A 72,089-nucleotide genomic window follows, 5' to 3' on the forward strand; every position below is an offset into this window, starting at 1 on the left:
GCTCCTCTGCCATCTATGCATGATACTCAAAGAATTCCTCAACTTGGGCTTTGCATTGACCCAGTTATTAAAATTTGATCATTATTTGAGTGCATGTGACAGATTTTTGTAAGGATTGTTTATATTTCAATCTTGTCAATAAAAATATTAATAACAAAGATCAAATTAGGAAATCAAAACACATATAAGTAGAGAAAATAAGCTCTTGAGATAAAAACATATCAGATATACTCATTCAGACCCAGTCCAGCTGGATTTGGTGAGCTCCCATTTGAACAGCCACACTGCCTACGCTGGTGGAGCAACGCCTCAAAGTCCTGACTTCCTTTCTGGTCTTCTCCCTCCTTCTGCCATTCAACTGGACCTTGGGAGCGCAGTCCGTTGCTCTGATGAGGGTCTCTGTCTTTATCTCCGTCCGTCATCGGACTGAGATTCCATGGTGATATTCAAGATAATTATCAGTGTGATAGTGGGGCAAGGGCAGTTCAGGCACCCTCTCTTCTACTGCCCAAGGTCTTAGCTGGGGACATCCCCGTGGACACCTGGGATTCCCTCTAGAGCAAAGTCTCTTGCCAACCCTAAAATGGCCTGGACCGGGTCTGAACGAGCATGTGATCAAACCGGACTCTATGACTGTGGTATCCATATGGAAGAAAAAGAGCAGATAATGGGTATCTGTAAACAGAAAGAATAGACTCATATCTTTGAGCTCTAGAAAAATTACAGAATTTGGTTATAATCATGGATATTTTTCTGCTGTCCAGAGAACCATGCATGGTTTGGACAGTGATGCTTTTGGCCCAATGAGAAACACCTTTCAGTTTATATTTAAATGGCGACTAGAATAAATCTAAAATCTTGAGCTTGTGACCCAAACAGTAAGCAGTCATTGCTCCATCAGCTTATTAGAACTGTATCATAGAGGGGGGAAGAAATCAGAAACATTTTCCATACTTTAACCTATATTTACATCTTAAGTCATTTCTTTAGAACCGCAAAGCTTATGAACTTTTGTATACTCAGACCTAAAACAATTTTTAAGAGACTAGCTTTAGAATGACCTAAGAAGCTAGCTAAAGCTTTGTGGAAGGATCTGGATAACTTTTGCTGCTAAACTGACCTTACAACTGCCCTAACCATCAATACTATCCGAGATCCCAGCAGCATAAATAAAATATATCTGAGTACAGACCAAGTAGTTTCTGAATCTATTAAAAATGATGGAGAACAAAGTCCATATATAGTTAGTCTTACCCAGGTCTCCATAGCATTGGAGGTAGAAGTATCCAGAACAGCAGTCTTACATTCTTAACCAGGCCCATAAGGCATTTTTTTTTTTTTTTTTTTTTTGTGGATGGAAGAGGGACATGGAAAAGACTGATCTTATTTTGTGTAGGCAAAAGTGGTACAATCAAATTCTCCAGTGTCCTGCTGTTCATCCACGTTCTGCACCGATTCCTGGCAGTAGGTGTTGTACTGTGGCACCTCACCCAGTGGTCAGCATTATCATAAAGCAGGTGGAGACATCATGGTGTCCCATAATCTTCTTTGGAGACCTTAAGATACTGCTAGGATCTTTGAGTCTCTGTCTAATATAATAAGCTTTTAATCATTATTTTAAATGTCATATTCTGCAGATCTCTGAAGTATGAGGGGCTGCATAGTATGTCTGATTAGACAAACTTTGTTTCTAGTTGCTCACTTTAAGTTTGACTTTGAAAACATATACAGGAAACTAAATAAGGCTTATGCTTCTAATTATATCAGTACTTTAAGGATGACTGACTAACTTGTATTTCCTAATAGTCTATAATAAGTTAGCAGCTTTGACAAGACTAGAACTCCACACTCAGTAATTATTTTGAATTAAAGCTAATAAAGAAACTTAATTAGTCATTTTGAGGGAAAAAACAGAAAAAGTTTGTATCCAGCTATTAATGCTGTATCTTGCAAGGAAAAGGAAAAGGTCCCAGGGTGAGAAGAGAACAGAAGGGAGTCTAAGAGCTAGCATTGCCCTAGGGCAGACTGAGACTCAGTTCTACCTTTCTGCTGATCTCTAGACTCCATCTTGGCAGTTATGTAGCAAGCTGCCCTGGGAAAGCTGCCCTGGACCCTTACATTTTTCCCCCTTCACTAGTACCATTAATAGGACTCAATCATAGGTCCTGTCCATCCAGGGGCTCAAGGTGGTGATACTGGGACATCAATACCATCAGCTGAACAGTATTGACCTGTTCTCGAATGAAAGCCAGCAGTCTGTTGATAAGAAGAAACAAGATAATTAGGGGCCTGTTAGAGCTGAATAAAGGTGGTTAACCAAGGAGACCAGCTGAAAAAGATTTCATACTATCCAGCTTTTGTGTGAGTGATTTGTTCTCTATCATTAACAAAGCCATTGAATCTCTAATTACCCCAGAGTGATTGACATAGAAACAATCTTCTTTACCCAGAAGAGGAGGTCCAAACCTCTTAGTATCAATACAAAAATTTATGACTCAATTTATCCAAATAGCTTAATCCCAACAAAGTTAGGAAAGACAAGAAGGCTAAACATACATTTTTAAGTCTGAATAGACCTTTAACAAGGAAATACATTTCTAAACAATTAGTTAATACTTTTAATGCTTTGACCTTTTGATATAGTTTTCCATGTTACAGTTATCTCCCATTATAATTTTTTTGCAATGTTATTTTACAACTGCAGTTTTGCCTATGTTGTGAATTTTAATTTAAACATCTGACATGCAGGTGTTCCCAGACCACCTTTGTACAACCTCCAAAATATTGAGATTCATGGGCTTTGATGCTTTTCCAAGCCTTCTACCAAACTGCTTAGGTCATTGTCTTCTGCATCACAAGAAATGAGCATTTCCATTTCTGATTAGCTTTTGGTTCTTATGGCTTTGACCCTATTATTTAGTCTTTTATTTTAAGTTCAGCTATTAACAATATAAAACATTTTATAAGCACAGATACACCACAACCTTATAAATTTATTTTCATTTTTTTCTAAACAATTAATATCTCTTAAATGTTTTCCTGCAGTATCAAAGATAAAGTACTTCTTTGGTCCTAAACTTGACACATACACATAGCCTGTCTCTTAGATCTCAGCCTGCTCCAATTTACTGTAGCTGGTACTTCTGGTGAATATCACATGGCATTGGCATTTCTTAAACTATTAAGGTCCACTATTGCAACTGCACAGTTTTGGGGACTCTAGTTCTGCCATTCATTAGTAAACCTCAGCTTTTTTCTCTGATCCCCTTATGTGATTATCACCTGGGTGACTCTTAAATTAACAAAGTCTAGCTGGCAGAGCTAGCTACATATTTTGAGTATAAAACCATTAAGCTGCAGCTTTAATATTTTGAACCATATATACATTGTTTTTACAATAGAAGATGAGTCATCATGCACAAATCTATCCCAATCCAAACTATCTTGAAGATTTCTTAGGCCCACTTCACATGGTCACCTTTAATTAAGATGGCGGTGAAATCATGTGACCTTCATTTTTTTTAACTCTAGCAAAATGGCAATACAATATTTAAAATGATATCAAACCTTATGGTTTCTTTAAAATTATCCATGCATAGATTTTAAGTAAATAAAACTTTGGTCTAACAAAGGAAGAACCATAGTCCATTCTAGAGCCAGCTTTTTAATAAAAAACAGCATACAGCAGTTTTAACATTATCCATACCAAAAGTCATCTGAATTTCTCATAACCCAAATTCAGTAACCAGAGATCAGTGATAAATTTCTGAAGTCAGGGACATATAAGTGGCCACAGCAGTGATGGGTTGTAATGACAGTAAAAATAGCCAGAACATTTCTGTCTCAGCTCCATGCTTGCAAGAAAACTTACATAGACATACTTTTCAACATAATAAGCATATTCAGTATTTGCATGTATGAGAAACCACAGCAAACAGTTAACATCTCCTCGTGACGTTTTGTATACCTTCAATTCCTTTTTCCTCTCTTCATTCCTCCATCCCATCATTCATCCCATCTTTATCTGTTGGACCACCTGAAGGGACTAGTCCTGAAGACACAAAGTTACAGGATCTCTGTGACAGAGGATATCCAAGAGGAACCCCAGGAAAGGCACAGTATTGATGATGTAGCAAAAACAACAACAACAACAAAAAAACAGAGATTTCAGAATAAACCAACTACTCAATGTAATTATCACTTGCAAATATCAATATATAAACTAAAGGACTAAAGCTTCCACAGTGAGATTTTTTTTTCTTTTCTTTCTCTTTTCTTATGAATTGTATCATCTTCCTGGGAGGAGGGAGAGGTAGGATTGCAAGGGTAGAGTGCAAATGGGAAGGGACTGAGAAATGAGTGGGATTGAAATTCATGATGTGAATTCCATGAAGAGCCAACAAAAAAGTTAAATTAAAAAAAAATTCATTGCCAATTCTGGCTTGAGATTAGGACAGAATTTCAGCATTGTCATCTATATATAATATACATCACAACAAGTTTCTCAGTATTGATGGTTACAAAATCAAAGTATTGGTCAATTCTGACTGTAAAGGTATTTGAGTCACAATGTGCTGACAATGTCTTTAGGCAAATGAATTTCTTGAAGATCCCGATATGTAACAACTTTTTATCATAACATCAAGTTATGGGAACAGAAATGACCCTATCCTATACTGATGAATATCTTGCATATCACCTTAGAACCTTCATCTGGCGATGGATCGAGGTAGAGACAGAGTCTCAATTTGGAGCAACGGTCTGAGCTCTTAAGGTCCAAATGAGGAGCAGAAGGAGGGAGAACATGAGCAAAAAATCAGGACCACGAGGGATGCACCCACCCACTGTGACAGTGGAACTGATTTATTGGGAGCCCACCAAGGCCAGCTGGTCTGGGACTGAATAAGCATGGGTTGATTCCGGACTCTCTGAGCATGGCGGTCAATGAAGACTGATGAGAAGCCAAGGACAATGGCACTAGGTTTCGATCCTAATACATGAACTGGCTTTGTGGGAGCTTAGCCTGTTTGGACGCTCACCTTTCTGGACGTAGATAGAAGGACCTTGGTCTTCCCGCAGGGCAGGGAATTTGGACTGCTCTTCAGTATCGAGAGGGAGGGGGAATGGAGTGGGGGGAGGAGAAGAGGAGTGGGGATAGGGGGAGGGAAGTGGGGGGAGGGCAATATTTGGGAGGAGGGGAGGGAAATGGGAAATGGGGAGCAGGTGGAAATTTTAATTAAAAAAGAATAAAAATAAATAAATAAGTAAAAAAAAAAAAGAATAGTTGTAGGCTTCTCTTAGATCTATTTTGAGTAATTTATGTAAGCAGTGCATTTTTTAAAGCAAACCTGTTAATAATATGTAATCTTAGAAATAAGTCCTTTATTATTGCAGGTGTTCTCCATAATAAATATGAAGTTTTATACCAGTCATGTTTCCCTAAGATGGTAGTGCTCCTTTCCCTTCAGTCCTCCCCCCCCCATGATTGGTATATATTGTCAAGAAAATGTATGTTAGGATTACACAAGTGTTAACTAAAGGTAACACATGAAGCAGAAAACTTTTGATCACAATATCTTATATAAGCTATTTTTCCTTCTAAGACTTGATAGAAAATAAGGCAGAAATGCATGAGTGGTCAGGGGCTTTAGCAAGGTTACGTTTTACTGTGAGAATTAATTATGTTTCACATAACAATTTAAGTTGCTAGGAGGTATAAGTTGACCTTTGCCTGTTTCTAGAGCTTGTTTTTTCTTAATCTCTAGACTTTTGAAAATGCAGTTAGAAACATTAATTTATTCCTTCAGCCTTACTTATGTAAAATTAGAATTATGTTACTAAAAATGATGTGTACCAGTAAAATAATTATTTTAGTTTTTTCATTAACACCTATACAATGTTTTTAGACAATCTTAATCAAAATCTTATTTACTATATTTTTTGCTTTGGCATCACTAGTAATCAATATCCAGTTTAATATTTCAGGGGATGATATTTTACACCAACATTGTGTATGTATGTGTGCACAGAAATGCAAGTAGTTAATGGACTTAAGGCTTCTGATATATTACTTATTCATTTTGATATACATCATCTTTGGTAACATCTTTGGTAAAATATATGTAAGTATATATATATGTATATATATATATGGACTTATGAGCTATATATGCAAAAGTCTTGTGAGAAGATATCAGCATGGAATTGAGAGCTAAGGATTCTATAATAAGAGGCAGGAAAGGGCAGCTGTCAGATTGTCATTGTTTTGCTGGTTACTGCTCATTGTTTTAACCTTTGTAGTGAGAGAAAACAACAAAAAGAGCAGAAAGATATAAAAAATATTAAGTTATGGAGGAAAAAGCACAATTAAATACAAGAGTCACATAAGATGTGCTAAAAGCTGCAACAATTATTTAATAAATTAATATCACTAAAGAGGATATTGTGTTTATAAAGGTATACAAAAGACATTGCCAATTAGAATACTTCATCTTTTAAAAACCTTATTTCAAAGGAGAGTCACAACTGAGTATGTCCTATGTATGAAAAAAACTATTAAGCGAGGTATGTCTGTAGACTCAAAATGTAAAGGCCATGTAGTAATGGTCCAAATGGGCTAGGAAGCTTCTCATGTTATCAGCAGAACAGGGCAGCGTCATCTCCATATTACTGGGCATTAAAGACAAGAAGACAAGGATTGGGAGTCTTGTGCCAAGAGATATCTTTACTAGGTAGTAAAGGCAGGATCAGAGCCCTTGAAAGGAAGCTTCATTGCATGTGGTCATGAAGGTGAAGTTTAAGGTACAATTCAACTAGGATATTGGAGATGTTTCGGCCATGAGATGTCCACTATGCAAGCATGAAGTAAGAGACAACCCAAGAGAAGGGTGTGCCTATTGCCAGAGTCAGACCTCGAGGGTCAGTGGCTTTCAGAATCCAGATTATCTCACCACATCATGGGCATTAAAGAACTACATACCAAATTATGGAAATGAAATATTTTGAAATGTCAGTGAGATACTGAAAACTGCTCTAATAAAGCAAATAAAAGTATGAGCCCTTTATTACCTGGTGATCAAGATCAGATTCAGATCTCAATGTTTCTTGGTATGGAAGTGTTGTAATAGGAGCGGCAGGGCTGCGTCCCCGGCACCCAGCCGCCCGCATGGCTAGCTTATGCCCCGAAATAATTACACGGAAACTGTATTTTTTTAATCACTGCCTGGCCCATTAGTTCCAGCCTCTTATTGGCTAGCTCTTACTTATTGATCTAACCCATTTTTAATATTCTATGTAGTATCATGAGCTGGCTTACCAGGGACGATCTTAACCTGCGTCTGTCTGGAGTGGGAGAATCATGGCGACTCCTTACTTGGCTTCTTTTTCCCAGCATTCTGTTCTGTCTACTCCACCCACCTAAGGGCTGGCCTATAAATGGGCCAAGGCAGTTTCTTTATTAAATAAAAGTAACTCCTCCATCATGGAAGTCCAACAGTACAGTGCTTTAGGAGGAAAACTGCAGTTGAAACAATGTGTGAGTGGGAGAGGGGAGTTGTTACAGTGTCCTTCTAACAGCTGCCTTTTTGAAGAGTTTAACAGTATTTTTCAGACATGACGTCTTGTTTTTTATTTAGGCTTCCTTTAGGTATTTTAGTTTTGGATATTAGGCTACACAGCATTAAATATTTTGGTTAATACATCTGGACCCTGGTCAGAGTCCTGGACAGTCCCCAAAGCCAAGGCAGATATAGCGGTTGGGGGTTGGAAGGCTGGGAACTGTCTAAGAAGACATGAAAATAGAGTTAGGACAAGATGGCATTATTTTAGTCATTTTAGTTTAATATTTTCCAGGATGGATTTTAGGTTTATTTTGACATTCCCACTGTGCTTCCATCCCTCCCTTGAGAATGGGAGTGTTTACCCTGTCATGCAATATGCTGGAAATTTGCAGTTTATGTTTGTTTTATGATTGTGTGTTGGAAGACATTATTTTCTAGTGTAGGTCACAGCCTCCCAATGGCCTGGCAACTTATCTCAATAGCTCAGAAACATGGGGCTCCCTCCCTCCAGCAGAACTTCCTGCATCTACCTGCCCTTATCTGGAAAATGTCCCTCGGCCTAGAAGACTAAACTTATCTGAAAGATGTCTCTAAACCAGATGCCTGTCTCTAAACTAGATGCCTGATTCATCTTTGGGTTGAATTTTAGCACGGATTCCTGCTAGAAGATTTGTGCTAGGAATTCTGCTATAGGACCCTACTGCTATGTACTAAAACTCGTGATGAGAATGTGTCACTCAATGCAAATTAGGGTTTGTCTATAGGCTCCATATCCTATATATTCCTATACTCTGCAATAAAGTTGAGATAATTCATCAAAGTTTGTCCTCCGGAGAGCTGACTGCATTCTTACTCATGGGACGTGTACAAAGCTTTCTGTTGCTGCTATTGCCTCTTGTCCTCTCAACCTTGTGGCCAACAGGCTGGGAAGGAAAGGGGACCACCCCCAAATCTCATGCAAGCATGAGATCCCAGTTAAGGATTGCTTTGAATATGAGAAAAGACTTTGCAGTTTTGAATGATAGAAGAAATGTTAAAGCCTATGAACCTTTTAAACCTCATTTTGGCTTATAAGATGATTTTAAGTTCTAGAGACCCAGAAGTAGAATGTTGTGGTGTAAATGTAAACTATTCTCATTGACTCATGTGTTTGAGCACATGGTCTCAAGCTGTTTCAGAAAGTGGTGACAACTTTAGGATGTAGACTTTCAGCGGATGAAGTGGTTTACTAGGAATGAAATGAGTCTTGTGCTTTTATAGGCTAGTCCAGTGTTGATTGCAGGTGCAAGGAGTGGGGCAAAAAAAAAAAAAAGACTACCTCCTATACCTCCTAGAATAGTTTAAGACAAGTGATCCCAAAATTGAACTTTCCACATCTCCCCTGTGTCTTTCATCTGTCTGTACTTTATGGTCTGTCTGTTGTGTGTATCTTATCAGGCTGCTTCTTTTGCCTGTCCATAACAAAGTACTTTGATCTCACTGTTTGAACAGTGTAAAAGATATTGTATGGGAAAAAAATGAGAATACTTATTTTTTACAGAACAATAATTTAACTGAGTTTTACAAAGGGAAGAGGTTACTTTACAGACCACAACTTATCTAGAATAGCACTCAAAATTGCAAACAGATGTTATTAAATTATATCCAACTGTTGTTTTCCACATTTGTGATGGATAGTTGTTCTGTCTAAGGATATGCTTGTTTTCAATTCTCAGCTATTTTCAGAATAGATTACATCTCACACAAAGACAGACACACACACACACACACACACACACCTGTGTAATGAGTATGGAAATGTACATAGTTATTCATTTAGCTCAGGTTAGAAAAGCTAGGGCAAATGAAAGGCATTGTGGGGGCTGTTAAACTGTTTTCCTAGAGATAGATTAAAAGGTTTTTTTTTTTTGAAGAAGCAAGGTATTTTCAATAAAAGTAATTTGCACACACTCCATTTCCTCTCTGACTTGTGCTTCTTGAATGAACAAAATGCAGCATCATCCTGCTGCCCTGCTTAACAGAGCTACAAACGTGTCTTCTCATACTGGTTTTGTACTTTGTACCTGATAATATGAAATTTGAAAACGGGCTAATACAAATAGCATTTTAGATTAAAAGAATAAAAAACATTTAAATTTATTCTAATATGGTCAGCATATTATTTATTGTGTCCCATAAAGTTTATTATTACATGATAATTTGGTTCATAGAAATGTTGGACAATGAAAAAATTACCATAATATAGCCTACACACTATTTGGGACACATTTATTTACCGTTATTCAGACCTTGGCTGAAGTTCAAATTTAATTGGATTTTCTGTGTTTGCTTTGGCTATGTCTACATGACACTGCTTAAGATCTTTCAATGCCTTTCCTTCTCATACCAAATAAAAAGAAAAATAAAAATCAATCTTAAGTACAGAAAATGCCTGGCCTTGTTCTATACTAGCTTTGATTAATTTCCAAAAGTGTTATATCTTTGTTTTTTCAAAGTCTCCCAAGAGACCTTGCTTCATCTAGAAGGCACCGATTTCACATCTACCCAGAATCTCACCATTTCCACCTTTGTTTTCTTCTGGTGTTCATTCAATTATGTCACCTACTTGCTAATGTGATCCAGCACTACAACCTTTCATGGATTTTCTTCCTTTGTGATACTTGTCACCACCTTTTATAGTGTTCTTTTTTTTTATGCTATCTTCCCCCACCCGCAAATCATTTTTAAACACTATGAAGTCAGACATTTTATAGTACAATGCTTTGAACCAAAGCAGCAAATAAGAGAGTCTTAATAAATTTTTGTAGTTATAATTAATTAAATAAGGACTTGCTTTCTCAGAAGGTAACTGTTTATTCTGTATAATATAGTTCTCTAATATGCTATCTTCCTAAATATTTTAAATACAACCTGAGTGAATTTATTAAAATGTTTTGCCAGCAGTTCTCAATCTGTGGGTCAGAACCTCTTTGGGGGGACCTTTCACAAGAATCGCCCAAGGCCATCGGAAAACACAGATATTCATATTACGATTCATAACAGTAGCAAAATTGCAGTTATGAAGCAGAAGCAAAATTATTTTAAGTTGTAGGGTCTCCACAACATGAGAAATTGTATTAAAGGGTTACAGTAAGCAAGAGAATCACTGATTTAATTGCTCATATCACTCTAAATTACATACAACTTACAATTCAATAATTTCTTTATAAATATCTTTATTTATATCCAGGGACAAATACAAACCTCAGCCTTAATCGGAGTTATGATATTGGATCTGACAGAATTTGGAAGAATGTAAAGTGTGAACAGAATATATCTTAGGAATAGTCTGTGTATGTGTGTGTGAGACAGAGCAAATTCAATAATAGAAAATAAAGCTAAACAATCTTAAATTTGTATTTTATATAATTGACATATTTATAAGAAATTAATGCAAACAAGCAAGATTTATGTGGTTATTTTATTTGATATTTTAGATTAATACAAAATTAATATTTAATAATGGTAATTACTTTATAAGTTATTTTGAAGCTTAATGTTTTCATTTGAAAACTTTGCAGCTACACTGACTATGATGTGGTAACTCCATGACTTTACTTTGGAATCTTAAAGCAAAGAGGGATAATAGGTAATTGAGTCCTGAATGTTATTAAGAAGCAGCCTAGACCCTGCTTTTCTATACCATTTTAAGGAGAAGAATGAAGTTAATAAAAAAGGAACCAAAAGTAGTCTTTTTCACTGTAGATTTTCCTAGGATTTCTGTCCTCTATATTTGGCTAATAACATCCCTTGGTAGACTCCTTACTAGGGTAAAACATCGAAGTCAGAGACTTGCAACTGAAAATCAGTTCTTAATATTCCTGCTAACAAGTAACTGGAGCAAGAAAAATATTTTCATTGTATTAAGAGTGTCCAAGTTATCTTATTTTTTATAAATTGCACATTGATTGAATTTTGTATGATGACTTTTATTTAAGATTCTTCTGTCTCCACTATCCCATTCCCTCATGTTCTCCTCACCCCTCCCCTTCTCCCCTCCTCTTCCCCTTCCTCCTTCATTTCTCCTTCCACCCTCACGGCAAAATTCAAGCTGTTATTGTTTTTTATTTCTGAGTAGTACTCTAATGTATAAATGTGCCACATTTTCTTTATCAATTCTTAAGTTGAAGTTTATTTAGGATGTTAGGTTCTGGCTATTACAAATAATACTGCTATGAATATAGTTGAACAAATGCCTTTGTTGTATGATTGAATATCTTTTTGGTATATGCCCAAGAGTGGTATTGCTGGATCCTGAGCTTGGTTGATTCCCAATTTTCTGAGAAACCACCACAAGAAAAGAAATATCTTGATTGAGGGAGCTATTATAGAGTTAGCCGACACATGATTCTAGAGAAATTTCCAAGAATCCACAAGGATGACCCTAGATAAGTTCCTAAACAATAGAGGAGAGGGAGCCCGATTTTAACTTGCCCTGTAATCTGGCTGATGAATTTCTTAAGTATCACCATAGAACCTTCATCCAGCAACAGATGGAAACAGAGGCAGAGACCCAAAAGTCCAGTTGAAGAGTGGGAAGAATGAGAATATGAACAAAGAGGTCAAGACCATGAGGAGTTTACCCACTACAACAGTCTACCAGAGCTAAAGGGAGTTCACCAACTCCAACTGAACTGGGAAGGAACAAGCATAGGACCAAACTTGTCGCTCTGAATGTGGTTGACAGTTGCATGACTGGGAAGACTGAGGGGCCACTGGCATTGACACCAGGATTTATCTCTATTGTATGTATTGGCTCATTGGATGGATACTTTGCTCAGCCTAGATTTAGTAGGGAGGACCTTGGACCTTCCCCAAAGCAATGTGCCTTACCCTCTCTGATGATTGGATTGAGCTGGGGTGGAAGAGAGTGTGGAAGGAATGGGAGGAGAGGGGGAATGAACTTGGATTGATACGTATAATGAAAATTTTTTTTCTTTTTAAAAAAATTTTAAAAGTATCACTAACTTGTGTACCTTAATTTTTTTCTGTGAGTTAAATTCATAAACTTTAGAAATAAACTTTAAAAGCGGGTACATTGTTGCCTCATGTTTCAGAGTACAAGCACAACCTAGGGATTGCAAAGCCCTCTTTCCTTTGTTAGTGTCAATTTAACTGTGTACTAGTGTATGAAGAATTTACCATGTCTCAAGGCTTTGAGATTATTTTATCTCAACATTCTAAAATAAATATAGTTTATAATTTTCCTTAAATCTACTTCTATAAAATATAAAAAATAATATAGCCCTTACAAATCACCCTTTGGTCTACATCCTAGTGATACTAATATTGCTATAGATGTTTTGCCACTTTTTTCCAGCAATCTGTTCTAAACTGCATTCTGGTTAAAAATACAGCTTCAGTGGACAACGGCTGGTCAGTTTGATTGTTACCTTATTGCAGATAAACATATAAAGACAACATTTGAACCTAATACAGAATTTTAAGAAATAGACTTGTCTGACAGACACAATACAGGTAAATAATCTACAACTTTATTTCATGCTGATACAAACTCAAGAAAATTAAGCAAACATAAACAGTAATTAAATTGAAGCCTCTGCAAGTTCATCTTCAGAGGAAATAGCAGCTCCTAGTAAAATGTGGTAATTCCTTCAAAATATCTTATAAAGCAGAAATCAGTGAGAAATAAGACTCAAGGATGTATATATGGGTAAATAACAAACTCAAATTTGAACAAAAAAGAAAAAAATGCTTCTGAATTCTGTACCCTTATTATGAAATTAGAACTCCATATGAGTCCCATACCAAAGACTGGGGGAGAGATGTCTCATATCTTGGGTGTGTTTTCAGTTTGGAAATATTTGCATAAAAATAATGAGATGTCTTAGAGATGATACCAAAGCCTACACATCAAATTTACTTCTGTTCAAATCTGTTTTATTCACATACCCTGAAGGAAATTTTATACACTATTTTGAGAGTGTGCATTTTATTTTAAACCCTTGAAATGAGGTCAACCGTGGGATTTTGTACTTGTGCCAGGGTATAAAAGCTTTAAGATTTGGTGCTAGTTTAAATTTCAGATGTTCAGATTATGAGCGTTCCACCTGTACTGCCCTTCATATCTTCTTGTACATTTCAGGCACAGATTTAATCTTTGTGTATTTTAGATACCATAATTTCTGTATTTTATCATATGTGGCACAAAAATGTATTTCAAAAATGCACCTTCACGATACAGACTATTCAAAATCAAACTTTAAATCCTAAAATAACTCAGTAAAAAATATTTAAACTTTTTTTAAGATTTAACCTGTCATACCATTTAAAAGTAAAGTAACATATCTAAAATCTTAGCATATTTTAAAACTTGAACTTGAAGTAATTTGAATTCAGGCATAATTCTCTCTCTCTCTCTCTCTCTCTCTCTCTCTCTCTCTCTCTCTCTGTGTGTAAAAAATGTTAGAAATGTTAGTTTAAAATTCTCTTAGAGATACACCAATAATTTTCATATTTCACTTCAAAGAAGATAAATTTTTATTTATGATGTAAATTTAATTTTCCAATTTTTCTGTCACTGTCATGTATGTGACTGTGTTTGACTGAGGAAACTGATTAAGATAATGTGACCCAATATGCAGTGGATGATAGGGCTTGAGGTACTGGTTAATACTATATTGAACCTGATGTACCTGTATGCAGTTTTTTCTAGTGGGATGGGTAAATAGATGAGGATGCCAAAGAAGATTCAACCTTCAACATAGCATAATCTCCTTAAATGTTTTATATAATTCTTTATGTTTAAGAAAGTATACTATATTATCCAATTATTTAAATTATGGTCTGATAAAAATGGTATTAAAATGTGCTAACATATGTGCTTACAAATATAAAGTGCTAACTATGTGGAAGATTTTTGGTGATAATTATTCAGAATTTAACACAATACACATTTAAGTAAGATATTCAAAATATTAGAATTGAAAAGCTACAAATATAGTTCAGTATTAAAACACTTGTATCTCTATGGAAACAACCAGAGTTCAGAACCCAGCACTCTCATTCAGTAGACCATGAAGACTTGTAACTCCAGCTCCATATGATCTAATGCCCAGTTGTGATGTCTGCAGGCAAATGCCTACACATAATTGCATACATGTGTAAATAGACAAATGACATTTGCAAATAAAGTGGTCTTTTCCATTGCCAGAAAGAAATTGATTGCTTTAAAATAATTTAATAAAATGGTCACATATTAAGCAATTTAAACATATCCCCCCATTATTTAGGTGGCTGATGAGAAATAGAAAACAAATTTTATTAAAACAGCTGTCAAAGTCTTTGGAGATGACTCAGTGGGAAAGGCTACTTCATGCAGACCCTGACAACTTGAGTCTGTTACCCGGGTGTAACAGAGTAGACGGATAGAGTTGGATGGTAAAATTGTCCTCTGACCACTAGATGCCTGCCGGAGAACATATATGCTCAATTAATTGATTACGGTTGACAAGATTGTTCTTCATCTTTATGCTTCTTCATCTTTATGCTAGCTGTTTTTTTTTTTAACCACTGTCCTGACAAAATACCTGATATAAACTATTTAAAGAGAAAGGTATCTACTTTAGCTCACAATTTCAGTGGCTTCTTTTGATTCTTAGAAACTGTTGAATCCAGACACAGGTGAGGCAGAATGTTTAGTGACAGGGTCATGTGGAAGAAACTGCTAATCAATGGACTTCCTCATTGAGTAGTGATTCCCTGTGGGGAATTTTTCTTTAGAAAAGTTAGGTTGGTATCATAATTACCATCTCAGATATAAATATAATCATTTCAATGCTATATTTGAAATATAACTATTTCAGTCTGACTGTTGAAAATACATCAATGAGGACAAGGAGGAGGATTTCCTCTTTGGGTAAAGAATGAGTCACAAGATAGCTGCAGAGCATGCAAATTCAAGAAACTTCACATAAATAATTTAACATAATTGAATTTCTCATTAGAAGCTATGTTTACAGGATATGTAACTTTACTAATTATGCAATGAAAAATAAGGTAGAATATTCAAGGTAGTATATTAAAATAGTGATTAACATAATATGACTTATGGTTTAGTTATATTATTTCATCATAGCATAAAGAGAAAATTGTTACTTCATTTTTTATAGACTCATCTCTTCACACTTCTTATCACTTACCATTCCAGTTTATGCTTCCCATTTTGACCCCAGGGTATTGTTCTATCTCATTGAAATGTGTTGAACAAAGCATGCATGCATGGAATATATATATTGGATATATAAATGTGGACTATAAATGGTCCCTATACCACCACACAGGCTTTAACTTTATCACAATGTACTTATTCAATATGATTCAATGTCAGGCTTGAGGTAGTCTGAATAATTAAATGTGAGAAGACACATTTCAATGTGTAATAGTCTACTGGGTTTTCTATTTCTAATGGAATGAGATGATAGAAAGGAAGAAAGAGGAGACGATTCTAACCAATTACCTCTAAACCCAGTCCTGTATTTATTATTTTGAGATTTAAAAGAAAGCAAAACTCTTTTAGAGCCAGCAAATTAAAGTACAATGCAATGGTAACTAATGCTATTTACATTGCTGACAAGTGAACAGATAGGACAGGTCTGGCTTCTTTGGGGTGTGCTTCTATCCATCAGAAGAGGGGACGTATGAATAAGGCTTTGCTTTTGAATGTTAGTGAGAAATAGACTTTCTACATGGTGTTATTAGCATTGATTTGACTTCTTGGAGAAAATGAGAATCAGCAATACTTTAAGAATTCAATAAAGCCTAAAATATAGCAAGGAAATGTGTTTTCAGAAACAAAATATTTTAATCTATATTTTTTAATTTAAAGAGCCACACAATTCTATTTCACCCCACATACCCCTCTACCCTGCTCAATATAAAATGTACAGGCTTTTCTCTTTAGTTGTCAGGTTCCCAGAATCAAGCTGTGCTGGACACAAGAGAGCAAGAGTGGAAGAGCACAGATTACTAGTGGCAGCAATGGAGGAAGTTTATCATTACTAACTAAACAGGCTGTCACAAGCATTATGGTTTCATGTGTACAACTGTTGTGGCATATGTGTGGAAAACAGTTTCCTTGTGGCAATCCACTGCCTTTGGTTCATACAATCTTTCCACCATTCTTTCTTGATGTAACTTCTGTGATTTGGAAAGAGAGGACATGATATAGATGTGCCATTTAAGGTTGAGTGATCTTATTCTTTGCACTTTATTGGATTTTGGTGTTAATTTCTGTCTACTGTGAATGTAAGTGTCTCTTATGAGTGTCAAGCAATGTATTGATCTATGCATATAATGATAATTCATGAGGAGTCTCTTTAATGCTATGTCCATTTCGTAGATTAAGAATAGTAAATTTATGATACATTTAGGAGATGGATCCAAATGGGAGGTATGTTCTGGAGGAAGTTGAAAGAGTTCTGGAAGGGTGGATAACAATAATCAGAATAAATGATACTTCAATAAAAATTATAACACAAAAAGAGATTAGTAAATCCACTTAGGACCTATAATCTGCCTAGCTAAAAGTTACTGAACACAGTTACAGTTTGATTTCATCTTGTCCTGTTGGACTTAAATACAATCAGAAAGTGATTGACTACCTACATGATACTTGTATTACTGTTGCACCAGTACATTGGTCTCCCCAGGCCAGTGGTCACTGTAGATGACTGGATTCACATTGGGTGAGATCGCTTTTCTTCTCTCTTAATGTACATAACACCTATCAATAGATAGTATTGCAATTATGCAATTGGGATGAAGAAGCTGCCAGGTGAAAACCAGCTTGACTTGTTTATATTTTACAACTCAAGTAGCTGATGTCTTCAGCAACAGGGTCTTATAGTCAGGTTCTAATGAAGAGCAAGCTGTCTCTATTTTACCATGGACTATAATGTTGATGTGTTATTTATTTTAAATTTACTGTAAAAGTGATTCTTATAAAAATGACTTAATATGTTGATATTTTACTCATATTTTTCTGTGTGCATTTTACATTTTGTGTGAGTGTACATATTTATATACATATGTCTTTGTTTTGCCATTGTTTTGTTTTATTTGGTTTGGACTTTAAATGGAGTTTCTCTTTATATCCTAGGATAGCCTTGTACTCTTCTAAGCTCAAGCAATTCTCCTGATGCAGCTCCTGAGTTTATGAATATGAACAATCACACCTGGATGATTTGAATCTGTTTTAAATGATTGATGCATTTCATAAAGAGAATTTTTTAAACAATGGTTACATAACAGGTATAGGGTTAACAAGTTTATATCTGTTACAGAATGGAGCAATAACTACTGTGGGATAATGCTGTTGTACACTGTAAAGATTTTTCACTCATATAAGTTTAATAGAGTACTCATTGCTCAGTAGTCAGACAGGAAGTTTAAGTAGGACAATAAGTAAAACTGTGCCCAAATTTCCAAAAAATGGAATATGGATGTTTTCTTTGTTTATAGTTTTAGTTATAAGTTGTTATAAATAATAGTCAGCAAAAAAAGCTAAACAAAGGAGATTAGATTCAGAGTCCTTGTTTTGAAAAGAAAAAAGGGGGAAATGTTGTGGATAATGTTTGTGTACACTGTAAAGATTTGTCACTAATATTAGTTTAATAAAACATTGAATGGCCAGTGGCCAGTCAGGAAGTATAAGAGGTGTGACAAGACTAAGAGAATTCTGGAAAGAAAGGAAGTTAGCTGGACAAGGAGGAAGAAAGATGAGAACCTTTGGATTCCTTCCAGGTCAATGTGGTTTGATGGAACAAAACCACCTGAAAGGTTTCTACAAATACACAAAAATACTTCACTCAACAAACAACAGGAAGTCATTTGGAGAGTACTATGCCCAAATTTCCAAATATTGTTTATATATATATATATATATTTAAAGGGGATATGATATAGAGATGAATATTAGCATTGGTATAGATCTTGGTCTATTGATACAAATTTAAGGTCAATTTTGTTATATGTCTATTTCTACTCTTGTTTAAGGTATTGTGTTTGTCCAGCTCTTTAAAAATATAATGTATAATTAAGAAATATAAGTTAATAGATAGTCATCTATAATAGCCAAGCTTGGAGACATGTTAGTTAGTTTTTCTAGATGTACAAAGATATATTTCAGATGGATAGATATTCTTCAAATCTTTCAAAGACTAAGAGTCTATGGCATTTAAAATGTTTTAAGAACTTTGAACTTTTTATGACAGTGAGACACATCTGCTCCTGGCAGCACCAACTACTTCAAGAAGATGATGGTCACCAAAGATGTTTCTTATAGAATTTGTTAGTCATTTGGGCAAAAAGCTGTTATTTCCCGGACTACTTGTTGGTATGCTTTATGAATTGGAAATGCAGGACCCACAAAAAAAATGGCTGCTAAACTTGCCTAAAGATGAGATGGTCCTTCAGAGTTCCTGCTCCATGAAAGAGTCTGCCAGACATTCAACAGGACACAGAAGAAAGTGACTGACAAACTGCTAATGTAGGTGGAACTGTCTTTGAAATTTCCTGCTCCATGGAAAAGTCTGCTGGATACTATGGGCCTGTAGGCTAAATATGGATGCTCCATTGTTACAGAAGAACTTTGGTTGACTGTCCAGGCAGTGATATGTCTCTATCAATTCTAGAGTTTTGGAAGTTGCTAATAACGTACTTTCTGTTTACTTAGGTAATATTATACCTGTCTGGAGTCTTTCATGGAGTTGAAGAATAGATATAGTTTTCCTTAGTTATGATAAAAGGTAAAGTAGATATAAATATTGTAACTGTAATTCTCGCTTGATAATTTTTTGTTGTATATAATCTTGTTATGTTAAAGTTAAAACCTCCCTTTTTATTTAGACAGAAAAGAGGAAGCAATGTGAGATTCCCCTCTGTATGCTGTAAATACTATTAGTTAATAAAGAATCTGCTTTGGGCATATTACAGCACACAATTGGGCAAGGCTGGAATTCCAAGAAGATAGAGGAGGGGTGATTACATAGAGTAAAAGAGATGCCATGTAGCTGCTGGAAAAATATAAAATAACAGAAATGGGTCAATTTAAGATGTAGGAGCGATCTAGAAATATGCTTGAGCTATTGGCCAATCAATATTGTAATTAATATATTTTCTGTTGACTATTTGGGGTCTTGGTAGCCAGGAAATGAATGAACAGTTTCTGCCAACAAAAGAATGTGTTATGGTAAATAAATAAATAAATAAATAATAAAAAATAAAAAAACTATGATCTCCCTAAAAGAATATGAATATTTAAAAGTAATTAATACAATTTTATTAACAAATAAAATGGTGATACACAAATTCTAATGGAACAATATACTGTAGATTATGATACAATCTTTTAAATATGTCAATAACTATGGAATTCAAACAGTAAAACAATTGTATATATTTTTGCATTTAAACATAAAGTCATCAGTGTTTAAAGATTTCAGTAGACTTTTTTCTCATGAAGAAAAATTGCTAAGAGTCCCCAGTATGTTATTCAGAAGGAAACAAATGAAAATTAATGATAATTGAAATTTAGTTAGTGAAAGAAAAATACAAAGTGGAATATTAAATTGCTACAAAACTGCTTGAAATTTAAAAGCAGAAAATAAGGCAAAACAAAAATTTTGCTATTTTCTGTTTTTGTAACATTAGAAAGAAACATACATCACTTGGGAACTTTCAAGGCACAGCAGTGACACAAAGACAGCTCCATTTCCATTCATGTGCATCACACATTTGCAAACAGATTCTCTATTCCATTTTCAGAATGGTAAGAAATCCAAAGTAAAATATCACCATATAATGAAATCCTCTCTCCCATCCCTACTTCATCTCTCTTCCTGTCTCTATTTGTTCCTGTTTCTATCTTTCTGTCGTTATCTCTTTCACCCCTTCTGTCTCTCTCTGCCTTTCTGTTACTCTGTCTCTCTCTTTCCCTCTTTCAACTACATTGATTATCATCAGATAAAAATTTATTGCCATCAGCTTCTGTTTGTAAAGATGGTGAGAGCTTCTCATCTTAGGGTTTTCTGCAGTGATTTCTACCTTTGTTTACTTCCTGAGTGTGAGATTCAAGCTTATCCTGTCCTTTAACTTTTACTTTTCCATTAGTCATTCAGGAAACCATTTCAGTGGACAGGCTGTGCTTCTGTTAGTGGATAATCCATTACATCCTGTGATTTCTTTCTTTAGAATTCAGCTCTATTTTTACCTCTAAATTTGTGGAATTGATGACAAAGTGAGATACAAGCCAGTTCATAGAGCATTGTTTATGGGAGACATAAGATTCACCACAAAATGTATTTCTTTTAATTTTCCATGATAAACTACCTCCACTTTAATGGAAGAGAATATCTTAATAATAGCAATTACACTGAACCCAGAACTCATTAATTCAATAAAGTCCCAGTTTATTCTTTCATCAATCAATTTCTTTTTTATTCTCATTTTCTACAATTTTGATTCATGAGATTTGCAGAAATCTTCCTTAGTGTTTAAAATGTTATACTCAGACATTTTTTACAACTAAAAATTTATTTCCTTATTTAGTACTTAATATTGTCAGTTTTATCCTTTTATATAATATCATTTAGTTGTTTTGGCCCACCTATCCTCTAGGGTATTAAATTGGAGTCAGGTAAAGGGTAGTAATATAAAATGCAAATTTATTTTTATATAGGATGGAATTATTTTCTCCATCTTGCGTTTTTATTTTTATCTTAGTTTACAATGATTTAATGGCTCTGGGATCAGTAAAAACAAAATGGAATGGAGTTGATATTGATCATTTATGCAAAATTTTATGCTCACTATGTGAAGTATTTGATCAGTCTATCATAAATTTGCCCAATGCAGCATGACAAGATATTAATTAGTAATGTTATTAAATAATTACAGAAATACTCATGTTAGTGTAACAAATAGAGCTGTAACTTTAAAAATCAAGTTTTAAATTATTGAGCAATTGTCTACCTAAGCCAAACATTTCTCTGTAAAATCATTCATCTGATACATAATAAGAAACACCATAAACAATTTCATTACTTGTAGCATCTGTGAGAAGAACTGAACTTTTGTTTCATGTTTTCTTGTCCTAAATTTCATATTACATAAATGTAATACATTGCATTTTAGTATGAAAGTAATTAACATGTTTTTTCATATGAAATTTTTAAAAGTTTAGGGTTGCACCAAGGAATAATTAAATGTTTTCATTGTTGAAACTTTAGATGTCATTTTTCTGCTAATGTTACTTAGATTTAAGGTTTACCTTTTATCAGACTAAGTCAGAAAAATTAATTAACTATTTTGCATTTACATTTACATCTCTAATTTAAGAAGACTTGAATTTTAATTCATTATTTTATCTCTTATGCTTTGTTTCCTTTTATTTTAAATTTTTCATAAAATTTTGAAAAATGTTAAAAAAAGGAAGGAATTTAAACTTCTAACATCCCATTTTCACATATACAACACAAATTAAGTTTCATGTACTATGCATATAAATATATTCTGAAAGCAAAACTATCAGTAATTGTAGCCAATGCATTAGAATGTTTATGGCTTGTACAATTGAGAGAACTTGCTAATTAAAAAAAAAAAAAAACCTTTTATTGATTTTTGTGGATTTCATATCATGCATTATGATCCTCCCTTACCTCCCTGTCACCTCACATCTGCCCTTTGCCCTTGCAACCCCTCCCCACTCATTCAAAATAAATGTAAAAGAGAAACCAAAAAACAAATGAAACAAAGGATCAAAACAAAAAGATGACTCTTGGTGTGAAAGCTGTAGTGTGGCAGTGGAGACTAAGAGCTGACCTTCTAATCCATTCATGTTTACCTACAAGAGTTCATTACCATAAGTACTTGATCTGCCTTAAAGCCTCTGGCTTCTGCTTCACCACCAATAATTGACTCTCACTGGAGCTCCTCATGGACACCATGTTGCTGTCCTTTGTCCTGGATATCTGATGTTTTGGATCTGAAGGTTCGTCCCCTTCTTTCAGAGGTCCCAAATATAGTCCAAGAACACACATGGCAATTCACAAGCTTCTGAAATTCCAATTCCAGAGGCTTTGATGCCATGTTTTGGACTCTGATGTACCAGGCACCAGCGCTATGCACAGACATATGTGTAGAAAAACACACATAAAGTAAAAATAGCAATTTAAAAGAATTTTGTCATTCATACATACATACATAAATATAATTTTAATAACTATCCTTCAAGTATATGTTCACATCTTCTTAATAGTAACATTATAATTATAACCAGTTTAAATACATAGACACATAATATTATTGATAAATATTAAGCACTACTATAATATTCTGAAAACAGCATTTAAAGGAAAGATCATAAGTTTGTGATACTCTGAGACTCCTAATATATCCTTCTGAGTCCTAGGATTATAGATTGTACCACCACTCAAAACTTTGGAAATGAAGTGTTACAAAACATATGTTTGATATACTAGTTAAAATTGAGCTTTTTGGTAAATTTGGATTCAGTCAGAAGAGTATTTGTCAGAAACCATTTCTGTCCACTGCAGCATCTTCTACTGCTTTCAGACAGCATTCTTTCATCAGTAAAATTAAATAACAGACTATTATAAGTTTCCATGTCAAACAGACCTGTGGTAATTTGAATGTAATTGGTGTCCATAAGATTACAGGGAATGGCACTATTAGAAAGTCTGACCTTATAGGAGGAAGTGAGTCACTGTCTGGGCAGATTTTGAGATTTTCTATGCTCAAAATACTCCCAGTGTCTCAGTTCACTTCCTGTGCAAGAAATAGAAGTCCAGCTCCTTCTCTAGCACTGTGTCTGCCTGCACACAGATATGTCCCGCTATAATGACAATGGACCGAATCTCGGAACTGTAAGCCCGAGATTAAATGTTTTTTAATTAAATTTAATTAATTTTAATTAAATTAAATGTTTTTCCTTTATAAGATTTGCCATGGTGTCTTTTCACAGCAATAAAAACCCTAACAAAACAAGATCCTCTATATGTATCTTTCATAATATATGGTATTTTAAAAATTATAGATATAATTGTCACTATAAAACAAAATATAAATATATGCCATTTTAATATAATTAGAGGGTTAAGAAAAATCATGAAACAAATAATATTATATATTGGCGGTTACTCAAAAAGTAACTGCTTCTTTCTGCTATTATTTCTTTGGTCACAGATCAGTAAAATATTCAGAAAAGTAAACTTTGGGACTTCCTTCATGAACATTTATACTCAGCATAAATTTCTTATAGAGATACATTAAACTGAAAACTCTAGTCCTTCAGTATAAAGAATGTTGTTATGAATATGTAAAATTAGTTGCAAGTTTGAACTAGTCTGCTTGATTGGATGTGATGTAGATTAGTAGTGAATTATCTAACTGTATATTATATCATACATAGAATTTCCGCACTTTTCTTTTAAGATAGCTTGATATGGTAGTTGCAAATATTCTCTTGCATCTGAATAAAGAAAGAACTGTTTTTGTAACATTTGGAGCTCTATTGTTTAGTGCAAGGAGATCCTATCTTTTATCATTTGTCAGGTTAATTGTGTAGAAGCCACAAATAATGCAATCCCTTACCCAATTCAAATCTATCAGACGAATTGTTCATAACATGTATAATATAAAAGCAAGAATAGATCACACAATTAAAAACAAGACTCACCATGAGTCCATAAATTATTCTCAGAATTAGACAGACATTCTCACAGATCTCTGAGGGACTTGGGAAAAGAGCTCGGAATTCTTATGAAGGTAAACACCTTACCAGGGATCATGAAGAGCATCAGAATATGTCTGTGTGAACACTGACATATGTATAGCAGTACAAGTCTAAAAGAAGCTGAAAATTCTTAATCTCTGCTCTTAATTTCACCAAGTAAGTCATTTCTTCCTGAGCATATTGTAATTATATTTCTAGGTGCGTGTGTGTAACAGTAAATGTTATATTAATTTAAAAAGTAAAAAGAAATTAAAACCCAAACCAAAAGCCAATGATAGAATATTCAAATACGCAAAAATATCTCAGACTTTGAATTTTTCTGCATTTGAAGAACCACATAAACTGGATGATGGTGCCACAAGCCTTTAATCCCAGCTCTCATGAGGCAGAGGCAGACAGAGCTTTGTGAGTTTGAGGTCAGGCTGGTCTACAAGAGCTAATTCCAGGACAGTCTCCAAAGCTACAGAGAAAACCTATCTCAAGTTCATGAAACCATCTTGGAATTCTGTCCACTCATTTTCACTCCTTGACCTGTAAGATGAAAAAATATGGGAGTTTGTCTCACTAATGTTGTTGAATTAGTTCCACTTTTTTCTTCATTGCCCTTCATTTGATTTCAAGAAGTTGTAGAAGATGCCAGGTAAATGTCATATACATAGCCTGAGTATTTGCTGTAAAGCTGAGAGTTTTAACTTGCCTTCTTGTATTTTGCTGGGTATGGTTTTTAAGTAGCACAGAGACTCTCCCTGAAAGCCCTGTATATGCAGAGTACCACCCTAGGTACTGATTGGGTGTTTGCTTTGATTTCTTTCATGTTTTCCACAATTCATTCTTCATTTTAGGCATTTAACTGCATGTTAGACATACTACCAGCATTTGGGGTATGTTTTTTTGCTAGTTAGGGCTCAAAACAACCTATAATTTATGTTACCTTCAATAAGTAAATAATCTGCAGAAAAGAGAGATAAGCACTGTGCCCAAGGATTATAGATTGACAGCAAGCCTACTAAATTTCAGTGTTAATCTTACATTATATCAAATTGTTACCCTAGGCTAATCCTGACAGTTGAGCTAGTTCAATGCAAGAAAATCCAATGTATGAAAGGAAAGCCTGCAAAGAGAGATGGTTTTTCCCTTAAGATTTCCCACACCTAGGCAGTTAAGAAAATAAAAGCTCTACATGAAACAGTTTAAAGGAAACTTTTCTCAGCCTCCGATATACTTGCATTTTAATATTGATGAAACAGTTTCCTAATGTGATTTTAGATACTTATGAGGGAAAAGTAATTCACTGTCACAAATATTTTAAATGGGTTAATAAAGATTAGAATTATTTTAATTCTCTTACAAATACTAAAGTTAGTATTTTAATTTCAAAAGTAAAGTTTCAGTTAACTGAAATATCTCCATCACTTATTCTAACATTATAAACTCATTTTCCATCCTTAGTGATAGTTTATTCCTTTTCTTTATTTTTACCAAATTCTTTTCACACTCTGTTCCCAGACTCTTAGTCTCTTTTGTTTCAGAAAAAAGAATACCTGTAAAAGTTTCATTTACTTGTTAAGAGTAAATTTCAATATACAGAAACTTCTTCGCACTGGGAAGTAAATATTTGATGGTATACAATGTCCTTATCTGGCCTTATCTGGGTTGTCTTCAGGAGGCATGATAGGGTGCCTAGCTGCTAAGGCTTTATATCAAGGACTAATAGAAATTAAAACACCTATTCTAAAACCTAACTGCTGTAAACATCTAATATGCATGTCAATGACATTTTTAATAGTCAAACAAACTGTACCAAATATATTCTTATTGCAGCAATGGTAATTATTGTCTATTTAATGGAATCAAGAAACCCATAGATGATTGACTTGCCATTTCTTTGAAGGTAATTATTGTCTACTTAATAGGATCTAGAAGCCCATAGATGGTAGTCTTGACATTCCTTTGAAGGTTATTATTGTCTGCTTAATGGGATCTGGAAGTTCATAGTTGATAGTATGGGCATTTCTTTGAAGGATGTTTTTACAGGTTAATGGAGGTTGGATAACCTACCCTAACTGTCAACTGAATGAACAAACGTGAACGCAAGCTGAGCATCAGCATTCATCTCACTTTGAGTCTGCATGTGAATGTGTTATCATCTGCCTCAAGTTCCTGCAGCAACAATTTACCTGCCTCAATGGGGTGTATCCTTGAAGCATGAACCAACGGGAATCCAATCCCTCTAGTTTGTTACATCTTTTTTTCTGGTCTCATAGAAATGAGCACTTACTGATGCTTCCTTTTTAAAGGTTTGAGAAAATGAGTATTCCTGGCTGAGCAATTATCAGTGAAGCACACATACTGCACTTTTCTAAGAAGGAATATGGAGGAACCACAGCAATGCATCAGAATTAAAACTAGGTTCTGCTCAATGTTACGTGTTAGCCATCTTCAGACCATATGGAACCCAATGATGAAATGCTCTTCTCTAGGCCATCTACAGCCAATCAGAATCTCCAAGTCATTCCTAATATTGTTGAATTTTTATAGAAACAAGCAAACTCTTTGAACAGTATTTGTCCCTTTCCTAATATGACTTTATTAAGAAAAGACTGAAAATGATTCAATATTAAATAACAGTAAAATATATAGCATATAAAATATCTTATTATTGACAGCATAATTAGACTTTAAAGCAAAAGTTATAAACCCTTATTCACTAGAATCATATGATAAATTTGCGGAAATGTGATTTTAAATTTTATTTATTGATTTACTCACTTATTTATTTAGTGTGTGCGTGTGCATGTGTGTGCATGCATGTGCATGTGTGAATTGTATGTTTTTCACAAGATTGTGTATTTGTATGTGTGCTTGCCAGTGAACATATACAGATGCTATTGGAGGCTATGGGGTGATCTTGTTTGTCACTCTTACTTTTTCCCAATGAGACAGAATTTCTCATTGAAACTGGAAATAGAGTAGCAGTCAGAAAACCCAGAGATCTTTCTCTATTCATTCCCCACAGTCTTGGAGCTAACATAGTAATGTGGATGATAAAAATTCAAGCTTGATCCAGGTGGTTGTGGCACACGCCTTTAATCCCAGCACTCAGGAGGCAGAGGCAGGCAGATCTCTGTGAGTTCGAGACCAACCTGGTCTACAAGAGCTAGTTCCAGGACAGGCTCCAAAGCTACAGAGAAACCCTGTCTTGAAAAACCATTAAAAACAAACACAAAAAAAGATTCAAGCTTGGATCCATATAGTTGCACAATAAACACTCTTGACCTACTGAGCCACCTCTTCAGTCTCCTAAACTTAAAATGTAGGTATCAAAGAAAACACTTGTGATGAACTTAGGCAAAAAAATAATTAGTTTTGAAAATTTAAGAGCCATATTTGAGAGTGTGAAAGATTGAGTGGGTATGGACACTGGAGGAATAATACACATATCAGCTCAAAGAGACCATGAAGATATTTATAGTTATCATGTTCTGGGTAAGTGACAAAAAAATTGTCTCCAGTGGAGTGTCAAGGGGTTCATCAACTATAGAAAGAACAGGTTCCAATGCTGGGGTATAGTTAGTGAACACCAAACAGATGCCATGTTGTGTATGTGCATGTGTGTTCACTTTTTGTTTGGTTTGGTTTCCTTATTTTTTGTTTTTGTTTTTAATTTGGATTTTATTTTTTTGTTTTTGTTTTCTTTCTTTTACTGGGAGAAAAAGAGAGAGAGAACATGAAGATGGGAGAGAACAGAGGTGGGGAGGGCCTGAGAGAAGTTGAGAGGGGAGAAAGAATATAATAAAATATAATAAAACCTATTGTATGAGGAAATTTAAAAGAAAATTAAAATAAAAAAGACAATATTCTGGCAATATTAAAATAAGAAATAAAAAGACAATATTAAAGCTTTCTTTTAACCTCTATTGTCTCATTTCTGGCGGAAGTTTAGCATGGGTCTCGTTAGTAGGCAGGGAGTTCAGTTTGACAGTGAGAAAGTTGCTTTGTTGTTGTTTTAAAAAGTTATATGAATTTTATATTGTCTTTTAACATAATACTCAGTTCATTCTTAGCAGAAAAATAAATGCCTTATTACTTTTACATATGTGAAGATGACCCCATAAATATGAAGTTGTTTTTTAATGGCTTGATACTGCTCATCATTTTTACCAAATTATTTAGTCAATAGTTATGGAATTGCTCCCTTGCTGACCAGTGATTTTCTGAAAAAGTACATAGCCAACACTGTATTTTATGCTGCACAAATTATGGTGTTATGCTAGGCAGCAACCATGAGCATCTTCAGTACAAAGCTGAGTTCTCCGGGAGGCTATTAGGTCAGCTTCCATTTGAGAGAAAAAAAGGCTTCTGAAAGCTCATGAGAAATAAATTAAACTGATTCTAGAACCATGAAGTAACCCTGTTAGATAGGAGTCACTGCAGATTTTTGGTTACTTCTAATTTAAATGCTTATATTTGACCCTACTCAAAGAAAACTGTTTTTTTTAATTCATTTCAAATATACATAAAGTTTATGTTAAATTTTAAAGTGAATTTAAACCTATTATACAGAGAGATGCAGATGTATCTGTGGTTAAGAGCTCTCGCAGCTATTCCAGAAGCCCTGAGTTCTGTTCCAAGTACTCATGTCAGTCACTTCACAACCTTTTGTCTTTCCAGGTCCACAGAGTCCAATGCCCACACACATATGACATATACTTATACAAATATATACAACACATAACTAATAGTGTCTTTTGAAACGCTTTTAAAATCTACTCTAGAATTAAAACTGAAAGGTAAAGTGCAGTACTATGAAGGTGCTTTATACTGTATGTAAATGATAATCTGGGTCAAGGACTGAATCTAAAGAAGCAAACATTCTTTCAGACAGTTTGTTGTGCAGAAAGTCAAGAGCTTTAACATTTATGAACATTGATAAGAGAGTCTTATGAAATGGATATTTATAATATCACCAACATTTCATGGAACTAGTCAAGGATAAAATCTTTGAGCAATTTCCTCAAAACTTAATACTTAGAAAAGGCTATGATAGAAAAGATAAACCCATAGGCAGAAACCCAGCTTTCTGTGGCTTAAAATCCTATTCTGTCTGTTTGTGAAATACCAGAGACAAAATCAGAGAATTATACCATGTATCCTTTATTTAGCTCCTATTACAAGTGATTTCTGATTTTTTGTGTATAATTAATTATGTTAACTAGCCAAAGTTTTATGTCTTCAACTTCAGAAATTTTATGTAAAATTGTAATTATTAAACTTATCAAAGTAGATAAACATATTATAGTAATTTGTTATTAACGATTAAAATGTATGTAAAAAGGAGATAGAAAGAGTAAGTGAAGGAGAGGTGTTTTGGTATTTATTAAACTTTTCACTTAAATGGTAAAAATGGCTTTGATATGAAAATAATGTTCACATTTGATTTTTTTTTTTTTTTTTTTTTTTTTTTTTTTTTTTTTTGGTTTTTTGAGACAGGGTTTCTCTGTGGTTTTGGAGTCTGTCCTGGAACTAGCTCTTGTAGACCAGGCTGGTCTCGAACTCACAGAGATCCGCCTGTCTCTGCCTCCCGAGTGCTGGGATTAAAGGCGTGTGCCACCACCGCCCGGCCACATTTGATTTTTATTTGTGATTTGATGTAAGAATCTGCGACTCTGCTGCTTGTATCACTAATGAGGAAAAGCAGCTGCTTAAACATTGTTACAATGTTGTTAATGGATTATGTAACCTATACACTCCTTTAATCTCTAATCTTATGTGAATATCAGCTGGCAGTTATTAATTGATTAATCCGTGGAAGAGAGAAGCAAAAAAAAAAAAAAAGGAGACTTAAATGTCTTTCTCTAAGACACACACCCTGAAATCAATTGACTGTCTCATAGGCAAACCTCAGTAGAAACCTTGGTAGAGAGACAGGACACTGCAGCTTTCCTGCCAGTGTTAATTATTTTAATATATCATTTTGTTTATTCTCCTTTATAAATATTCTAATCTAAAATTACTTGAACTATGAATGAACATATTCATGAGATATATTGTGGGTACAAAATTATACACAAAGAAATATACACAACTTTGTTCTTTTATGATTTAGAAGAAAGAATATAAATAGGTACTTAAAATTGCCATATGAAGTTTGAGAAAATCAACATTGAATTTACAGGTTCATAAGAAAAAAATAACTCGACTCAACAGACCTCCATGACACTACATAACAGGTTGATTTTAAATGTAGTGTAGTAATTAGTCTCAGCAAGCAGAGATTACTGTGTATAATTAGTTTTAGTGACTCAGTAAAAATATTATCTATAATGATTGATGATACTCCAGCTATGAATGTGAGAGTCAATAATTAAATTAAATTACTTCCAAAGCATAAGAAGAGTTTATGCCATTTTAGAAGCTTAAATTGTCCTTATCTCAACAACTGTCAGCTATGTTTGACTCTCAAATTTTATTGAAGTCTTGTTCCCTATGATGAACTTATATCCAATTTCTATAATGCAATAATTAGTGCTGAAACTTCAAACATAATATATTAGCTATCTTGCATAAACATTTGTGATATACTATCATAAAACAATTCTTCCCTGGGGATGTTTTAGAAAATGTGCCCTATTGTAAACAGTGACTTTACCTTTGTTCTCTGAGACTGGGATGGGTAGCTTTAAAACACCTATTTATTTGTTTGGGTGTTTGGGTAGTTGGTGGGTTGTTTGGTTTTTAGCTGTAACTCTGTGTATGTGTGCACATATATGTACAAGTACTCACAGAGACCAAGAGAGGATGTCAGTTCTCCAGTAGATATACTTACTTATTTCACATTACTTGGTTGCCTTCTTGGGCTGTTAACTCTGGGACCTGGTTGTTTGTTTGTTTGTGTTTTATTTTATTTTCAGTTGATTCAGTGTGCACCTTCTTAGGACCTTTGTCTGTATTTTTTTGTTCACTAATGGTCATTCAGATACCATGGGCAGAATGATTTCTTTCAGCTGCTAAACACTAACACAATTGTACTCTTAATTATATAAAGATATTTAAAATGTCTTATTTTCTTAAATTTCAGTGGTGTTGGTGGCATCCGTTTTTCATTTATCCACTTCTACTGACTGCAATCTACTTGAGGGCAGTAGTACTCATTTTTTGAGTCCAGGTATTTGATCTCTTACTTTACATTTTAACAGCAAATTATCAATGGTTATATAAAAGCTCTACTCACCCATGGTTAAAGTACATTTCTTTTTTTATGTTATGGAGGCCACTTGTTCATCCTGGCAACCCAGCACCAAAATAAGCACAGAAACTATATTAATTAAATCACTGCTTGGCCCATTAACTCTAACTTCTTAATGACTAACTCTTACATATTAATTTAACCCATCTCAATTAATCTGTGTATCGCCACATGGCTGTGGCTTACTGGTAAAGTTCCCAGCATCTGTCTCCAGCAAGCTACATGACTTCTCTTTGACTCCACCTCCTCTCTCCCAGCATTCAACTTAGTTTTCCATACCTATCTCTGGTCCTCTATAGCTCTTCTATTGGCCTACAGCAATTCCCTCACTTATCAATGGTATTCACAGCATACAGAGGGAAATCTCACAATACCTTTTTGTGAGTTTTTCCTTCAAATATCTTCTGAGTATAGTTATCTAAATTATTATTATTATTATTATTATTATTATTATTATTATTATTATTATTATTTTGGTTTTTCGAGACAGGGTTTCTCTGTGGTTTTGGAGCCTGTCCTGGAACTAGCTCTTGTAGACTAGGCTGGTCTCGAATTCACAGAGATTCGCCTGCCTCTGCCTCCCGAGTGCTGGGATTAAAGGCGTGCGCCAACACCGCCCGGCTAGAGGCTTCATATTAATTATAATTGTTTGTCCAATGGCGCAGGCTTATTCCTAGCTAGGTCTTATGTTTAAATGAACCCATTTCTATTAGTTTATATTTTACCATGAGGGGCGTGGTCTGTTACCTCATGTCTTGCTTCTCAGGTGGCTGCTGGCATTTCCCTCAATCCTGCCTTCTTTCTCCCTGTCTCTCTGCTTGGATTTCCCCAGTTATCTAAATTTTTATATATGCCATAAGACATTCATTTTTCCGAAGAGCAATCTACTTACTACCCATGATGTACTTTTAGGGCAATGCCATTGACTCCAACATTTCAAAAACAGAATGAGAAAACGGTAGTTGGGTTTCTGAACTAACATGGTACTTTTATCAAATTGCCTTGAAATATGTTTCTCTTCTGCTTCTTCCTATCAATGCATGCTGTTGGCACATTCTTAATGTTTCTTCCACTGCCAGATACAATGAAACTTTCCATGATCAATTAGTTTAGTTTCATCATGGAATTCTTTTTCCTCTTATGAAAATAAATTGAAATGACAGCCTAATTTTGTTTCTTACTTTCCTAACCCCCCCACATACTTTGTGAATTCAACTATATTTATTTTTTATACATTGTTCTGACTGAAGAATAAGCATCATAAAACTCCAATGAGTATGTCTAACCATGTAGTGAGGAGAGCAGGCGCATTCCTGCCGCCCGGCTCTTGGCTGCCAGCTAGCTTATGCCCCGAAATAATTACGAGGAAACTGTATTCTTTTAAACACTGCTTGGCCCATTAGCTCTAGACTCTTATTGGTTAGCTCTCACATCTAGATTAACCCGTTTTTAATAATCTGTGTACCACCACAAGGTGGTAGCTTATTGGTAAGATCCTAACCTGCGTCTGTGTTCGGGTGGGAGAATCATGGCAACTGCCTGACTCGGCTTCTTTCTCCCAGCATTCTGTTCTGTCTACTCCATCTACCTAATTTTCTGTCCGATTAAAGGGCCAAGGCAGTCTCTTTATTTAACCAATGAAATTAACACAAAACAGAAGACTCTCCCCCATCATAACCAGAAGCCCTACACAATCTAATTATGATTGTTTCCAGTTATTCAGCTTAATAAATGACAATAATTAAGTTTTATATTAGGTTGTAGATACAGACATTCATCATTAAATATTGGGATAAGCAGTTAGGTGATTTCTACATTATGCAAATATCATGAGTTTACTTATAGAATATAAATGGTTCATCTTAATCACTCAGTGAAACTTCTTGATAATCAAGAGCTAAATTTCATATAAGCTATATTATGCTATGACTGGCATAAAAACATACATCATTACAGACTGAAATGCATTTATTAAGTGAAAGAACTGTACTCTAATATAATGAAAAAATAGAAATGAAATAACAAATGCCACAGTCATTTACTCTTGACATCATTTACTATATATAATGATATGCTGTAATTGTCTGTGATAGGCAGTATAGAAAGTTTGTTTGAACTAGCATTACCACAAACACATGAATAATCCACAGTGCTGGTAGCTGTTATCACTGCTCCATTCCCAGGAAATAACTCTATTATAAATTCAGTAAGTATGTAGTCTATTGCTGATGAGATATCATCGTATGGGGGGTATGTACCTATATGGTGTATATTTTTGTGCAATATTCATTACAATATATAGTAAGAGCCATCACATTAGGTCTTAAATATCAAACATGAACTATCAAATACCTCAAATTATATAATCTAAATTTGACATATTATCAATTAAATCTGAGATAATGTAACAGCAGGGAAACTTTATGTTGCTCATTTGCAGCAACAATTTTCAAAATTCTAATTTTTTTCGTTCAAAAATTTAAATACCCTGATTTGCTTAACCATTGTCTATCTTTATATTTCATTCTGAGAACTTGACTCTTTTATTATATTCATTAAAAGAACAGATACGATATTATCCTATAATCCAATTTTTAAAATATATGCTCTCTTTCTCAGTAAACGTATCCATAACTGATGTTTTCATGCCGCCCTTAGAAAACAGCCTCTGTATATAGAGTTGCAGTGTGATTCAGACATAATACGAATTCCAAAATCAGTATTTTAATGAATAAGTGACTCAGATCAAAATCTTTCAGGCATACCCTGAAAGACATTTATATTATCCACATTAATATCACTATCGATTTAAAACAAACTTTATCATCTATGACTCTATAGCTATAGATTCTTCTCTTTCTGTTCTAGTAATACCTTCTGATCTCCAATTGCTTCTCCCTACTACAAAAAAATAGCAATTTTACAATAGTATTAGTTTGAGATGATCTTTAAAACCTCTTCAATAAATTTTTATTTCCTTTAGGGCAAGAAGATAAAATCCCTCATTTGACATACAAGTCCTTCTTAATATTGCTTCAGCTGACTGAGCATATCTGATACAATGTTTATAATGTTTATAATGTGCAATCATTTGCTCTGGGTTCAAATCAAAATGTCTTATCTTGTGAACTACTTCAGCTATTGTGTTTTCTGGACCTTAGTTTCTAAATAAATTATGAGTAGTTACCAATTTCCATATTACATATAATATGAACATGGTAATTAAAAGAAATCTCTCACATAAATACATAAATTTGTTGTTTTTATTACTTTTTCATAGTCATTACATTATAATTGCCCTTATATTTTCCATAAGATAGCTGTAACATTGCTTGTTTTAATTGATGTTCACACACTGAGCTTTAGTTCACCCCTCTTTAACTTTTATGTAGGCAGCTTCCTCTGTATGGAATACTTTACCTGTACTCAGACTCTGTTATCCCTGACATAAGTTCTTCTACCTCATCCTTCAAGTTTCAATCTTATGAACCTTATCTAAAACATTGTTATTCTAATACTTCAAAGTAATTTCTGCTTTCATTCAAAGGTCATGCACCCTTTTAAAATATAGATTTTCAATTGAACAGATATTTTTGCTACTAATTTTATCATTGCTCTGGAAATATGAAATGGGTATTATAATTATTTTTCACTGATTTCTTGAAAATTATTTAAAGTGCTTCACACAGGAGAATTATACTGTCATTTCTGGGGATATTTTGTTCTGTTTTAAGTGCTTATTTAAATTTTTCATGAAATATAACTTTATTTGCCCTTTCCTCTTCTTCCAACTTGGCCCAGATCTCCCCCCACCTACCCAACTTCATATTCTCCCTCTCTTTCTAAAACACAAGCAAGAAAACCAACAAAACCCTAAAACTATCACAATAAATGTGGCATGTACTTTATATCACAGAAACAGTTTGAAACAAAATGATAAAAAGATTTCTATTTCCCTAAGGGAATACACCCACATGTGCCAAAATTTGCTCTTATTTGTTCTGTTAGTGATATATGTTTCAAATTACAACAAAACAAAACAAAAAGATAATACTGTTGTTCTTGATTTCATTAATCCATAGAATACTAGACAATGATATATCTCCTATGGAATTACTAAATATTTTTAATGTAATCTCTTTAAAATTCTTTAGTACCAAAAATATTATTGCTACAAGTTGAATCTTAAATATCCCCCATGGACTTCATTTTAATGACTTTGTGTTCATTGAAGTACCATAAGGGTCTGGAAGACCCATAAGGGTTCTGGTCTAATAAAATGTTATTTGGCTGAGAGAGAATGAAGCATATAAAACAGAAAAAAAGAAGTCTTTTGTAACTGGAGCATGCCCTCCAAGAGAAGTAAAGTGCATTTCTTTGTGCTCCTTTGGTGCTTGGGTATAAGATTGCTTCAATTCCTAGAAAGACTACAACCAGCAGGGAAACAAACTGCAAGAGGCAAGAATAAATCTTGTCTCAGCACAACTTAGCTGGGTTGATTCAAACTTCTGGAGTTTAACACTGTGGTAGTTTGTTTTACATATATTTAAGTATAGTACAATTTTGGGGAAAAAAAAAGTTTCGTTGTGTGCTGGGGAACCTCCTTCAGCCAATGGCCTTTGAGTTGCTAGACCAGGTTGGGCATGGGATAATAATTGCATGGGATAATAGATAGATCAATATAAGCTTACTCACACTTGTCAACTATTTTTATACACAATAGAATACTACACAGTTGTAAAAACATAATGACATCTTGAAATTTGCAGGTAAATAAATGGATCTAGAAAAAAAAAAAAAAACTTATTGAGTGAGGTAACCCAGACCCAGAAAGACAAATATAATGTACTCACTCATAAGTGGCTTCAATAAATAAAGCACAGAAAACCCAACCTACAGTCCAGAACTGCAGACAACCTAGACAAGAAAGAGGACCATAAGAGAGGCATACATGGATCTATATAGGAAAAAGAAAAACACAAGTTCTTATGAGAAAATTGGGAGTATGAGGGTCATTGGAAATGAAAGAAGGGGAGTGGGAGGAAGGGAGGACAGAGGAGAAAAAGTTATATGTCAATAAAACAATAAAAATTATTTAAAAAGGAATAAAAAGCAAAATAAAAAATAAAGGACAGCTTATGTTGGAGAGGATTGCTGGTGGGAGTACAAACTTTAATAGTCACTTTAGAAATCTGTATGGTGATTTCTCAGAAACTTGAGAATCAGTCTACCTCAAGACCCAGAAATACCACTCTTGGGCAAATTCCCATAGGATTCACACCCATATTATAAGAACATTTGCTCAACTATGTTCATAGCAGCATTATTTGTAATAACCAGCACCTGGAAACAAACTAAAAGCCCCCTAATTGAAGAATGGATGAAGAAAGTGTGATATATTTATACAATGGAGTATTGCTCAGCTATGAAAATCAATGCTGAGAAAGGGAGAAACAATTGTCTCCAGAGGAAAGCACACCAATTGATTTTCAAATACCAAATGATGAGCCAGGATTGTGCATGTTATTATTGTATGCATACGTACATACACATACATATATGCATACAATAATAATTAGAAAATAAGTAAGGAATATTAAAGAGAGCCAGGATTAGTACATGGAAAGATTTGGTGGGGAGGGAAGGGGAGAGGAAATAATATAATTAAACTTATTCTTAAAAATAAAAGAAAAATTATTTTAAAAACAAAGAATAGTTTTATGGTTTAGTGATCAAAAAGGAGTTTGAAGTTTTGGGTTTGTTGATTCCTTCTCACACCCATAATAAAATGGAGATCTTGTCTATATTTTAATATTCAGAAGCAATGAAAAAGTCACTCAATGAAACACAATGTGGCTTCTGTGTTCTTGAAAAGGCATGGTGTATTTCGTAACTCATAGTCTCTTAAAGAGCAAGACATTTACCCAGTATTTGTTACAGGATAAATGAAGGACAAAATTGTCTGAATTGACACTGACTTTCTGTTGTTCAGAACTGGCAGCTATCAATGTCATCACCACTCTGTAATACCAAAGACTTCTAGTGACAAGATGTGGTCACTCTTTCTTAATGTCCTATATCTAAAGGATGTGTTTCAGTGAAACAAAGTTTGGAATAAACTCTACTGATAAGGAACAATTAGGTGAGGAGTCAGAAATCAGAGAGAACAGAAAACCCTTTTATTAAACTCCCTAGTTTTTTCTTTCTCCAGTCAGAATTGGAAGCAATATTTTCATCCTGCGTGCTCTCAACTAGCTTCAAAACCACAATATAATTCACAAGTTCCATAAAATCTCCACTTCGGAATGATGCTACATGATTGTACATGGTGCTCTTCTATCAGGACATTTTTGTTTTTGTTTTTGTTTTTTTTTTCAAGACAGGGTTTCTCTGTAGCTTTGGAACCTGTACTGGAACTCGCTCTATAGACCAGGCTGACCTCAAATTCACAGAGATCCACCTGTCTCTGCCTCCAAAGTGATGGAATTAAAGGTGTGCACCACCGCTGTCTGGCTTCAATGAGACAAATTTTAAAAAAAATGTATTTCATTGAGCATGACTCTGACTTCAGCCACATTTGGGGCATGACTTTGTCTTTATTCAAGCTCAATACTTAATTTAATTTTTCTCCACCTAAGGAGGAGACAATGAAGAAGATGCTCCCTAGTAGGACCCCTTAACTAACATTGCTTAACTCCTGAAAATTCCCCCACTTTTTTCAACATAGTCACAATTTCTTCATTTGGAAGGCCTTCTAGTACTACTACTCAGGCTGTATTACACTTTTTAATAAAAATATTTATGGCAGTCTGCAATTTTCTTTTACATATTTTTCATCAGTGAAACCAAGGACATATCAAGAAGAGGGTCTGACACTTCTTGTCACAACCTACATCAGTATCACTCATATTAGAACCTTAGCTTAAGAGGTCAGGAACTTGTTGCAATATTCCTTGAATCTTCTCATTTAGTAATAAGATAAAAAAGGGTCTTCCATAAAAGTGAACAGCACAGAGTGAAAGAAGGCTTAAACTAAAAATCCTACAGTGGAAGATAGGCTGTTATCTCCCTAGGGATCCCTTGTATGTGAGCCATAAAGCAAGAATATCATTACTTGTAATCATTATAGTGAGCAAGTGTGTGTGTGTGTGTGCAAGTGTGTGTCTGTGTGAGAGCACACGCGTGTGTGCATGAGAGAGAGACAGAGGGAGAGAGACGGAGAGAGAGAGAGAGAGAGAGAGAGAGAGAGAGAGAGAGAAACAGAGGAGTCTGTTTTAATCCCCTTATGCTGTCTGTCAAATCCTCTATTATATATTATATTATATTATATTATATTATATTATATTATATTATATTATAGGGCACATCATCTGAATTTGCTCAAAATTTCAGATTTTAAAAATTGTGTCAACTAATTGACTAAATCTTTTTATACCTCAATACACCTAGAACCATTTATCTATTACATGTATTTTTTCTTGTGTATAATTCTCCTCTATTTATCTTTAAAATGGCCATTCTTAGAGTTAGAAGTGGATATTTTAACAAAGTCTAACTGTGGGAAGGCTTGGACTGTAGGTGGGAATTTTGATAGCATTATAATTTTTATGCATTATTAATTTTCTTTTCTGCTTGCAGTGGTTCCATCTTCCCACTGTTAAATATCATTATATTCTCACCCTGTTTACATCTCCAGAAAGTACTTAAAATGTCAGCATATTTCTAGGGAATGTAAAGTGATTTCAGAATAGAATAAAATATTATGAAATGTACATTGTTCAGCCTTGATGAATTAGCATTATTTTCCTCTATCCTCAGTTCTGCTTTTGCTTACATAAATAAAGCTCTCTACAGCAAACTGATGCTATCTTGATCAAGAGTCATCACCATTAGACTTTAGATTAAGAATGAATAGCCATAATTAGGGAAAGCTGAGTGGCTTAAGTTGAAAAACAAAGAACTAGAGTTGTTAAGATTGTTGGCAGTGAATCTTGCAATCAAAACTTACGCCTTGAGTTGGACCCATGGCCCCCAAAATAATTGTAATTTTTCAAAAAACAAAGAATTGTATGGTAGACCAATACCATCACTGTCTGAGCTCCCTTCATTAAATTAAAAGCATCTCATAAGCTAACTCACTCTTGTACTCCCTCACTTGGATATTTATTAAAATATCTTTGATGAGTCAAAAACTGTATAATCAGAGAGGAAAGTGCCTTTCTGCCTAGGGAAAGTAACCTATAATTAGAGCTAGATGGATTTCATATTGCTACATTTCAAATAAATATCAGTGAACTATAAAAGCATGCAGATTTCTTATGAATCAATTGAGGAATTAAATGATCAAATAATAATTAGGCAAACCCCAACACTTCTCAGATAGCACCTCTCCCAGTGAAAATTACAAAAGTCATATCTTTAATTCAAAATAAAATTTTAATCAGGTTTCCTTAAGGAAACTATCAACCAAAAGTAAAAGTTGAAACCCAAACAGGAATGAATCTCTCCAAAACTTCACGGCACACATATATATTTGTGAATATATGTGGTAAAAGTTATTGAATGGAGAGATTTGTAAAGTTCTTATTTTCCTTTCAAAAAGAACAAATCTCTGAAATTCAAAAGACTCTACATTTCAGAAATGTATTGATAAAGCACACCAATAGAGAACTCTGTTTTATATGCTGCTTGGGTGGAGATTGCTGAACAGAAAATAATGAACAGGCGAATACAAGAATATATAGTGGCTATCTTAAGAATTTACCATCATGTGATTTTTTTATAAAAACTTTAAGCTGCTGATTGAAAAGGTCTGTGCTTATCATAAAATCAAACAAGCAAGCACTTGTATTAAAAGGAGAGAAAATCACTTTTTTTATAGCCTAGCAAATTGCAATCAATATCCTGCTTGCCTAGTAGTTGAGATATTTTTATCAATTTATCTGCAATTACCAAAGAAATATCATGCTGAGGTAATTACACACTGTGCCTACTTTTTGAAAAGTAGCATTTTGTAAAAGCATGCTTGGATATATCTATTGGCTCTGCAGAAATTCAAAGGTAAGCTCTAGAAACTGCTGAGGGAAATGCATTAAACTTTACAATTTCATTTCAAATTTCTATAGAGTTTAGAACTAGTTGTGGGTTACAAAACAGGCTAGTTTATGGATCTGACTTTCATAATTTCAGCTCTATCTCTCTGGAAAGGCCTACCTATACTTAAAAGATACATCATCTTGCCTATATTGTCTAAGATGCTTGCTGATATTCTTATATAATTCTTTTGTTTTAAATGGATTCAAAGTATATAGGTAGGACAGAAGAAGAAATTATCATGGACAACTTTTTATATGTACTTACAATATGCCACGTACTATTTAAAGCATTGCACATGATATTTCATTTGATCTACAACTCATATCAATGGTGCAAAGAAGGATATATAACATCAATATTTCATTTCCTGTTTGTAGAGCCCTTAAAAACCATATTAAAACTATGAGACCAGTGTTCAGCTCTGGTGCCCCAGAACTTCACTACAGAGCAATATTTCTTCTGTTTCAAAACACTCAAGCAAGTAAGAACAACAGTTGTCTGAAGAAGTCACTTGTAACACACTTAATGAAAAACTCAGAGACAGATATTGGGGTTTAACATGAAGATCAGAAAAGCAAACCAGGCAGCCACAGGCTCTCACCACTATCTCTATTTGGAATGGCAATCCTGGAATCCTCAGAATGTGACTGTGTATGAGAGCAGTCTCTTCCCGTTTTATATTCCTTTCTAGGGGTGGGAATAGAGGTATACACAACTACAGCCTGGTTTCTATACCAAGGTAGTGTGATTACTGAGATTAAAGGGGAATAACATCACTGCCTGGTCTGTAACGTTGATCAGTCGGGTTGTTTTATTCTGACTTTTAGGGAAGCTTTATTTATTAAAATACAAATGAAATATAACTACAATCACTTTTCAGAAAGTCCAGGAAAACCTCCAAGTACTATCATGTTTATTATTACATATAAATAAATAAAAATGTGAGGGAAAGGTGTTTTATGCACTTTGGGGAAAATAGAAAAGATACAATAAACATATAACTTTGAGACAATAAACTAAGGGAGGGCCAAAATCTCATGAATGGTACCTATAGAAACTGTTGTTCAATACAACATTAGTGTACCGTATTCATTATTACTATTCTTAGAAATGATGGCTTAATTGTGGGATGATGACTTTAAAACAAAATATTGTCTGATATATATCAGTTTCATTGTTTCCTTGTTGAGGCTTATGATCATTTTAAACAAAATACCCTATCTCTAATGGTACTGAGAAAATCATCACAGCAGAACTTAGAGCTATAGTCTTTTGTGATTATGTAGTCCTAGTGAAAGAGCACCTCTTAGTGGTAGGAAGGCAATACTACATAAAATAGAGGAAAACTGGCATAATTTGCTGAACTTTTCAGGCTCCAATTTTTTATTGTGAATTTTTCCCTGCGACTTATCTTCTCACTATTTTTATACTAATTATCATTAACAGAGAGATAGATACAATTAAATATTTATTTTTATTTATTTTATATATTTTTATTACTTCTTTAAGAGTGTTGTACAGTGTATTTTGATTATATTCATCTCCAGTTCCTCCCTTTAGCTTCTCCCAGACTCACCTTCACTTCTATAATTCCTCCCTATTTCATATGCTCTTTCTAAATGTCTCATTGACTATGATTTGTGCTGTCAATATACTCTCCTGTGTGTGTATTTGGTCATGCATTAAGCCACATCTCTGTATCTCTAACAAAAGCTATCTAGTATCCATGGCCTCCTTAGTTACACTTAGTTATACTCCATGCTAGAGTACTAACTTCATTGATCTAGTACCAGATATCTTAGGTACTGTGGTCATTGAGTATGACAGCCATGTGCAGAAGACAGCCTTTGGCTCTTGTCTCCCCCAAACTTTTGCTCTAAAAATCTTTAGGCTCCTTGTTTCATGATTATCCCAGGGCCTTGGGGGAGAGGATGTGAGACAGATGTCTTATTATTGCTAAGCACACTACACTGACAAGGGTACTCAACACTTTGACCAGTTGTGAGATAGTGTGTTAACCACCATCTGCTTGAAGTCTGCACTAATCAAAGGGTAGAGAGACATAAATTTTAAAGGCAGTTTCATACTATATTCTTTTAGCAAAATAACAAAATTAGGTTGATCTTATCAGCAAAAGATATGGCAAGATTTTCAACCAGACGTGTGTTGCCTCCAATGAAAGAAGCTTTAAATCAAGCAAAACTGCTATTACTTACCCTGTAACATGCATACCACTATTGGGCATGTCTTGCCACATTAATCATTATTGCAGTTCCAAGGTTTACAGCAGGATACATAGCACCTCCCAGTACTAGGAAAACTATCCAGAATTGAGGATGCTTCCTATTCTGTATAGGCATGATTTTTCTGTCTTGGGTCACTAAAATGAATGCTGTCTTCAATAATAGTGTCTTACAATTAATTCTGGTGAGTAACTAATGACAATAGCTTATATTTGGAGGGTTTGGGGACAGAACTGACAATAAACGTTCTATTTAGTCATCTGTGAGTCCTGGGACATACTTACTCTGTGTGTGGTAAATCCAATTAAACTCAAATATATATTTATTTCTATATGACAGTGAAAGAGAAGGCTCAAATTTCGTTCATCTACATGTATCTATCCAGTTCTTCTAACATCATTTGTTAAAAATATACCTTTTTCTAGTTATGCTTTGGTACCTCTGGAAAAATCAGATGTCTGTAAGTATGTGGACTTATTATATATGGGTTCTTGATTCTAATCCATTGACCAATGTCTTTGTTGTGACAAGGTCATATTTTCTTTCTTTGGTTCTGTAGTTGTAATTTCTCGTTTTGTGTATCAACTTGAAATAAGCTAGACTGAGCAGATGAAGAGCCTCAGTGGAGGAAATGCCTCATTGCGATCCGGCTGTTAGGAATTTTCTCATTTAGTGATCAGTGGGAGAGCACCTAGCCCATGGTGAGTGGTGCCATCCCTGGGATGCTGATCCTGGAGTCTATTAGAAGGTTGTGGACTGAGCAAGCCATAGGAAGCAAGCCAGTAATAAGTTCCTCTCCATGACCTCTGTATCACCTCCTGCATGCAGGATCCTGCCCTGCATGATTTCCTGTCCTAGTGGTGAACAGCAATGCTGAAGTGTAAATCAAATAAACCCCTTCCTCCCAACTTGTTTTTAATCATGGTGTCTCGCCGCAACAATAGAAGCCCTAGCAAAGACAGCAGCATAATGTGAAGTCAAGTATAGTAGTGGCGGTAACAGGATTTTTATTGTCTAGGATTGTTTTAGCAATCGAGAATCTTTCCTGCCTCCATATAAATTTTAAGATTTTGTTTTAAATTCTATGAAGAATTGAGTAGGAATTTTGATAGAGTTTACATTGAATCTGTACATTACTTCTGGTAAAACAGCCATTTCAGGATATTAATCTTATATGCACTGGATATCTCTCCATCTTCTGATATCCTCTTCAAATTCTTCATTCATTATTTAAAGTTGTCATTTTATAGATAGTTCACTTCTTTGGTTTTGTTTATTACAAGGTAGCTTTCTGAGGCTTCAATCAATAAGAATTCTTCTCTGATTTCTTTCTCAGTCTCTTGACTTTGGTATATATAATTTAATGATCTGAGTGTGTTAGCTGTGTAACTTTTCACTTTGCAGAATTGTTTTAGGTATAGTCCTTTCCTGGTGGAGTCTTTGGTGTCAAGAATCATGTAATATGTACATAGGGTTATTTCACTTCTTCCACTTGTATTTGTATTCCCTCTCTTTTCATTTCTTTTTTAAATTGATTGTATTGAGTTATACATTTTTCTCTGATCCCCTCCTTTCCTCTCCCCTCCCATTCATGCTCCCAATTTACTCAGGAGATCTCATCTTTTTCTACTTCCCATGTAGATTATATCCATGTATGTCTCTCTTCGGGTTCTCGTTGTTGTCTAGGTTCTCTGGGATTATGATTTGTAGGCTGGTTTTCTTTGTTTCGTGTTTCAAAACCAATTATGAGTGACGACACACAATAATTTTCTTTCTGGGTCTGGGTTACCTCACTCAATATGATGTTTTCTAGCTCCTTCCATTTGCCTGCGAATTTCAAGATGTCATTAATTTTTTATCCTGTGTAGTACTGCATTATGTATTCGTACCACACTTTCCTTATCCATTCTTTGGTAGAGGGGCATTTAGATTGTTTCCAGGTTTTGAATATGACAAACAATGCTGCTATAAACATAGTTGAGCACATGCCCTTGTGGCACAATTAAGCATCCTTTAGATATATACCCCAAAGTGGTATTGTTGGGTCTTGAGGAAGATTGTTTCCTAATTTTCTGAGAAATAGCCATACTTATATCCAAAGGAGCTGGACCAGCTTGCACTCCAACCAGCAATGCAGGAATATTCCTTTAACCGCACAACCTCTCCAGCATAAGTTGTCATCAGTGTTTTTGATCTTGGTCATTCTTACAGGTGTAAGATGGAATCTCAGAGTTGTTTTGATATGCATTTCTCTGATGACTAAGGATGTTGAGCATTTCCTTAAGAGTCTTTCAGCCATTTTAGATTCTTCTGTTGAGAGTTCTCTGTTTAGGTCTATACTCCATTTTTTAATTGAATTATTTGTTCTTTTGAGGACCAATTTCTTGTGTTCTTTGTATATTTTGGAGATCAGATCACTATCTGATATGGGGTTAGTAAAGATCTTTCCTCATTCTGTAGGCTGTCATTTTGTCTTGTTGACCATGTCCTTTGCTTTACAGAAGCTTTTCAGTTTCAGGATGTCCCATTTATTAATTGTTTCTCTCAGTGTCTGTGCTACTGGGGTTATATTTAGAAAGTGGTATCCTGTGCCAATGCATTCAAGTCTACTTCCCACTTTCTCTTCTATGAGGTTAAGTGTGGCTGGCTTTATGTTGAGGTCTTCCATTTGGACTTGAGTTTTGTGCGTAGTGATAGATAAGGATCTATTTTCATTCTTCTACATGTTGATATCCATTTATGCCAGCACCATTTGTTAAATATGCTTAATTTTTTTCCATTTTATATTTTTTGCTTCTTTGTCAAAATATCGGGTGTTTGTAGGTGTGTGTGTGAATTAATATCCGGGTCTTTGATTGAGTTCTCTTGTTCGCACTGTCTTCTTTTATACCAATACCAGGCTGTTTTCAGTACTGTAGCTCTGTAGTAGAGTTTGAAGTCAGGATTTGTGGTGCTCCAGAAGTTCTTTTATTGTACAAGATTGTTTGGGCTATCTTGGGTTTTTTGCTTTTCCATATGAAGTTGAGTACCATTCTTTTGAGGTCATTTCTTATTATTTTAAGTGGTGAAAATAGAAAACTTTTTCCTGTACCTGATCTTCATAAGAATATTTTTAGTTTTTCTTTCTTAAAATAATGGTGGCTATTTTGAGGAAGGTTCTAATGTGGTGCTGACAAAAATGTGTATTGTTTGATATCTGGGGAAAATGGTCCATAGATAAATACCACATCCCTTTGACCCATGATCATACTGTTGTAAGATGATGTTACGCTCTTTGGACTCTTTTGGGGGTCCTGCCATGCAGCTCCCATATGAATCACACATAGAGGCTTACTCTTAGTTAAAATGTCTGGCCTTAGCTTGGCTTGCTTCTTGCCCACTTTTCAACTTATATTATACCCTTTGCTCTTTACCTGTGGACTTTCCTATTCTCTTACTTCTTTAAATCTTGCTCTTACTCCATGGATTGCTATGTAACTGAGTGACTGGTTGCTGATACTCTCCTCCTACTAAGACTACTACTCTAAACCCAGTTTTCTCCTTCTATCCATCCTTTCTATTTCCCAGCCTTGCCTATCCTTTTTCTTCCCTCGATATTGGCCATTCAGATCTTCATGATAACATCAGGTATTTACTATAAGCAAAATGTCACAGCTTCACAGAGTTACATTGTTAAACAAATGCAATATAAACAAAAGTAACACAACTGAAAATAATATTCTCAACAAATCCCAGTATTTCTTTATTAATTTTTTTACACTTTATCTATCTAAATGTGCCTCTGGTATATTGATGTCCTCCACTTCCACTGTGTGGGGTTAATCAATTATTTTAAATTTAGTAGTGTTTTCTTTATGCAATTGAATATGTATATCTATATCCACAGATTGCAATTTCAGATTGATGGATTGGCACATTGATCAAAAATTATATAACCTTTACATCTTTAATAACAGACATTAATTTTAAACCTATTTTATTAAACGATAGAATGCATCTCTTATGGTTCCATTTGTTTTGAATACTTTTGCCTGTTCTTTTATTCTAAGACAATGTTTATCTTTGGCAGTAATGTGTGTTCCTTGGAGGCAGTTAAAAGGTTTCTGTTTCTAATTTTATCTGCTAGTATATGTCTTTTTCCACAGAATTATAAGTAGAAGAAAGTTTTGCTACCTGCTATTTTGTTGATTTTGCAATGTTTGGGGCTTTCTCAGTTTTCTTTTGTGTAGTGAGTGTCATGGCAACATTTATGTTTTCTTACAGTGGTCCCTTGGGTATGTTTGCTTTCTCTTCAGATTGAAATATCCCTTCCAGCATCCTCTAGGGAGCTGTCTTCCACATCATGAATGCCTTTAATGTGCTTTTATGATGGAAAGATTTGCTTTCATCATCAATTGTGGCAGGTACTTTCATTGGGTGTATTACGTTGTGTTGGCAGTTGTGGTATTACTGAGTTTGAAAAGCCTCAGCTCCAGCTGCTTCTCATGCATTGTCTTGTACTGAAAAGTCCCCAGGTGTCCTAATAGGGGAAGTTTTGTATGTAACTTGTTTTTAGTCTTTTGCAGCTTTCAAGATATTTTCTCATTCTGTTCATGGACTGCTTTCTTTATAATATGCTGTGAAGCATTTCTATTCTGTTCTTGTCTATTTGACGTTCTATATACCCCTTATATCTAGAGGGCCTTTTCTTCACTTAGAGGTGCTTATTCTATGATTTTATTAAAGATGTTTTCTATACACTTTGCATGAAATTCTCCTCCTTTTATATTTATGATACGTAAGTTTTATTTTTTCACAGAATTCCAGAGTTTATAAATCTTCTGTTTATTTTTTTAAAAATTATAATTGAAAATCATCAGATATGTAGATGTATATTATGATCCATAACTAGAAATTTTAAAAATGTCCATCTGTTACTCATTTATGAGTTTATCAAATTAAATTAAAACATATTTCAAGCAATGTTCTCATTAGTAGTCTGTGTGATAACGCATCACATTGATAATTCCTTGGAAAATTTTAAAATAATGACATACTTTAGATCATTATTTTAAATTTAGTTTGTGATAATTTCTAGAAATGTTATATTAAATTTGAACTCAAAATATAATCCATGAAATCTTGGTTAATTAAATAGAGAAAATTAACATAAATGTTGATGATTTAGCCAAGGAGGAGGTCGCAAGAAATTTGCTGTTTTCTAAGAGTGTGATGTAGAGATTCCGTCTAAACTGAATTTTTCAAAAAAAAGAAAACAAATGGGAAAGGAGGATTGATATATCCATCAGTAATATTTAAAAAAGAGATTATATTTTGTCTTGCAATAGAGCAATGGCAAATATCTTCTTGGTCCTCTGCAACTGCTTCTAGCTTTCTGCGATGTGTACACAAATTAGAGAAGGTTTATTCAATATGTTTTGATTCAAGTTACCACCTTGTTAAGGCACAGGAGGCTCACTAGGACTAGATTTTTTTTAAATATACATATATATATGTTATATATATTATTACCTTCTAGTACAGCAGACTTTATTCTGTGTTTTTCAAAATGACACTAATATAAACCACTGAGATACCAAAGCAACCCTTAAGAAAGTCTCCTCCTTTTGTTCAAGTGTCAGTTTCCATTTCTCCCTGAGGTAATATCACTGCTTTCTACACAGAGGCAGCATGGAGTCTTCCCTTTCAGACAGCATCCCTAGCATTCCACACTGGTGAGCAGGGCTTGCAGGAGGATGATTAACTGGAAAGTGTCCTGCTGTGCACAGTAGGCAAGCAGCGCTAAGGCTGGTATAGCAGATGTTTCTCGGTCAGATCTTTAAGAACTATAATTGGGTGAAATAAACATTGTGTTTCACTTAATTCAATTTGCTACCTTCTTTCATTTGCGGTTTAAATCCACATGAATACCTTGTTTTGAACAGGAAGGCTTATCTGATATATGACTCAGTCATGTGCTAACAATACATGATAAAGGTTTGACACAGTAAAAGACAGATTTTTTCAGAAATTCAGAGAATTCCATTTGAACCTGATTTAACTCTGTTTATTAGAAAGTCTTAATTGGTTCTTGGATTCTTAAGGTCAAGAACTTTTCTCTCTAAATTACTGCTATTTCTGTATCTTATACTCTAGAATTCTAAGCATCTAATATTTTTCATTTTATTTATATAGTTATTATTTATTTTTGTGCTACTAGGAATTGAATACAGGGTACCACAAATGCTAGGCATGTGGTACTCAGCAATTGATCAATGATCTTATTTTTTATGCATTTTATATTTTCTGATGCAGTACTTCAATATATTGTCCAGTGTCATTGAACTTACTCTGTAGTCCAGGCCTACTTTGAATTTTGCTCCTTCTCCTTCCGTCTCTGAAGTAACTAGAGTAACAGGCCTGAGCCATGAGGTTCAGTTAAAAATTCAGTAATTAAAACAATAACATATCAGCCTAAATTCAAAATATTTACTCACCTATTTAGTATTATATTACAAAACATAATTTGATTAAATATATGAAAATATAATTATTTCTTAATATATACAACATCTTTGATACACTCAGACTTGTTATTTTAATTTACTTTTTATTTTAATAAAAGAATCCTTGGAGATGAATGTTTTTACAAAACAAAATAGTTTAGTGTGTGGTAGAATACAAAGGAAATGTAAACTTAATATAATTAATTTTCGTGTATGGCAAGTAACCTTGTAATTTTTTTGATGATTGGGAGTGGTTGAACCAAAATGTTTGTGATTCAGGTCTAAAAACTTATCAGGCTGCCTCAGAAGAAAGACTAGAGTCTAGAGACACTAGAGTCAGGAAAGAATTCAGACAATGCTAGTGCAGTGATGATTGGTTACATTGCCTATCTTTGGCCTGCCACTTAAACCTCATGTCAGGACCCTAAACATTGACTTGGGGAGGCATCACTGCATGTCTTTGTCCCTCTTCCTACCTTGAATAAATCTTATACTACTTTTCTCTCTGTGTGTGTGTGTTGTTGCTGTTGTTGATGTATAAGTCATGAAGTATAAAAGAGTTCTGAGCAAAGGAAGGAAAAGATTAATATTGGGATGCTGAGGCCACTGCTGCTGTTATCTTCGCTGCTATCTATACCAAACTTCTTTGGCATTACAAAGTGGACTGACAACCAGCAGCTCTCTGGAAATCTTTAGGGCCTTAATTTCATTTCTTAATGTATCAAGCTTTGTGGATTCAGAAATGGCATGGTTTTCAGCTTCCCCAGAATTCAGACATCTAGTGTTGGACTAGCCAGTCCTTATCATGCAAGCCACATTAATAATTTTTCTCTACAATACATATTATACTGATTCTCTTCCTCTAGAGACACTTCAAATAACTAAAATAAATAAAAAAGAAAGTAAGGGGATAATGAATCAGCTGAAGGAAAGGGGAGGGTCTGGAAAGAAGATGGAGTATAATGAATGAGAACACCTATAATGACACAATCTTATGAAGATGCTTTGACAAAAAAAAATAGCTTTCTAGATTAACCTGAAATATCATTTTTTAAAAAAAGATGACAGTCTACATATTTTAATAGAAAAAATACCTTAAGAACAGCATCATTCTTATTTTAAAGCATGTTAAGCCCTTCAGAATCTGTGACTTTGCCCTGGGAAACTGGACTTAACGTCTCAAGTATAAGGACAATAATAATTTAATTTTAGGATCTCACTATGTGTAGATGTTATGCTACCGTATTTATGTGATGTGTTTCTGGAGTAATTTCCACATAATCGTTTTCCAAAAAGTTCATAAAATAAGATATTAAATATAAATCCAGGGAGTAACTAAGTTTTACTTTGTTTAGTCATTACATAGTAAATTTAAACATGGATCATTTTTCTTTCAGAATAAAATCCTCTAGACACTTGGCAGATTTTTTTCTTTAATGAAGATTTTGTTGTCTAAATTAAAGAATTTGCTGGACTGGATAATAATTCCATAAATATGGGAAAGCTGTTTTCTGTTTTCTATGATTTAGTGGGATAATTAGGGTTTACTTTATAGACCTCAGGAAGTCACATGATGACAACTTAACTAATTATGCATTTTAATCACTATTTAATTAATGTTTCTCTTTAAATTTATCAAATGAGAGAAGATAACTATAAACTTCTTAGGACTATAGTACATACATTTTTTTCACAACAAATGATGGAAAGTATCCCAACAACAGAATACACAAAAAAATGATATTAAAAAAAACAGTATTGATTTATCAAAAAATAATCATTGAAAGAATATGACACTTAAATGTAGAAGCACTATTAGGAGGTGTGGCCTTGCTGTAGGAAGTGTGTCATTCTGGGTGCAGGCTATGAAATCTTATTTGTTCAAATTTCCCTCAGAGTAACTTTCAGTTGATTCTCTTTTCCCTGCAAGCCAAGATGTAGCTAGCACCACATCTGCATGCATGCCACCATGCTTCCCTGGAAGTGGAGTTTTTCTGTGTCTAGACAGTCACTTCCAAGCGACCACACAGAAACTGTTTATTAATTATAAATGCTTAATCAGTAGCTCAGGTTTGTTACTAGCTAACTCTTACAACTTAAATTAACCCATTCAAATTATTCCACATTCTGTCACGTTGCATTATTTATCTTTCATCTTGAACCTGCTATTTCCTCTCAGTACCTGGATGGTGACTCCTCTGACACTCACTTTTTCTTCCCTGTGTCTTTAGTCTAGTTCTACCACCTAACTTTATTCTGTCCAACTATTGGCCAGCGAATTTCTGTATTAAACCAATCACAGCAACATATTTTCATACAGTGTAAAGGAATATTCCACATTCTCCACCATGACAATAATGGACCTCTGAAACTTTAGGTGAACTTCCCGAATTAAATTTTTATAAGAATTGTCATCGTCATGATATCTCTTCACAGCAATGAAAATCCTAAGATACGCATGAAATAGAGTACATCACCAATAATAAACTAACTCCTCTTAAAACTCTATTCTCTTCCATGTTCTCTTTTGCATATAGACGAACATATAAGCATACAACTTTATAAATACCCAAACAAGCACCATGAATCCTGTATGAAAAAATAGAACATTTCTCTTTCCAGTGTTCAGTTGAATTTCCTCTTACCAAAAGCAAAATACAGGTTTTTTTGTTGTTGCTGTTTGATTTTTTTCTTCTCTTCATTTTATCATTACTCAATTAAGAATTTTGAATGAGCGATGAAATTATTATTTTTTACTTTGTTAGCCAAAATTGTGCATCTAACATTACACATGATTAGTTCAACTTCAGGAATAATGCAAATTACATTTCTATAGCAGTTTTTGTCATGTCTATTACAATTACTTCTCCTGGAGACAGAGTTGTTATTATATTCTCTATATAACTAAATTATTGCTGGTGTTCTGCTCAAAATCAAAATAAATTTTAAGCAAGATGTTAAAATGATTCATTATTACTTGCAAATACACACATGAATAAGATAATGAAAAAATTTATCTCAGACTATGATGTTTTCTGTGCACACACTTGCATACACACAATATATATAGATATAGAAATTGCATTACTTATATAATATAAGGATATCTACACAGAGCTATGTAACATTTTCTGTTTGAATTTTCTACCCAATTTTTTTAACTTAACTCTATATAATGCATTATTTTATATTTAAAACATAACCTTTTAATCTTATAGGTCCAATGTCATAATTTTTATCTTTCACATATTATTTTTTTCATATTTAGCCATTATATTTATAACATAATAAATGTCTTTTTTGTGGAAAGCTTGTGATCAGTGTAAATATAGTTTATTCTCTCCTGATTTCGTCAACATGAAAGTGTAAGGGGGCTTTAACAACTCAATTTTGCTCTGAAATGTTGGACATAGTTTTTTTCAATTTTTACAGTTATCTCAAACCTTGATTATTTTGACTCAAATTTTGTTTCAAATGATATTTATGATAATTTGAGACATAAGGTCATAGTTAAGCAACAAAATTAATAAATACAAACTGTCTTTCAGACCCAGATATAAATTCAGATACTAATGGACATCAGATTTTTGATAAAGAAACCAGAAATACATACTAGGAAAAAAAAAAAAACTCATTCAACAAATAGTACTGGTCAAACAGGTTTTATACATATGGAAGAATGCAAGTGGAGTCTAACTTAGTTTGGTTTACTATTGCCATGAAGAAACACCAGGAGAAACAACAACTTATAAAAGCAAGGGTTTATTTCATATTACAGCTCAGGGGTCACATTTCATCCCTGAGGGAAATCAAGACAGGTACTTAAAGCTGGAATCTGAAGGAAGGAGCCGAAACCAAGGCCATGGAGAAGTGTTGCTTACTGTTTTGTTCTACATAGCTGCTCAGCCTGCTTTCTTATAGAAAACAAAACCACTAACCCAGGGATGACTCTACCCACAATGGCCTGAGCCCTCCCCACTAATCATTAACTAAGAAAATGCATTACAGCTGGATCTTATGAAGGCATTTTTTCAACTGAGGCTCCATCTTCTCTGATGATTCTAATTTGGGTTACATGGACATAAAAGCAGCCATTACAGGCCCATACCTATCACCTTGCATAAGCCTCACCTCCAAAGGGGTCAACTATCTAAACATAAAATGAGATACACTGAACCTGCTAGAAGAGAGAGAGGAAAAATACCTTGAATTTATTAGCACAGGATATTTCCTGAATATAACACACCAATAACAGAGGTACTAAAATTTCCTGAATATAACACACCAATAACACAGGCACTAAAATCAATAATTAATAAATTATACCTCATGAAATTGAAAAACTTCTTCTGTAAGGCAAAGGACACCATCATTCAAAGTGGTAGCATACAGAATGAGAAAGTGTTTTTACCAACTCCACGCAAGATAAAGGGCTAATACCCAAATCAAAGAACTCAGAAAACTAGAAATAAAAAAAAAATCAACTTAAAATGGGACCCAGATCTAAACAGAATTCTCAATAGAGGAAATTCAAATGGCTGTGAAATATTAAAAGAAATGTGCCATGCCCTTAGCCATCAGGAAAATACAAAGCAAAACTACTTTGAGGTTCCATCTATAGCTGTCAGAATGGCTAACATCAAAAATACAAGTAACTACTTATGCTGATAAAGATGTAGAATAAGGGAAAAACCCATCTACAGCACTTACAAATTTTCAGTATAACAGTTACTCAGAAAAATGAGAACATATCTACTTCAAGATGTATCTATGACATTCTTGGGTATATACCCAAAGAATCCTTCATCCTGCTACAAGGACACTTGCTCAACTATGTTCACTGATTTGATAATAATAATAGCTAGGAATTAGAAACAACCTACATGTCTCTCAACAGAAGCATGGATTAAGAAAATGTAGTACATTCACACAATGGAGTATTACTCAGCTTTTAAAGAAAATGACATCATAAAATTTGCAGGCAAATGGATGAAACTGGAAAATTGAGGAAATAAATGAATCAAATATATTTATTATTATTTACAGGTACCAGATGGAATGCCTTATATAAAATTGTAAGTTTAGGCATTGTATACTTTGGGTGTGATTTCATATTAAGTTTCCAACTTCATAAATAACTACCATTATAGAAATTTAAGCAGAGATGAAAGCTTCAGGTCTATATGATTATTCTGTATTTCAGTTACTTGATGTCAGTGAAATAGAGAACTAAGAAATAGATAGGGAGAGAGAATAAAATGTGATTCTACTCAAATAAAGGCTAAGAACCATAGCGTAGCCAAAGATGAAATATAGTAATCTGAAACAGAAAATGGAGGAACAAGAATTGTTATTTGGTTTGCAGTATTGTGCAGAACACTGAGTTATACATGAAGGAAAACTATACATAAAATAACAACGGCAAACACTGGCTTCATGCACCTGAGCAAAATATGTTATTCTGCCATGCAGGAAGGTTTTTTTTTCATGTATTAAAAATAAAAAATAAAATATAATAATCCCTTTGCTCCCGAGGTACAATACAGTATGAAGTATGTAGAAAAACTCAGTAAAAAAAATCATTTGACATATATTTCTTATCACTAATATAATATAACTGGAGCTACAGGAAATTAACATTGGAAACTAATTCTAGGTGATTTTTTTAACATATCTCCTATGAACTATTTTTTATTAATTTTTTTATTAAAAATTTCCGCCCCTCCCCCCCTCCATTTTCCCTCCCACTCCCCTCACTCCCCATGCCCCACTCACCTCCCCCTCCCTCTCCAGTCCAAAGAGCAGTCAGGGTTCCCTGCCCTGTGGGCAGTCCAAGGTCCTCCCATCAGGTCTAGGAAGGTGAGCATCCAAACCGGCTAGGCTCCCACAAAGCCAGTACATGCAGTAGGATCAAAACTCAGTGCCATTGTCCTTGACTTCTCAGCAGCCCTCATTGTCCACCATATTCAGAGAGCCCGGTTTTATCCCATTCTTATTCAGTCCCAGTCCAGCTGGCCTTGGTGAGTTCCCAATAGATCAGCCCCACCGTCTCACTGGGTGGGTGCCCCCATCGCGGTCTTGACTTCCTTGCTCATGTTCTCCCTCCTTCTCTTCCTCATTTGGACCTTAGGAGCTCAGTCCATTGCTCCAATGTGGGTCTCTGTCTCTATCTCCATCCTTCACCAGATGAAGGTTCTATGGTGATATACAAGATATTCATTAGTATGGTTATAGGATTGGGCCATTTCAGGCTCTCTCTCCTCAGTTGCCCAAGGACCTAGTTGGGTACATCTCTCTGGAGCCCTGGGGACCCCTCTAGGGTCAAGGCTCTTGCTAACCCTAAAATGGCTCCCTTAATTAATATTTATATACTTCCCTGTTCCCATATCCATCCTTCCATTATCTCTACCATCCCATTACCCCAAGCTCTCCCCATCCTCCTCTTCTCACTTTTCTCTCCCCAGCTCTCCTTTCCCCCATCCCACCCTGCCCCCCAGTTCTCAATTTTTGCCCAGCAATCTTGACTACTTCCAATATCCAGTGGGATAACTATGTTTTTCTTTGGGTTCACCTTCTTATTTAGCTTCACTAGGATTGCGAATTATAGGCTCAATATCCTATATTTATGGCTAAAAACAAATTATGAGTGAGTACATCCCATGTTCCTCTTTTTGGGTCTGGGTTACCTCACTCAGGATAGTGTTTTCTATTTCCATCCATTTGCATGCCAAATTCAAGAAGTCATTGTTTTTTACCGCTGATTAGTACTCTAATATGTATATATTCCACACTTTCTTCATCCATTCTTCCGTGGAAGGACATCTAGGTTGTTTCCAGGTTCTGGCTATTACAAATAATGCTGCTATGAACATAGTTGAACAAATACTTTTGTAGTATGATAGGACATCCCATCAGAGTGGTTGGTGAGTGTGCTCCTATGAACTTTTGACAGTTAGGTGTCCATGTCTTCTTAGAAAGAACTTTTTTCGTTCTTGAGTGTCTTCTGTGTAGATATCTGCACACCCATTGTACTTTCAGTTGTCTTCAGCAACATGACCCAGTACTGTCTAAATGTATAGTTCTCCATATTTCATACAGTTTAGACTCTGGAGTTATTGATTAACCTTGGATTTTTTATTATAACTTTATTCAGATATTTATGATATCTGTGGTCAATCTCCATAAATTATTTAGAGTATGGAACAAAGTTTTAATCATACTAATCCACACAATAATTGCTTAACAGATAGTGTGATCTATGTTATTTGATTCCTTAGCTATAAAATGGAGATGATAAAGATTTTTAGCTTATAAAATTATAATAGGTTTTAGAAAATATATATGAAAATGATCAGAAATATTTGAATGGCAGTTTTTCCCTTTATCACATAAGTAATAATAGATTTAATAAAAAAAATTGTGTGCATAAGGAACATTTACTTCACCTGGCATTTTATTTTATATAATCTTTTGCTGTTGAAAATAGAAATGTTCTATTATTACTCAAAATGCAGTTTGAATAATTAAACTAATATTTTACCCTGGAATCATGATCTCTAAAAGTAATATGATTAAAATTTTCATCTTTTAATTAATGGGATAAGATAAAATTGAAAATATCTTTTGTCACCTGGCTCAGAACTAAAATCTGTAGCTTAAAATTGCATGTAAGGCTTCTAATCCAAAATATCTTGGCAGGATAGTAACACCAGCATGTGAGAAAAGGCAGATTAAATTTCACAAACCACTCATCAACAACTCATCCTTAATCTATTCTCCATCATATGAAGGATATTACAAAATAAAACTTAATTCAAGTGGCTACTTTCTGTAACTACCATGTACAAATTATGATAATGGCACTCATCTGAAACTAAAGATACAAAAATTGATTAATTAGTTTTTATGGAGAAAATATGTGTTAACTGAACTTTATAATGTCTGCCTCCAAGAATCATTTCTGCAACTATGAGAGAATCACTGAAAACCAAATGTAAACTCCCTTTCAGCATCAGTATTTACAGCAGTTTACACATGATGTTTAGAACATTTAAGTTGGTTTCCTCGGTCAGATGGATTCTGATCCTTCAAATTACCCTTTTCTCTCAGGTTAAGTATTAATCTCGACTATGTTGTGAATTTAGTGATTAATTTATAATATGTTGCAAATTCAAGGAGTTTTCTCTATAAAGTCAAATAAAGGTTTAACAATATTTAAACTCTACACTGAGAAAACAGGCAGCTAACACACCTCTAATCCACCCACACTTGCCCCTTACTCAGGATTATCTCAGAATGGATGGGATTGTCCTGCAGTTCCCAGAACTTGACTATAAGTTTGTTTTCCTTATGCTGTCTATGGAAGAAATGCTTATTTTGATTAAAGTAGCTTATAATATTAAGAGAAAGGCAGATGGCAGGCACCAGTCTTTTACTTTCAAACTATAGTGAACCCATGCCTCAAATACACTGAGTTTCTAGTCACCTCCAGAGTTGGCCTCTTGTAATTAGCATTAAAGGAGAAGGAAACTACCAAAATAAAATCTGTTATATGAACATATGCTTAAAAAGAAATCCTGACTTTGATCATACACTTAAATTTATGATTTTTATTATAGAGACTGGAATATGTACTGGGAATTCCAGAACTTAATTTTGGCCAACTCCTAAAGACTCACTAGGGGAGGCAGTAATTCTATTTAGAATTATGATTTCTTTTAGCACCATTATTATCATTCAGGGACAACAGATAAAACTCTGAGACAGCAAGAAGTGTCAGGATAACATCATTCCAAGTACTCATTAAATCTTCATTGCTCATCTATGCATTATTTTACTTGACAGGTAATACTCCAGGAAAGTTAAGTAATAAGATATAAATCTCACATCTAGATATATTTTTTAAGTAATTCCAATAGCATACCTGTAAAACTACTACAGTCCTTTATCATAGAGTAATATTGTTAGCATGGGATTAAGCGTAGGACTTCTCTCAGTTATAGGGCAACAGATCTGAATTTCAACTTCTTTCACTACAAGAAATTGAGACTATAACAGGCTGTACATATTGAAATTATTGGTACAGCAGAGTGATATAATCCATGTATTGAAGTATCTCAGGTTTAGTGTTCTTAAGATAAAGGAACACAATGTAAGGTAAACAATCAATAATGGATGGGAAAGGACTCATTATCTTCATTGCTTTTTTAAAAAATTGGATTATCATAATTCATGTGTTTTTATCAGAAACTGGAATAATTCAGAAACTAGAGTTATACATTATTCTTCAAAGTATAATGATCACTTTCCAGAATCAGAGCTATGCTTGTATGTGTATATTCTAGTTACAAAATCAGACTGCAAGAAACATCTTTCCCTCTAACAAACCCATTAAGGAAATGGTACATTTCCACCAATTTCCTAATTGAAGATATTCTGCGCTTTGAATGTTTTTATCTCTCCAAACAATACATTCAAACCCCAATTATCAATTAGTAGTATTCTGTGGTTTGTTGTGGGAGCTGCGGGCTGTGTTTCTGCCACCCCAATTCCTGGTCACCTGGCTAGCTTATGCCCCAAAATAACGACACACAAACTGTATTCTTTTAAACACTGGTTGGCCCATTAGCTCTAGCCCTTACTGGCTAATTCTCATATCCCGATCAACCCATCTCTAATAATCTGTGTAGCACTAGTCTTACCGGGAAAGAGTCAACATGTCTGACCTGGCGGCTGGCTGCATCGTGTCTGCTCTGGAGAGCAGCGGCATGGCATCTGCCCCAGAGAGGAGAGGAAATGGCATCTGAGCTCACTTCCTCTTCCTCCCTGCATTCTGTTCTGTTTACTCCACCCACCTATGATCTAACCTATGAGGGCAAAGCAGTTTCTTTATTTTTTAACCAATGACCTTCCTCCATCAGTGGTTTATCACTCTCAGAAGTGATTTATTTATAAAGAAACACCTTTCATTTTAGAGATAGTATCTTTATAAGGTATATGGTTCATTTTACCATGAAAGAGAGAAGAAAGAGAAGGAGGAGAAGGCAGAGAAGAAGAAGAAGAAGAAGAAGAAGAAGAAGAAGAAGAAGAAGAAGAAGAAGAAGAAGAAGAAGAAGAAGAAGAAGAAGAAGAAGAAGAAAAGAAAAGAAAGGAAAGAAGGAAGAAAGAAAGAAAGAAAGAAAGAAAGAAAGAAAGAAAGAAAGAAAGAAAGAGAAGAGGCAATATCTCTGAAGATTGAACCCCTCAACAAACAGAATCTACCAAGACTTAATGCTAGCTGCCCAAGCCAGAACTTAGCGTGTTTCTCATAAAACTAGGCAGTTCATGGTATTTTTGCACCCTCTATATAAATTAAACAATGTTTAAATCAGCAATTCTAGCTAGCATCAAGTATTTGACTGTAAGATATAGGCTTAGTTGTTGCTTAGACTAGATTAAAAGATGTAAGGCTGATAAAACATACATAAGTGATTATTGCTGTACTCCCACAGAGTTCTGAGTTTTGAAAAGCATCTAGGAGGATGCAAAGGAGGCCTAGGCCAAAATTGGACATCACCTCACAATAGGTTGGTGGTCCACATGGGAAGTTCTCACTAGAAGGCAATCTACAGGCCTACAAGCTTTTTTCTTTTTGAATGAGCATATCCATCTCTACTGCCATTATCTGATGACATGGGACTCCAGTTTCTTTCCTTGTTTAACAGAACTTTATAGCAGCTACTCTACAAGAAATGTCCATGTTTTGATGATTGGATTGTAAAATCAAGATTTCTGGCTGCCTCAGTAGGTACCAACTTGACTCTCTGCCTCTATGCAGTCCAGATAAGCATTGTTGTACCATAGAGGACAGTATTCTTAAGCCAGCCAATGCCCTTTAATAATATATATGCATACATCCTGTTAAATCTGATTTTCTAAAGAATTCTGCTGAATGGACTGACTATAATTCTAGAATTATTAATAACCATGAGGCTAAGAAAACTTATTCTAATTTAGATTATCCTACATTACGGCTGAAGTACACAATACAAGGCAGACAAAGAACAAAACCACTGAAGTTTAGAGAAAAGATGTGACACAGAAAGGCATTGAACATCCCTGTTCAACATTTGTTTTAGGTTTTCCTTTTCTTACCAAACCGTATATGTTTTTATTATAGCCTCTACCTTTTCTTACAAATCTATTTCCTACATACTTCGGCTTAATTATTCTTGTTTTAAATAACTGAAGTATCACAGTGGTTTACAGATATCACCATTTTACTTCAATTTTTATGGCTCACTCATCTCTTCACTAACCAAGTGCTTATTTAAGTATAACCTACATGTATCACAATTGAGTTGGTAAACAAATATGACATAATCTGTGCTGCACTAAATTTTTATAGCTTAGGATGTTGATTGTATAAATTGTAAAAATTCAAAATTATTATTCCCAATCTGTTGAAAATTAAAATTGAATAAAAATGTCTTCAAGGGGGCTAGAGAGTTTGCTCAGCAATTAAGAAAGTTTATTGCTTTTTGCAAAGGACACAATTTCAAATCGCAACACCCAGATGATATCTCACAACTCTCTATAACTCTAGTACTAAAGGATCTAACACTCATTTGGTGTCCGCAAGCACCAAAAATGCATGTATCAGACAGATATACTTGCAGACAAACACATATGAAATAAAAAAAATTCTAAAAAGTCCAAATACATTTACTTATTTAGTGTTTCTAAGCTCTTTTTTGTATCATTATATAATAAGTGAAAAGTTTGAAATAGATAATAATATAAAATAGAGGCATCTTGGGTAAATTTTGGATTTAATAAATAACATTATTATATAGTCATTTCATAAAATATAATGAATAAATATAACATATTAAGCTTTCACTTTGTACAATATTTTCAAATACTAACTTATACATTTCTTAGTGGTTTATCTTCCATAATACTTTATTTCAGTACCTTTGCATTTGAAATGGTCATAAGTAATTTTCCCCATTTTGGAAGTTCCATCTTTCTATATAATTTCTGTACTTTAGCTGTTAACAAAATTTGTTAGTTACAAGAACAAATTTTCTATACCATGAAAAATGTCACTGAATCTGGATGTGTTTGTTGCTTTCTTTCAGGGAAAGTAATTTTTTGTCATTTCTAAAGGAAAAAGATCATCAGTGCAGAGGGATATATGTTTCAAGACACTTCTATGCAGTATGTTAACCAGGGAAGAACTGCACCATTGACAGTTGACTTCAGTTGCTTTGAATTAAAGCACAAACACACACACACACACACATGCATTGCAGTCACACATATATACATATATATGTATATACACACATATATATTCATCATATATGAATATAAATAGAGTGCCTGAAACAAAGAATTCACAAGGATACTATCCACTGGCATCTATCTGTTTTTCTATTTTACTGATCTTCATGTCTAGAATAAGAACCTTATGTATTCTCTTACATGTAGATCTATGCATTTAAGAATTATGCTTTTTTATGTTGAAACTAAAAGTTCTCTGAAATGAAGAGAGTTTTAATTTGTAAATGACTAAACATATATTAAATGAAATATATAACTTACTAAAACTAATTTGCAACTGTCATTCAGAATATACCAATGTCATTCATTCTAGGAACTATTTTTGCTCTGGAGTTTCCTTGATTCATGATCTTATTTTATCTCAGATGCAAGAATTATTCTTAGATAATTGAGATCTTTTAAGTCAAGAGACATTTCATCCATTACTTTTAAATACATGATTAATCTTTAGAAAGCCTGAGGTTCAAACTAACAGTGGACAGGAGAGTTAGAGGTGATTTACATATCCTCCCTAAACAAGACAGTGAACAAGAGAGCTAGAGATGCTGAACATATCCTTTCTAAATAGGCAAATGCTTTGTGTAGCAGAGGCAGATGTTTGTTGAGCCTGTTGAGCCTGTAGAGATTCAACCTTGTAGCCGGACGGTGGTAGCGCACGCCTTTAATCCCAACACTCGGGAGGCAGAGGCAGGCGGTTCTCTGTGAGTTCGAGGCCAGCCTGGTCTACAAGAGATCCAACCTTGTTATGAAAAGTCACTTAAAACTTTATTTTGGCTCTCAGTGTTTGGAGGCTTCAGTCCATATACTTGGTTGAATTGTGTCTTGGAATGTGGAGAGGCAGAACAGCATGTGCTGAGCATATGGTGGAGCCTCTGGCTCACAGCCTGGTAGACTGGAGGCAGTGGATAAAAGGAGGAGGAAGAGACAATAAACAAGATATGCCCTTCAGTGTCATGGCTGTGGTGAATTAATTCTGACAAGCAGACTCAGGACCTATGTAACACAAACATATCTATGAATTAGCACAGTAATGTAATTTGCACTCTCATGATCCAGTAACCTCTCAATAGTTCCACATAGAGGATGAAGCCTTCAATACCTGGGTCTTTGAAGGAGCACTTAGATCTTCACCATAGCTTTCACATTATGTTTCATTCTTTGGATATGTTGTTCTAGAGGTGTAGACAAATTCATAATAAAATAAATACCAATTCCTTTCTCTATACTAATAATATTTGTGATCCACTCACTAATCCCTTCCTCTCCCTAACCTGTCAACATTCATCTTTTCACTGTCTTTGTATATTTTTCATTTCTAAAATGTCTGATAGATAGTGTATCCTTTCCAAATAGGCTTCTTATTCTATACATAATTCATATTCTCAATGACTTTGGATAGCTTGATACTCCATTACTTTAAATAACTAAATGAAAGGCAGTAGGGATGTGTTCATTTGTTTCTATGAAAGACATTTTAGATGTTTTAAGTTAACAGCAGTGATAAATAGTGATGCTAAAAATTTGTTCATGATGTAGTATTAAATTCTTTTTATGTGAGAAAATCCATAATTTCCAGATTGGATGTTAGGGATATATTCAATGTGTAAGAATTCTAAAGTAGTGGCAGGAATGATGGGTCAGTGGTTAAGAGTAAAGATTGATTTTATAGAGTACTGGTTTGGTTCTAGGCATGCACACTGGGGGGAAAGCTCTTGTCTGTCATTCTAATTCTAGAAGACCCAATGAACTCTTTGAGCCTCCGAGGACATGCACCTGGATATACATGACACACAAAAATTCACATGGCCTCACAAAACTGTACATGAATAAAAACAAATTACCTAATTTTATCCTGAAGTAACTGTTTCACTTTGCACTCCCACCAGCAATGAGTTTCTTTCCTTGTACAACCTCATCAATATTTTCTTTTTTCCCGCGCACTTAATTCTCATCTCAGACAATCCTTATTCACTCCAGAGTTTGTCTAATCATTTTGTCAATGCTTTTTTAAATTAGTTTTTTTGGGGGATACAAGCAAAAATGAAACAGTGCTCTCAGAGTCGTATTTGGTGAAACACTGAGTTTAATGGACTTGTTTACAGAAACATGGATGGGAGGTTAGTTATAAGATTTATGTAGCTTCACAACTGTCTCCCGCATTCAGTGGGCTTAGTTTGATCCTATACAGGTTTAGTGGGAAGGGCCTTGGTCTTTGAGTTTCTGTGGTAAAATTTACAGGCAGGACTGTCAACTGAGACAGGAAGTTAGAGAGAAAGACCTACTCAGAATTTGGGTAGCACCATCTGACCAATAGAGAGCCCAGAAGGAACTAAAACTAAAGGCCATACATGTTTACAATCTGAATTCTTCATAAATATGCCAAGAGAGTCTGCCAGTGATCATGGTGATAGACCTGGATAACTCTACAAGGAACTTCATGCCATTCAAAATCATTCTAGGTTTACAGCATTGACAACCCCCAGCTCTAACCTCAAGCAAAGGCCTGCAACTTCTTTGATTGAGCATCAGTCGGGTTTGTTTCCTCTCTTATGTGAAGATGATTATCATATAAGCCAACAAAACAAATAATGCAGTAAGTTCCTTTTTGCTATACTTCCTTTTCTATATTATTATGATTTAACTCTGTTCCTCTGGAGAATCCTCACTTATAATGCAATCAGTGATGCTGTAAACTCTTGACATGGTAGGTGTTATAAATACAACGCTTTGAATAAATAACCATAAATGTGTCGCTAGTAAAACCATTAACAATTTTAATGTTTCAATATATAACTTGTTTAATCATAGTAAATAAAAAGAAAGCACCTTTAATAAATATGTTGTGCCATATTGATTTCTGTAAATTAAAGGCACGAAAATATATTTCCAATACTTTTCATGAATTATATGCCTAATTAGAACTTTTAAAAAGTAACATTGAAAATTTATTTCATTTTCTGAAATAATTAACAGAAAAGAGATCATGTGAGTCTGATGTTATGTTTCCATTAGACATCTCATCCCAGGGGTATTAGGAACATCAGGCAGTGGTACTCCTGTCATGCTAGAGTTACCGCTCACTGTGGTTGAGACATCAGACAAACAACATCTCCATGCTAGGATACACAGAAATATATTAGGAAAGCATCATTTTCATAAATGGCTTTTGATAGGCATTACTACATATTTTTCCAGAACAACTTTTTGAAACAATGTTTGAAACAATTGGTTGAAAAACATTGAAAAATCCAACTGCAACAATGTTTGTAATACATTTCCTGTCTGTCATAACTAATTAATAAATAATCAAATAAAATATATTTACAATGAAATGTAATTCAAATAAATTATTTGCACTGTTTTTACTATTTATATATACTCTTCAGATTTTAATTTCTTTCCATCAAAGACTCAGTCTCATTTCTAAGGCTCCAGGTGAAATCCAGTGCCTAATTTCTCAAAGACAAAGCATATTCTTTGCTAAGTGTCTTTTTGGTGTCTGTAGAATCTAAGTGCTCTCACATTATAAAAGATAACTTAAAAATCATAAATTATTTATTAAAAGAAGAATCATAAAATTTGAGGGTAACACAATTATTTTCTCAGGCCATGGTAATAAGCATAAAACAAAAGAATGATCTCAATGATTTCATAATTTAATAAGCTATTTGTCTTACAAACAAATATCTGGGTATAACTGGAATTCATCATTATGCATTTGATTTCAGCATTATGAAGAACATCTTTAGCAAGGAGAGGACTAAGAAGCAGCACAATATCTGGAGATTAGTTGAGTGTATTACAGTGGACCAAGAGCTTGCAAACCTGTGTTGGATCAGAGTGGATGATAGGAATGAAAACGAGCAGATGAAGAAAAAAATACCTATAAATTGACTAAGGTATTGCAGTCTGCTGTTAAAGTCACTGGTTCCTCTTCACAAATTTGTTTAAATATAAGAAGTAAGTCTTCTCTAAAGAGTCATAAAATTATAGAATAGATTTTATGGATTGACTGGAATGGGAGAACGTAATGAGAAGATCAGATGTGGAAAGGTGTAGATGGGATAAGGAAGTAAGTATGGAGAGATACAGCTAGAATTGAGGGTCATTTGAGGTATGGCATAAAACCTTACTACTGTGGAAACTTCCTAAAATAAATGAAGGTGATCCTAATGAAGACTTCAAATGCTGAGGAAGATGATGTGCCAACTAGCTATCTCTTGTTAAATGTGAAGCTTCCCGTACAGGGACTGGGTTACATCAAATTGAGATGTTGACCAAAGAGGTCCCTTGGAAATGTCCTAACACCCCAAGTTGTTGTCAAAACAATAGGTTGCTCTATTAAAATGAACAGCAAAGCCCCATTTCAGAAGACAACACCCACGTGATTCATTGAACATGGAGTTGTCAAGCTAATAAATAACATATAATTTTCATCCCCATTTTCTAGGTCTTTGATACTCTACCAAAAGAGAAACATAAACAGCAGCCCAGCCACAAAACCTTTAATCTTCAATGCAAACCTGTTTAAATGATATGCATTATATATAGTGTCACAGAGCTTGTATGACACTATAACCAAGTCTTGTTTGATTTAAGGCCCAATCCATGAGATGGAACCCATACCCAACAATGTTTGGTGGTAAAAAACAGAGATTAGATAGCCCAGAGAGAGTACAGCTAGGTGCTAAAATATCATCCCATACTAGCTCAGAAATGGGTAAATAAAGGCTTCATTATTTAGGAATAGACTCACAGATCACAGTCCTCTCCATGAACTAATACAGTAGATGAGGGAAAGACTGCACAAACTTTATGTCTACATTTATAGTACAAGAGACCACACCCAATTGAGCAGGTAACTTAAAGGCTATTGGCTGAAGGAGTTCTCATAACAATCTAAGGCTAAAACCAAATAATACTGGTCAAATAAAAAATATAGTGATAAAATGACTCATAATGGTATTATGCTATATCCATAGATCAGTACCTTATCTAGCAACAATCAGAAAACCTTTCTTTTTCAGCAGATGGAAAAAAATAGAGAGACCTAATGCTAGAAATTATGTGGAGAGAGAACTTATAACACTTCGTTCTAAATTGGATAACCCCATTAAATCCCTTCCTTCAGAACTCAGAGAACCCCATGGAAGATAGGCTGAAAGACTATAAGAGACAGAAGTGATGGAACACATCAGGAGCACAAGGCCCTCTAAATCAAATGACCAAAGCCCATATGAACTCACAGAGACAGAAACAACTGCATGGGTCTGTACCAGTTCCTCTTTGTACAGATTACAGCCTTCAGTTTAGTTTTTGTACAGAACTACTAAGTGTATCAGAGTTCCTTTTCTTAGGACATTTTTCCTTCTATTAGTCTTCTTTATCCAATGTTACTGTGATGGTTTTTGGTGCAGGAGAATTGTCTGTATTCTGTCAATCATGTATTTAAATAAAACGCTGATTGGACAGGCAAGAAGTATCGGTGGGTCAACGAGATAGGAAGTAGAGGTGGGGCAATGAGAACAGGAGAAGGCTAGGAAGGAGGAAGCCCATTCCTCCCACTCCTGCCCAGACCACCTAAGAAGCAGCATGTAATCTACCCGGCTGAAAAAGGTACTGAGTCACATGACTAACATAAATAAGAATAATGGGTTAATATAAGCTACAAGAGCTAATAAGAAGACTGAGCTAATGGGCCAATCAGTTTATAATTAAATGCAGACTCTCTGTGTGATTTTTCTTTAGGGTTTAATGGCTGCAGGAACTGGGTGGGACAGAAACCCCAGCAAGCCCAGCCCCTCATGTTACAGGTTTTGTTTTATCTTATTATATCTTATTTTATTATATTTTGTTATCTCTTAGAAGCCTGTATTTGACATAGAAGGTGAGTATATCACAATAGGAGGGGTGATGAGGAGGAATTGGGAGGAATAGATGGAAGAAAAACTGTAATCTGGATATATTGTTTGAGAAAATAATTTATTTTCAATAAAAGTGGGAAAAGGTTTGAGAGTGCAATTAATCTTGTACATTCTGAACTCCAGGAATTTGTAACTATTAATTCTTTTTGTGTCAAAAGTAATATTTAAATTTAAAGAAAATCACTACCATTTCTTCACAGACAGTAAACAGCATTCTTGCTCATATTTGATAGTAAATATAATTCAGTAAGAATGGAAGTATAATATGCCCATATGATGAGTTGAAAATTCTATCAAGTCTGTGTACAGAAGATGTGCAAAAAGATGTGTGAGATTAGATGGAAAAGTTGATGGATTCCTATTCAAAGGTGTAAACAAGAATAAGGCAATGGAAAACAGGAAAGAAAAATGGAGAATTCAAGCGTATACTGGTAAGAAAGAAAGCACAAATAACAATTGAATCTCATTAAAATTACTGTCAGATATTGCCATGTATATCTTGTATATTGACACAGAGATGTAGAATAAATTATTCAAAGCCGCCATAAAATTAATATCTAACATTTTTCATTTTCTCATCTTTATATGACTTACTAAGCAAAAGCAGGACTGCAAAGGTGACGTGTAATACAGCACACTTGCAAGTACATGGGATATCTGAGTTTAATCCACAGATTGACATGACAAAAAGACAGAGTATTATATATTATTTAGAAATCCCATAGACTTGGGATGAGAGAGAGAGAGAGAGAGAGAGAGAGAGAGAGAGAGAGAGAGAGAGATTCAAAGAGCTAACACACAATTCTGCTCCTTCTAGAACAATATTAGGAAACATTGATCATTGGGAAACAGATTTATTCTATACCTTACCTTGCAGAACAAATTGTGTACAGAACTCTGACCTTTGAAAACCTCAGTTACCTCTTAGAACTAAATCTTAACCTCTCAGTTCCTTTATAGGGCCTGTTCAAAGCACATATCAATTTCTGAGGAAAAGGTCAGCATGTTCTGCTGAGCAATGTGAGCTTTCATTATTTCCTATAAAGTATGAAATTTTGTAAATGTCAGCATTTGAGAAATGAATTTTCCCCTTCCCTTATTCTGGATGTATACTATGAAATATATAATATGGAACTTATAGTAAATAATTGCCTATAGCTACAGATGAATAGAAAATCTTGAAATTTAACTATAGGGTTTAAAGATAATTGTACATAATTTCAAGCAAATTGATGCATGTTTCTAATCAATTGAAGGATATGTACTATTTATTATCAGCCATATTTTACACATTAGTTATTTCTCAAACATATTGAATATTGAAGTTTTATAAAAATCATGAAACACATATAAAGTCTTAATATGTAAACAATGAAAACTAACAAGACAAACACAAGAATTTAGAACAATTAGCTAACTATGAACAATGTTCCTAATAATGTTTTATTTGGAAATTAGCTAAAAGTTTTTAACACACTTTGTATATTTTTATTATTTTGTTTTGATGTTCACTCATACAAGTTTTCAAAGATGATTTCTTGTGATTAACTTTATATACATGTGGAAGACAAATATATACTAGAATAAAATATGACATACACATTTGCTTACCTGACATATGTGTTGTCCTAGATACCAGTTTTCATTTCAGTAGAAACATTTGTCACATTATACCATACTTGGTTTCATTTAATTACTAACACCCAATTTTGGAAAGCTTATGGAGAAAGGCAAAATAACACTTTGTTGTGGGGATATTTTGTTTATGCTTAAACCAAAAAACTTGCCTGAAGATCAAACTGTAGAGCTAGCTACTAGTTAACCATAGAGACCAGGCATTGGTGACTCACACCTTTAATACCAGCCCTCAGGAGACAGAGGCAAAAGGATCTCTGTGTGTTCAAGGCCACACTAGCCTTCTCGAGTTTGAGTCAGTCTAAAGGAGTAACAGAGCTAGGTAATGGTGGTGCATACCTTTAATGCCAACACTAGGGAATGTGTAGACAGGAAGTGACATGGCTAGGTGGAAAGAGGAAAATATGGTGGGAGGAGAGAGAAGCTCAGGGCCTTCAGTTTGAAGATTCCTAGAGACAAGATTGTCCATTCGGTTTGAGTAGTTGGTAGAGATAAGAACTAGTGACTAGCTGCATTACTTCTCTGATCTTTCAGCTTCCACCCCCTAATATTTGACTCCAGGTTTTTATTTAATAAGACTAATTAGGATTGCATTACCCATTTTTACTTTTTTCAGCAATTCCTTGTAGGAGGAGAAGAAACGTGTATAAATTTGAAAAGGTTTTGTTCCCCAATTTCTTATAAGACTGAGCCAGAGAAGCTGTGTGAAATTGGTTATTAGAGGTATCAAAATAACTCAATTATTTTCATAAAAGTAAAGGCCTAACTAAACTTTCAGATATTTGTAGTTTTTTTTTAACTAATTATCCTTTGCTATTATGGATTTTCACACTTGAGAAAGTGCAGTGATTCTATGTTGAGTAAATAGAAAAAATGATAACATAAAACATGACCTAGTAGTCATGTTTATGTTAACCTAATAGCTTGTTTTAAATATAAAAGTGATCTGATATGATTAGTATCAATATTTTAATCATAAAGTCTGTGATCAGGTATAATAAGCAATACCCATTACTGCATAATATCCTTACAGTGAGCATGAAGTACATGATGCTCAAAAATATTAACTAGATATAAATATAAAGGTAACAAAGTATAACTATGTCTATATCATCTCAATTCCTGATGTTAAATATCATGGAGAACTAAGCACAAACCTCCTACTAAAATCCGCTGTCATGGAGGAAAACGTACCTTGAAAGAAAGTTAAGTATTTGCCCTATAATTCAACCTGAAAACACATTTCCTTGCACAATATGGGACATAGTCTAAATGAACACACTATTCTCAATACAAATGTGCATAGTTATAATCTAGAGAGGCCAAGAACTGAGGATAGAGGAAAGACATGAGACATTTGCATGTGAATATTATTGGGTCTACAGATAAGGATCAACAATATTTTGTGAGGCAGATTTCCCTGAGCACTATCAGAAACTTACTACAGGAGTTTGGGAGTCAAACACAGGTACGGGAAATTTCTCAGTTTGGGAGTCAAACACAGGTATGGGAGATTTCTTGGAGTTAAAAGTCACAGAGAATTGGAAGATTCTTTTGAATGATGAAAGATCAAACTTTAAGAATGAATAAGGATATCTTTTACTACTAAGAAAAAAAAACAAAAGTATTTTCCTTAATATACAATGAACTTAGAGTTGATAGATTGCTGCGGATTCCACATTAATTCAATGGCCTGTTATAACTAAACCCTTTGGTAAAGAAGTGTAATCCAGACTCTGAAATATCTCCTGTGCTCTCTAGTGGTCAATACCAATAGACAACCTATCTGCAGAAGTGGGAAGACCCTGAATAAAGAAGGGGTAAGGGGAGATGGAGAGAGAAAAGTGAGAAGGGGAGGATGGGGGAAACTTGGGGAATTGGGATGGTTGGGATAAAGGAAGGATGGATATGGGAGCAAGGAAGCATATATCTTAATTAAGGGAGCCATCTTAGGGTTGGCAAGAGACTTGAACCTAGAGGGGCTCCCAGGTGCCCAGGGGGAGGTCCCCAGTTAGTTCCTTGGGCAGCTGAGGATAGGGAACCTGAAATGGCCCTATCCTATAGCCATACTGATGAATATCTTGCATATCACCATAGAACCTTCATCTGGCGATGGATGGAGATAGAGACAGAGACCCACATTGGAGCACTGGAATGAGCTCCCAAGGTCCCAATGAGGAGCAGAAGGAGGGAGAACATGAGCAAGGAAGTCAGGACCGTGAGGGGTGCACCCACCCAATGAGACAGAGGGACTGATCTATTGGGAGCTCACCAAGGCCAGCTGGACTCTGACTGAAAAAGCATGGGATAAAACCGGACTCTCTGAACATGGCGGACAATGAGGGCTGATGAGAAGCCAAGGACAATGGCACTGGGTTTTGATCCTACTTTATGTTCTGGCTTTGTGGGAGCCTAGCCAGTTTGGATGTTCACCTTCCTAGACCTGGATGGAGCGGGGAGGACCTTGGACTTTCCACAGGGCAGGGACCCTGACTGCTCTTTGGACTGGAGAGGGAAGGGGAAAGGAGTGGGGGGAGGGGAAGAGGAGGAGGAGGAGGAGAAGGAAGAAGGCGGAAATTTTTTTCTCAATAAAAAGAAAGAAATACAAAAAAAAAAAGTCAAGAGAAATGTGCATGGTATGAAAGAGAAGTGTAAAAGCTGCAAAGAAAAAGGCCAAGCACTTGAGGCCCATATTATAACCATAGTTCATTCTATGTAACAGAGAAAATACTGATAACCTTTAGAAAACATTTTTCTGGGA

The sequence above is a fragment of the Chionomys nivalis genome, chromosome 5, assembly GCF_950005125.1.
Source record: "Chionomys nivalis chromosome 5, mChiNiv1.1, whole genome shotgun sequence".
Lineage (NCBI taxonomy): Eukaryota > Metazoa > Chordata > Mammalia > Rodentia > Cricetidae > Chionomys > Chionomys nivalis.